The sequence below is a fragment of the Coregonus lavaretus genome (genome assembly GCF_964263955.1).
Source record: "Coregonus lavaretus genome assembly, contig: HAP1_SCAFFOLD_416, whole genome shotgun sequence".
Lineage (NCBI taxonomy): Eukaryota > Metazoa > Chordata > Actinopteri > Salmoniformes > Salmonidae > Coregonus > Coregonus lavaretus.
The window spans coordinates 41,062-113,150 of record NW_028166633.1 but is presented as its reverse complement, the minus strand read 5'-3'; the positions used below and the strand labels follow the sequence as shown (position 1 = coordinate 113,150).

The following is a 72,089-nucleotide window of genomic DNA, read 5'->3' as shown; positions in this document are numbered from 1 at the left end:
CCACCAGCTGTAATGTATTACTGTCTCCACCAGCTGTAATGTAATACTGTCTCCACCAGCTGTAATGTATTACTGTCTCCACCAGCTGTAATGTATTACTGTCTCCACCAGCTGTAATGTATTACTGTCTCCACCAGCTGTAATGTAATACTGTCTCCACCAGCTGTAATGTATTACTGTCTCCACCAGCTGTTAATGTATTACTGTCTCCACCAGCTGTAATGTATTACTGTCTCCACCAGCTGTAATGTAATACTGTCTCCACCAGCTGTAATGTATTACTGTCTCCACCAGCTGTAATGTAATACTGTCTCCACCAGCTGTAATGTATTACTGTCTCCACCAGCTGTAATGTATACTGTCTCCACCAGCTGTAATGTATTACTGTCTCCACCAGCTGTAATGTAATACTGTCTCCACCAGCTGCTAATGTATTACTGTCTCCACCAGCTGTAATGTATTACTGTCTCCACCAGCTGTAATGTATTACTGTCTCCACCAGCTGTAATGTATTACTGTCTCCACCAGCTGTAATGTAATTACTGTCTCCACCAAGCTGTAATGTATTACTGTCTCCACCAGCTGTAATGTATTACTGTCTCCACCAGCTGTAATGTATTACTGTCTCCACCAGCTGTAATGTATTACTGTCTCCACCAGGCTGTAATGTATTACTGTCTCCACCAGCTGTAATGTATTACTGTCTCCACCAGCTGTAATGTATTACTGTCTCCACCAGCTGTAATGTATTACTGTCTCCACCAGCTGTAATGTAATACTGTCTCCACCAGCTGTAATGTATTACTGTCTCCACCAGCTGTAATGTAATACTGTCTCCACCAGCTGTAATGTAATACTGTCTCCACCAGCTGTAATGTATTACTGTCTCCACCAGCTGTAATGTATTACTGTCTCCACCAGCTGTAATGTAATACTGTCTCCACCAGCTGTAATGTAATGTATTACTGTCTCCACCAGCTGTAATGTATTACTGTCTCCACCAGCTGTAATGTAATACTGTCTCCACCAGCTGTAATGTAATACTGTCTCCACCAGCTGTAATGTAATACTGTCTCCACCAGCTGCAATGTAATACTGTCTCCACCAGCTGTAATGTATTACTGTCTCCACCAGCTGTAATGTAATGTATTACTGTCTCCACCAGCTGTAATGTATTACTGTCTCCACCAGCTGTAATGTATTACTGTCTCCACCAGCTGTAATGTATTTACTGTCTCCACCAGCTGTAATGAAATACTGTCTCCACCAGCTGTAATGTATTACTGTCTCCACCAGCTGTAATGTATTACTGTCTCCTCCAGCTGTAATGTATTACTGTCTCCACCAGCTGTAATGTAATGTATTACTGTCTCCACCAGCTGTAATGTAATGTATTACTGTCTCCACCAGCTGTAATGTAATGTATTACTGTCTCCACCAGCTGTAATGTAATACTGTCTCCACCAGCTGTAATGTAATACTGTCTCCACCAGCTGTAATGTATTACTGTCTCCACCAGCTGTAATGTATTACTGTCTCCACCAGCTGTAATGTAATACTGTCTCCACCAGCTGTAATGTATTACTGTCTCCACCAGCTGTAATGTATTACTGTCTCCACCAGCTGTAATGTAATACTGTCTCCACCATCTGTAATGTATTACTGTCTCCACCAGCTGTAATGTATTACTGTCTCCACCAGCTGTAATGTAATACTGTCCCACCAGCTGTAATGTAATACTGTCTCCACCAGCTGTATGTATTACTGTCTCTACCAGCTGTAATGTAATACTGTCTCCACCAGCTGTAATGTAATACTGTCTCCACCAGCTGTAATGTAATACTGTCTCCACCAGCTGTAATGTATACTGTCTCCACCAGCTGTCTAGTGGAGGAGGAGCTATCATCCACATATTGTACTCTGTCATGTCACAGGGACATTGTCATGCTGAAACAGGAAAGGGCCTTCCCCAAACTATTACCACGAAGTTGGAAGCACAGAATCGTCTAGAATGTCATTGTATGCTGTAGCGTTAAGATTTCCCTCCACTGGAACTAAGGGGCCTAGCCCGAACCATGAAAAACAGCCCCAGACCATTATTCTTCCTGGTGATCTTAGGCTTGTGTGCGGCTGCTCTGCCATGGAAACCCATTTCATGAAGCTCCTGATGAACAGTTCTTGTGCTGACGTTGCTTCCAGAGGCAGTTTGGAACTCGGTAGTGAGTGTTGCAGCCGAGGACAGACGATTTTTACGCACTACGCGCTTCAGCACTCGGCGGTCCCGTTCTGTGAGCTTGTGTGGCCTACCACTTCGCAGCTGAGCCGTTGTTGCTCCTAGACGTTTCCACTTCACAATAACAGCACTTACAGTTGACCGGGGCAGCTCTAGCAGGGCAGAAATTTGACGAACTGACTTGTTGGAAAGGTGGCATCCTATGACGGTGCCACGCTGAAAGTCACTGAGTTCTTCAGTAAGGCCATTCTATTGCCAGTGTTTGTCTATGGAGATTGCATGGTTGTGTGCTCGATTTTATACACCTGTCAGCAAAGGGTGTGGCTGGAATAGCCGAATCCACTAATTTGAAGGATGTCCACATACTGCTGTATATACAGTGTATATGAAATGATTTTGCAGTGCTTCATGTTCTCTTCGTTTCTCTCCAGTTCATCAGGCTATGCCAGACGCTGAAGTACTTTGGCTACATTCAGTTTGACCCATGCGTGACAGACTTCCCGGAGAAGGGCTGTCACGTGATCGTCTCCGCTGGGAACAACGAGCTCAACTTCCAGGTCAAGCTGCCCAATGAACAGATGAAAGAGGGGAGCTTCAAGGTCACACGCATGAGGTGCTGGCGGGTCACTTCTTCTGTAAGTAACCCACCCCAACATAAAGTTAGTCTATTCTCCTCTAGAGTGATGGTGCCCCTAGAGGAGTCTGATCTATGGTTACTCTAGAGTGATGGTGCTCCTAGAGGAGCCTGATCTACGGTTACTCTAGAGTGATGGTGCCCCTAGAGGAGACTGATCTATGGTTACTCTAGAGTGATGGTGATCCTAGAGGAGACTGATCTATGGCTACTCTAGAGTGATGGTGCCCCTAGAGGAGACTGATCTATGGTTACTCTAGAGTGATGGTGCTCCTAGAGGAGACTGATCTATGGTTACTCTAGAGTGATGGTGATCCTAGAGGAGACTGATCTATGGCTACTCTAGAGTGATGGTGCTCCTAGAGGAGACTGATCTATGGTTACTCTAGAGTGATGGTGCCCCTAGAGGAGACTGATCTACGGTTACTCTAGAGTGATGGTGCTCCTAGAGGAGACTGATCTACGGTTACTCTAGAGTGATGGTGCTCCTAGAGGAGACTGATCTACGGTTACTCTAGAGTGATGGTGCTCCTAGAGGAGACTGATCTAAGGTTACTCTAGAGTGATGGTGCTCTAGAGGAGAATGATCTACGGTTACTCTAGAGTGATGGTGCTCCTAGAGGAGTCTGATCTACGGTTACTCTAGAGTGATGGTGCCCCTAGAGGAGACTGATCTATGGTTACTCTAGAGTGATGGTGCCCCTAGAGGAGACTGATCTATGGTTACTCTAGAGTGATGGTGCCCCTAGAGGAGACTGATCTATGGTTACTCTAGAGTGATGGTGCTCCTAGAGGAGACTGATAAATGGCTAGTTTTGCATCCCCCTTACCATAGTGGTTTAGGTTAGGATATAAGGAAGGTTAGCTGATCCTACATCAGTGCTTTTACCTGGAGAGGTCCTAGCGGGTCACTTCTTCTGCAAGTGTGGTTCTCCCTCCTCTCTCCTCTCCTCTCCTCCTCTATCCTCTCCTCTCCTCCCTCCTCCTCTCCTCTCCTCTCCTCCCCCTCCCTCCTCTCCTCTCCTCCTCTCCTCTCCCCCTCTCTCCTCTCCTCTCTCCTCTCCTCTCTCCTCTCCTATCCTCCTCTCCTCTCCTCTCCTCTCCTCTCCCCCTCTCTCCTCTCCCCCTCTCTCCTATCCCACTCTCTCCTCTCCTCTCCCCCTCCTCCCCTCCCCCTCCTCCTCTCCCCCTCCCCTCCTCTCCCCCTCCTCTCCTCTCCCCCTCCCCCTCCTCTCCTCCCCCTCCCTCCTATCCTCTCTCTCTCCCCTCCTCCCTCCTTTCCCCCTCTCTCCTCTCCCCCTCTCTCCTAATCTCTCTCCTCTCCCCCTCTCTCCTCTCCCCTCCCTCCTCTCCTCTCCCCCTCACTCCTCTCCCCTCCTCTCCCCCTCTCTCCCTCTCCTCCTCTATCCTCTGCTCTCTCCTCTCTTCACTCCACTCCTCTCCCCTCCTCTCTCCCCCCTCCTCTCCCCCTCTCTCCTATCCTCTCCCCTCCTCTCCCCCTTTCTCCTCTCCCCTCCTCTCCTCCTCTCCCCCTCTCCTTCTCGCCTCTCCTCTCCTCTCCCCCTCTCTCCTCTCCTCCCCCTCCTCTTCTCTCCTCTCTCCTCTCCTCTCCCCCTCACTCCTCTCCCCCTCACTCCTCTCCTATCCTCTCCTCTCCCTCTCCCCCTCTTTCCCCCTCCCCCTCTCTCCCCCTCTCTCCTATCCTCTCCTCTCCCCCTCACTCCTCTCCTCTCCTCTCCTCTCCCCTCACTCCTCTCCCCTATCTCCCCCTCTCTCCTCTCCCTCTCCCCTCCCCCTCTCTCCTCTCCCTCTCCCCCTCACTCCTCTCCCCTATCTCCCCCTCTCTCCTCTCCCTCTCCCCTCCCCCTCTCTCCTCTCCCTCTCCCCCTCTCTCCTATCTTCCCCTCTCTCCTATCCTCTCCTCTCTCTCCTCTCCCCCTCTCCCCCTCCCCTCCCACTCTCTCCTCTCCCTCTCCTCTCCCCCTCTCTCCTCTCCTCTCTCCTCTCCCCCTCTCTCCTCCCCCTCTCTCCTATCCCCCTCTCTCCTATCCTCACTCCCCCTCTCTCCTCCCCTCTCCCCCTCCTCCCCTCCCCCTCCTCCCCTCCCCTCCTCTCCCCCTCCTCTCCTCTCCCCCTCCCCCTCCTCTCCTCTCCTCCCCTCCTCTATCCTCTCTCTCTTCCCCTCCTCCCTCCTTTCCCCCTCTCTCCTCTCCCCCTCTCTCCTAATCTGCAAATCGATCCCAGAACAACAGCAAAGGACCTTGTGAAGATGCTGGAGGAAACAGGTACAAAAGTATCTATATCCACAGTAAAACGAGTCCTATATCGACATAACCTGAAAGGCCGCTCAGCAAGGAAGAAGCCACTGCTCCAAAACCGCCACAAAAAAAGCCAGACTATGGTTTGCAACTGCACATGGGACAAAGATCGTACTTTTTGGAGAAATGTCCTCTGGTCTGATGAAACAAAAATAGAACTGTTTGGCCATAATGACCATCGTTATGTTTGGAGGAAAAAAGGGGGTTGCTTGCATGCCGAAGAACACCATCCCAACCGTGAAGCACGGGGGTGGCAGCATCATGCTGTGGGGGTGCTTTGCTGCAGGAGGGACTGGTGCACTTCACAAAATAGATGGCATCGTGAGGAAGGAAAATTATGTGGCTATATTGAAGCAACATCTCAAGACATCAGTCAGGAAGTTAAAGCTTGGTCGCAAATGGGTCTTCCAAATGGACATTGACCCCAAGCATACTTCCAAAGTTGTGGCAAAATGGCTTAAGGACAACAAAGTCAGGTATTGTTGTGGCCATCACAAAGCCCTGACCTCAATCCTATAGAACATTTGTGGGCAGAACTGAAAAAGTGTGTACGAGCCAGGAGGCCTACAAACCTAACTCAGTTACACCAGCTCTGTCAGGAGGAATGGGCCAAAATTCACCCAACTTATTGTGGGAAGCCAAAATTCACCCAACTTATTGTGGGAAGCTTGTGGAAGGCTACCCGAAACGTTTGACCACTGCGCCACTCAGGATCCCTACACAGCCTGACCCTGTCTACAGATAATACAGCCTGATATCGTGTTGAGGAGAAGGGATAGGGAGGACTTGATGTTTCATTTCTATGAGGAGTTGGAAAGATGATAATGATGATGATTATGACCGTGGGGGAGCAGGGAGCGGAAGAGGCAGGAGATGATGATGATGATGATGATGATGATGATGATGACCGTGGGGGAGCAGGGAGCGGGAGAGGCAGGAGATGATGATGATTATTATGATGATGATGATGATGATGATGATGATGATGATGATGATGCTTGAAAGCCAGCATAGTAACCCCCCCCTCCCTCCCTCCACAGCAATTCCCGGTAGCCAATGGCACAGCCTCCCCCTCCCCCTCCCCCTCCCCCTGCTCAGCCAAGTGCGACCTGAAGTTGGAGCTGGCCTTCGAGTACCTGATGAGCAAAGACCGCCTCCAGTGGGTCACCATCACCAGCCCACAGGTCAGGGGTCAGGGGTCAGTCTGGGGTCACAGAGAGTTTGTGAATGAAATCCAGTGTGTCTCTAGAGTTACTGTGTGTGTCTCTTGGATCTAAAGCTCTGCTTTGTGTCTTCAGGCGATCATGATGAGCATCTGTCTTCAGTCCATGGTAGATGAGCTGATGGTCAAGAAATCAGGAGGCAGCATCAAGAAGGTGTGTGTGTGTGTGTGTGTGTGTGTGTGTGTGTGTGTCTGTCTGTCTCTGTGTTTGTGTGTCTGTGTCTGGGTCTGGGTGTGTGTCTGTGTGGGTCTGTGTGTGTGTGTGTGTGTGTGTGTGTCTGTGTGTGTGTCTGTGTCTGTGTGTGTGTGTCTGTGTGTGTCTGTGTGTGTCTGTTTGTGTGTGTGTCTGTGTGTGTGTCTGTGTGTGTGTCTGTGTGTGTGTGTCTGTGTGTGTCTCTCTGTGTGTCTCTCTGTGTGTGTCTGTGTGTGTGTGGGCCCCACAGTCTTACTTCCATATGGGCAGCAACACTATCAGACACTAGTTATTGGTAGTTGTATTGTTTGTGATGGTACAGACACACTGTCCATATAACACCCAGCATGTCTAAGCTCTCCTCGAACACCAGTTTGTCATTTCCCTGTGTGTGTTATCTCTGGCAGATGCTGAGGAAACGTCCCAACGGCTCCCTCCACCGGTCTGAAAGTCAGCAAGCTGTGAAATCCCCCCCTCTACTGGTGAGAACAGGAACTGCACGGGACTATGATCATAAAATTTGCATTTTGTTAGCTTGAAATCCGGAGCCTGATTTGTGCTAACGTTTCCACTCCTTGTACTCCGTGTCATACCAAACATTCATGCATGACAAGTAGTGGAACGATAGCTAAACAGACTGGAACCCAGGCTAACATTTGGCTGTTTGAATTGGAAGGATCTGGTGTTAGTTTTTAATGCACCGTATTGGTGGAACAAAATTCAAAATACATTTTGATCTTGTTCTGGTGTCATTCGGGCAGTTTAAAGTATTGATTGGGGACTTATTTGTGGAGGAATGTAACTGTTTTTCTGGGTGATTTGTGATGTTTTATTTGTGCTTCCCATGACTGTGTGTTTATATTTTAATATACAGTGGGGAAAAAAAGTATTCAGTCAGCCACCAATTGTGCAAGTTCTCCCACTTAAAAAGATGAGAGAGGCCTGTAATTTTCATCATAGGTACACGTCAACTATGGCAGACAAAATGAGGAAAAAAAATCCAGAAAATCACATTGTAGGATTTTTAATGAATTTATTTGCAAATTATGGTGGAAAATAAGTATTTGGTCAATAACAAAAGTTTCTCAATACTTTGTTATATACCCTTTGTTGGCAATGACACAGGTCAAACGTTTTCTGTAAGTCTTCACAAGGTTTTCACACACTGTTGCTGGTATTTTGGCCCATTCTTCCATGCAGATCTCCTCTAGAGCAGTGATGTTTTGGGGCTGTCGCTGGGCAACACGGACTTTCAACTCCCTCCAAAGATTTTCTATGGGGTTGAGATCTGGAGACTGGCTAGGCCACTCCAGGACCTTGAAATGCTTCTTACGAAGCCACTCCTTCGTTGCCCGGTCGGTGTGTTTGGGATCATTGTCATGCTGAAAGACCCAGCCACGTTTCATCTTCAATGCCCTTGCTGATGGAAAGAGGTTTTCACTCAAAATCTCACGATACATGGCCCCATTCATTCTTTCCTTTACACGGATCAGTCGTCCTGGTCCCTTTGCAGAAAAACAGCCCCAAAGCATGATGTTTCCACCCCCATGCTTCACAGTAGGTATGGTGTTCTTTGGATGCAACTCAGCATTCTTTGTCCTCCAAACACGACGAGTTGAGTTTTTACCAAAAAGTTATATTTTGGTTTCATCTGACCATATGACATTCTCCCAATCCTCTTCTGGATCATCCAAATGCACTCTAGCAAACTTCAGACGGGCCTGGACATGTACTGGCTTAAGCAGGGGGACACGTCTAGCACTGCAGGATTTGAGTCCCTGGCGGCGTAGTGTGTTACTGATGGTAGGCTTTGTTACTTTGGTCCCAGCTCTCTGCAGGTCATTCACTAGGTCCCCCCGTGTGGTTCTGGGATTTTTGCTCACCGTTCTTGTGATCATTTTGACCCCACGGGGTGAGATCTTGCGTGGAGCCCCAGATCGAGGGAGATTATCAGTGGTCTTGTATGTCTTCCATTTCCTAATAATTGCTCTCACAGTTGATTTCTTCAAACCAAGCTGCTTACCTATTGCAGATTCAGTCTTCCCAGCCTGGTGCAGGTCTACAATTTTGTTTCTGGTGTCCTTTGACAGCTCTTTGGTCTTGGCCATAGTGGAGTTTGGAGTGTGACTGTTTGAGGTTGTGGACAGGTGTATTTTATACTGATAACAAGTTCAAACAGGTGCCATTAATACAGGTAACGAGTGGAGGACAGAGGAGCCTCTTAAAGAAGAAGTTACAGGTCTGTGAGAGCCAGAAATCTTGCTTGTTTGTAGGTGACCAAATACTTATTTTCCACCATAATTTGCAAATAAATTCATTAAAAATCCTACAATGTGATTTTCTGGATTTTTTTTCCTCAATTTGTCTGTCATAGTTGACGTGTACCTATGATGAAAATTACAGGCCTCTCTCATCTTTTTAAGTGGGAGAACTTGCACAATTGGTGGCTGACTAAATACTTTTTTTCCCCACTGTATAGATAGATACATAGATATAGATTACCATTTAATATACAGTACCAGTCAAAAGTTTGGACACACCTACTCATTCCAGGGTTTTTCTTCATTTTTACTATTTTCTACATTGTAGAATAATAGTGAAGACATCAAAACTATGAAATAACACATATGAAATCATGTAGTAACTAAAAAAAGAGTTAAACAAATCAAAACATATTTTATATTTGAGATTCTTCAAATAGTCACCCTTTGCCTTGATGACAGCTTTGCACACTCTTGGTATTCTCTCAACCAGCTTCACCTGCAATGATTTTCCAACAGTCTTGAAGGAGTTCCCACATATGCTGAGCACTTGTTGGCTGCTTTTCCTTCACTCTGTGGTCCGACTCAACCCAAACCATCTCAATTTGGTTGAGGTCGGGGGGATTGTGGAGGCCAGGTCATCTGATGCAGAACTCCATCACTTTCCTTCTTGGTAAAATATCCCTTACACAGCCTGGAGGTGTGTTGGGTCATTGTCCTGTTGAAAAACAAATGATAGTCCCACTAAGCCCAAACCAGATGGGATGGCGTATCGCTGCAGAATGCTGTGGTAGCCATGCTGGTTAAGCGTGCCTTGAATTCTAAATAAGTCACCAGCAAAGCACCCCCACACCATAACACCACCTCCTCCATGCTTTACGGTGGGAACTACACATGCAGAGATCATCCGTTCACCCACACCGCGTCTCACAAAGAAACGGCGGTTGGAACCAAAAATCTCAAATTTGGACTCCAGACCAAAGGACATATTTCCACCGGTCTAATGTCCATTGCTCGTGTTTCTTGGCCCAAGCAAGTCTCTTCTTCTAATTGGTGTCCTTTTGTAGTGGTTTCTTTGCAGCAATTCGACAATGAAGGCCTGTTTCACACAGTCTCCTCTGAACAGTTGATGTTGAGATGTGTCTGTGACTTGAACTATGTGAAGCATTTATTTGGGCTGCAATTTCTGAGGCTGGTAACTCTAATGAACTTATCCTCTGCAGCAGAGGTAACTCTGGGTCTTCCATTCCTGTGGCGGTCCTCATGAGAGCCAGTTTCATCATAGCGCTTGATGGTTTTTGCGACTGCACTTGAAGAAACTTTCAAAGTTCTTGAAATGTTTCGTATTGACTGACCTTCATGTCTTAAAGTAATGATGGACTGTCATTTCTCTTTGCTTATTTGAGCTGTTCTTGCCATAATATGGACTTGGTCTTTTACCAAATAGGGCTATCTTCTGTATACCCCCCCTACCTTGTGGTCCTCTGTAGCTCAGCTGGTAGAGCACGGCGCTTGTAACGCCAAGGTAGTGGGTTCGATCCCCGGGACCACCCATACACAAAAAAAAAAAAATAATGTATGCAAGCATGACTGTAAGTCGCTTTGGATAAAAGCGTCTGCTAAATGGCATATTATTATTATTATTATTGTCACAACACAACTGATTGGCTCAAACGCATTAAGAGGGAAAGAAATTCCACAAATTAACTTTTAAGAAGGCACACCTGTTAATTGAAATGCATTCCAGGTGATTAGCTCATAAAGCTGGTTGAGAGAATGCCAAGAGTGTGCAAAGCTGTCATCAAGGCAAAGGGTGGCTATTTGAAGAATCTGAAATATAAAATATATTTGTTTAACACTTTTTTGGTTACTACATTATTCCATATGTGTTATTTCATAGTTTTGATGTCTTCACTATTATTCTACAATGTAGAACATAGTAAAAATAAAGAAAAACCCTTGAATGAGTAGGTGTGTGCAAACTTTTAACTGGTAGTGTATATATTAAAATACAAAAGCACAGTCATGGGAAGCACAAATAAAACATCACAAATAACCTCATATCCATATCCATAGATAGATAGATAGATAGATAGATAGATAGATAGATAGATAGATAGATAGATAGATAGATAGATAGATGGATGGTAGTGCGTACGGCCCAGTACATCACTGGGGCCAAGCTTCCTGCTACCCAGGACCTCTATACCAGGCGGTGTCAGAGGAAGGCCCAAGAAACTGTCACACATTGACTCGGTACCGGTACCCCCTGTATATAGCCTCGTTGTTGTTATTTTATTGTGTTACTTTTTATTTAATTTTTTACTTTAGTTTATTCATTAAATATTTTTCTTAACTCAATTTCTTGAACTGCGTTGTTGGTGAAGGGCTTGTAAGTAAGCATTTCACAGTAAGGTCTACACCTGTTGTCTTCGCCGTATTTGATTTAGATACATCTATAGATAGATAGATCTATATAGGTGTAGATAGTTTGGGTATAATGTGTATATTCATGTTGTGTATATGCAGGGTGCATTTGTAAAAGAGTCCTAGGTCTCAATAGGTCTTCCCTGTTAAAATGAAACAAGTTTTGACATGTTGGGACATTTGTTTTTCCTTCTTGTCTTCTCTGCAGGACACCCCTGACCCAAACCAAGAACAGATTGTCAAACTCTCAGTGAGTAACGCTTCTGCTTTGATCTCCAAAAGCCTCAGGTTGAATGTTGAGTCCATAGAATTACATATAGAATCATCATTAACAGGGAATCAGAATCACCATTAACAGGGAATCAGAATCACCATTAACAGGGAATCAGAATCATCATTAACAGGGAATCAGAATCATCATTAACAGGGAATCAGAATCACCATTAACAGGGAATCAGAATCATCATTAACAGGGAATCAGAATCATCATTAACAGGGAATCAGAATCACCATTAACAGGGAGTCAGAAACATAATTAACAGGGAATCAGAATCACCATTAACAGGGAATCAGAATCACCATTAACAGGGAATCAGAATCATCATTAACAGGGAATCAGAATCATCATTAACAGGGAATCAGAATCACCATTAACAGTGAGTCAGAGGATATCTATACAGTCTGCTTTAGGTGTCATGGGGTCAATATGGAAATGTAAAGTGTCTGTTGCTCCAACCCTGTTTCTAACCCTGTCTCTCCATCTGCTCTTTATTTCTCTGTCTCTCTCTCTCCCCCTTTCTCTTCTCTCTCTCTCCCCCTTTCTCTTCTCTCTCTCTCCCCCTTTCTCTCCTCTCTCTCCCCCTTTTTCTCCTCTGTCGCTCTCTCCCCCTTTCTCTCCTCTCTCCCCCTTTCTCTTCTCTCTCTCTCTCCCCCTTTCTCTCCTCTCTCTCTCCCCTTTCTCTCCTCTCTCTCCCCCTTTTTCTCCTCTGTCTCTCTCTCCCCCTTTCTCTCCTCTCTCCCCCTTTCTCTTCTCTCTCTCTCTCCCCCTTTCTCTCCTCTCTCTCTCCCCTTTCTCTCCTCTCTCTCCCCCTTTTTCTCCTCTGTCTCTCTCTCCCCCTTTCTCTCCTCTCTCCCCCTTTCTCTTCTCTCTCTCTCTCCCCCTTTCTCTCCTCTCTGTCTCTCTCCCCCTTTCTCTTCTCTCTGTCTCTCTCCCCCTTTCTCTTCTCTCGGTCTCTCTCCCCCTTTCTCTTCTCTCTCCCCCTTTCTCTCCTCTGTCTCTCTCTGTCCCTTTCTCTCCTCTGTCTGTTTCTCTCCCTTTCTCTCCCCCATCTCCCCCTTTCTCTCCCCCCTGTCTCTCTCTCCCCCATTCTCTCCTCTCTCCCCCTTTCTCTCCCCCCTGTCTCTCTCTCCTCTCAGACCAAGCTGAGCTCTGTGTCACTCAGAGGGATCAGTGCCTCCAACTCGGCCAACGACGTCAGCGGCAACGATTTCCATGGCAACTACGCCTTTGAGGGGATCGGGGACGAAGACCTGTAATATCCCCAAAACCCCCCCCCCCCCCCCCGCAAAGATTCCAAGCCGAGCTGAGCCAAGCAGAAAGGAGTTGGTTGTCTGATTCTGCCAGATTGTAGCCTGAGGGTCTGCTGCCCACCATATGTTCTGGTTTCATCCTCTTCATAAAGTCTGCATCCCAAGTGGCCCTCTATTACATACAGTGCACTACTTTTGACCAGAGTCCTATAAGCCCTGGTGTAGTGCACTATATAGTGAATATGGTGCCATCTGGGACACAGACAAAACAGCCATCTATCTCAGTGGTTCCCAACCTTTTTTTAAAACCGTGGCACACCTTGATGGGAGATATAATTCTGCGGCACACCTAAAAATATCCCTGTTAATTTAGTTGTTGGTAATGACCTCCATCTCATCTGAAACATACTGCAAATCATCTATTTTCTGTGACAAACGTGTTTTATAGATTAAATAGGTTTTATTTTTGAACTATTTTCAAAGTTTTCATAGTTCCTCACTCATGATGGTTAATTTGTGTGTACCCTTTAAGAGAACCCACAAATATGCACTAGAATTTTTGTATTGATTTTTTTCTGGTAAAATAGGTCTTTTAATTTGTAAAGGTTTGGGCTACAGACTGGTGTTTCATATGCATTGTAAAGGTGCAACCACGGACGCAAAGCCATGCTCCGTAACAAATGAATGACTCTGGCTAAAGGCTAATCAGACTCGCCTGTACTAATGGTTCACAGACAAATCTAATTGTTTTTCACTGCCCGTCCTCTTGTTCAGCAATCCGTCAAAATCAACTTTTTTTTTTTTTTTTTTTCCCTATCTTCTTAATAAATGTCAATAATATTTAGAAAAAATCTCAAACCGCAGTCTAAGCTGAAAGTGGTTTAAACTAGGACTTTGCTACTGTCCTTTTTGAAGGTGTTACTATTAGCATAATTACCCATGAATGGACAATGGATGTTTTGCGCTTCTTGACCATATTCTATGCTATTTAGCAGCCTTTCATAGATTTACTTTCTTCTGTAAAAATTAGCACATTCCTTCATTCTACAAGGAGCCTTGTCTTCATCACAGTGGCATTCAAAGTGTATTTTAGTGTTTTACTTTTTATTCTGTCACATCAGAAATCCAAGGTACAAACCAGATAACTGATTTTGTAAAAAAAAAGGGTGTCAATTCTATCTCTTCAGATGGGTTCTCTTCCTTTTGACAACCAAAACATATTACCAAGAGGAGACCGAAGCCAGGCAGGAAGGCTTTAACACAGTGATAATGAAAGCTGGTTAACCAATGAGCCGTGAGCTGTTTAGAAGGGTTGAAAATCAGTCGCGTTATTCAAACTGCAGTCATTTGGAGTTACTGCTTAGTGGTATTACTTATACACACAATGTAACTGTTCAGATGTGCAAAAAACGTATGTTTTTCAGAAACTTATTTTGAAGGGTATTTTTGTGTTATTGATCTCCCCTACTATTCACACCAGCGCTGTTGGAAGTGTGGTCATGCTTTTTTGCCTGTAAGACTATAATTTAACGCCTTAATTTTGCCCGTTGCCTCTAGTCCACCAAAATCCAGCGTTGGGTTGCCATTGGTCAACTCACCAACCACGTATCAGCCTTAGCTAATTGGAGCTCGCCAGATAGAATCTTGCAGAAGGAGACGTTGTTTGATTGGTCGGGTCGGTTCGGCTGAACTGCTTGCACTTCCTGAACCAATAATTTTGCACAGTATTATGCCGCGTTCACGTGCTAGTGGAAACTAGGAAACTCTGAAATGTCCGACTTTGCTAACTGGTTGTAGTTATACACGTGCTGCGTTCAACCAGTTAGCAAGTCGGACATTTCAGAGTTCCGACTAGCACTTGAACGCGGCAGTACAGATGGACGACGGATATTTATTAAGTAATGTGGGGCACGAAAAACATAATGGAGTGAGTCCCAAAAGGCACCCTATTCCCTATATAGTGCACTACTTTAGACCAGAGAATGGCACCCTATTCCCTATATAGTGCACTACTTTAGACCAGAGAATGGCACCCTATTCCCTATATAGTGCACTACTTTAGACCAGAGAATGGCACCCTATTCCCTATATAGTGCACTACTTTAGACCAGAGAATGGCACCCTATTCCCTATATAGTGCACTACTTTAGACCAGAGAATGGCACCCTATTCCCTATATAGTGCACTACTTTAGACCAGAGAATGGCACCCTATTCCCTATATAGTGCACTACTTTAGACCAGAGAATGGCACCCTATTCCCTATATAGTGCACTACTTTAGACCAGAGAATGGCACCCTATTCCCTATATAGTGCACTACTTTAGACCAGAGAATGGCACCCTATTCCCTATATAGTGCACTACTTTAGACCAGAGAATGGCACCCTATTCCCTATATAGTGCACTACTTTAGACCAGAGAATGGCACCCTATTCCCTATATAGTGCACTACTTTAGACCAGAGAATGGCACCCTATTCCCTATATAGTGCACTACTTTAGACCAGAGAATGGCACCCTATTCCCTATATAGTGCACTACTTTAGACCAGAGAATGGCACCCTATTCCCTATATAGTGCACTACTTTAGACCAGAGAATGACACCCTATTCCCTATATAGTGCACTACTTTAGACCAGAGAATGGCACCCTATTCCCTATAGAGTGCACTACTTTAGACCAGAGAATGGCACCCTATTCCCTATATAGTGCACTACTTTTGACCAGAGGTTTGACCAGTGATATTCCCAATATATTGGGACGTAGCCATGGAATATTTCCAGGGGGGTTTTGAAATTGTCCATGATTTCTTAGTTCTCTTTCCCTTTTTTTGTTTCAACCAATTTAAGAGTTCTCATAAATGCCAAAATTATAGTTTACTAAAGCATTTTGCACAAAATAATCATAAAAAAAAATAAAAAAAAAAATGGTATGAAGTCACTTTTTATATATGTACATGCAATTAAGAAAAAGCATTTTGAACATTTACTAATAATATCTGTATCATCAATAGTTTATTTCAGAGCCATATATGTAGAGAGTTGGGCCAACTATCATGTTTTATGTTCTAATTCTAGACATTCAGTTTCATAGCATTATTTAAATATTCCCCATGTAACGTTAATGGGGATTCTAACATGTCGTGTAAATGCATCATAATGCAGGAACCTCAATGGCCCAACTCTCTAAACACATGGCTCTGATTTTTTATTGTAATCAAACGTAATCTAAGCTGTACAAAAGATTCAATAAATTACATTTATCATTGTTTACAGAAATTCAGTTAGTATGAAAAGTGTTTTCAAATCCCACTTCTGATTTGTGTTAATTATCTTATTTTGACAAACAAAGTTTTTTGGGGTTTGTGGGACATTTGCTTAATTTCAATTTGTATTTGAAAATAAACATTGTGGCAATCATCTCCGAGAGGAGGATTGTGATGAAGGTGCATATTTGAAACAGAGTTTCTGTGATCTCTTGTCAGGACACGGAAGTCTATAGGAAACATTTTCTTTATTTCCACCATTTTGTTAAAATGTCATTCCCATTTGAAAGCTTCAACATTACCTCCAGGCTTTTTCCTCTCGTTGACTTGTGGTAACAGGAGACTAGCTTGAATAGCCTACTAGTGAAAGTTGAGAGGAAGCTACAGGAATATCCAAAAACCCATATGGTCATTGAGCTACAGTGGGGGGAAAAAAGTATTTAGTCAGCCACCAATTGTGCAAGTTCTCCCACTTAAAAAGATGAGAGAGGCCTGTAATTTTCATCATAGGTACACGTCAACTATGACAGACAAATTGAGAGAAAAAAAATCCAGAAAATCACATTGTAGGATTTTTAATGAATTTATTTGCAAATTATGGTGGAAAATAAGTATTTGGTCAATAACAAAAGTTTCTCAATACTTTGTTATATACCCTTTGTTGGCAATGACACAGGTCAAACGTTTTCTGTAAGTCTTCACACACTGTTGCTGCTATTTTGGCCCATTCCTCCATGCAGATCTCCTCTAGAGCAGTGATGTTTTGGGGCTGTTGCTGGGCAACACGGACTTTCAACTCCCTCCAAAGATTTTCTATGGGGTTGAGATCTGGAGACTGGCTAGGCCACTCCAGGACCTTGAAATGCTTCTTACGAAGCCACTCCTTCGTTGCCCGGGCGGTGTGTTTGGGATCATTGTCATGCTGAAAGACCCAGCCACGTTTCATCTTCAATGCCCTTGCTGATGGAAGGAGGTTTTCACTCAAAATCTCACGATACATGGCCCCATTCATTCTTTCCTTTACACGGATCAGTCGTCCTGGTCCCTTTGCAGAAAAACAGCCCCAAAGCATGATGTTTCCACCCCCTTGCTTCACAGTAGGTATGGTGTTCTTTGGATGCAACTCAGCATTCTTTGTCCTCCAAACACGACGAGTTGAGTTTTTACCAAAAAGTTATATTTTGGTTTCATCTGACCATATGACATTCTCCCAATCCTCTTCTGGATCATCCAAATGCACTCTAGCAAACTTCAGACGGGCCTGGACATGTACTGGCTTAAGCAGAGGGACACGTCTGGCACTGCAGGATTTGAGTCCCTGGCGGCGTGGTGTGTTACTGATGGTAGGCTTTGTTACTTTGGTCCCAGCTCTCTGCAGGTCATTCACTAGGTCCCCCCGTGTGGTTCTGGGATTTTTGCTCACCGTTCTTGTGATCATTTTGACCCCACGGGGTGAGATCTTGCATGGAGCCCCAGATCGAGGAAGATTATCAGTGGTCTTGTATGTCTTCCATTTCATAATAATTGCTCCCACAGTTGATTTCTTCAAACCAAGCTGCTTACCTATTGCAGATTCAGTCTTCCCAGCCTGGTGCAGGTCTACAATTTTGTTTCTGGTGTCCTTTGACAGCTCTTTGGTCTTGGCCATAGTGGAGTTTGGAGTGTGACTGTTTGAGGTTGTGGACAGGTGTCTTTTATACTGATAACAAGTTCAAACAGGTGCCATTAATACAGGTAACGAGTAGAGGACAGAGGAGCCTCTTAAAGAAGAAGTTACAGGTCTGTGAGAGCAAGAAATCTTGCTTGTTTGTAGGTGACCAAATATTTATTTTCCACCATAATTTGCAAATAAATAAATTAAAAATCCTACAATGTGATTTTTCTGGATTATTTTTTCTCATTTTGTCTGTCATAGTTGACGTGTACCTATGATGAAAATTACAGGCCTCTCTCATCTTTTTAAGTGGGAGAACTTGCACAATTGGTGGCTGACTAAATACTTTTTTCCCCCACTGTATACAGCACACACATCAGGGAGCACCAGGCTAAGAGGAGGAGGATGAATTCATGGGATCTCAACCTGCTGTTAAGATCAAAATGTACCACAATGTCAAGTAAAATGAATGCAAACCTATTGACTGTGCTCTTATTGGTCAGCTAGAATGGATGGATGTTCTGCATAAAGAATTATGTTCGGTTGTTTACCCAAACGGGCACCCTACAGTGTTCCCTATATAGTGCACTACTTTTGACCAGAGTCCTATGGGGCCTGGTGAAAAGTAGTGCACTAGATGTGGGGATAGTGTGCCATTTGGAACGCAAATATTTAAATGTTTCTCTCTTCAATGTTCTGTCACAGAGGCTAAGATACTCTGGATCTGCATCCCAAATGGCACCCTATTCCCTATATAGTGCACTACTGTTGACCAGAGAATGGCACCCTATTCCCTATATAGTGCACTACTTTAGACCAGAGAATGGTACCCTATTCCCTATATAGTGCACTACTTAGACCAGAGAATGGCACCCTATTCCCTATATAGTGCACTACTTTAGACCAGAGAATGGTACCCTATTCCCTACATAGTGCACTACTTTAGACCAGAGAATGGCACCCTATTCCCTATATAGTGCACTACTTTAGACCAGAGAATGGTACCCTATTCCCTATATAGTGCACTACTTAGACCAGAGAATGGCACCCTATTCCCTATATAGTGCACTACTTTAGACCAGAGAATGGTACCCTATTCCCTACATAGTGCACTACTTTAGACCAGAGAATGGCACCCTATTCCCTATATAGTGCACTACTTTAGACCAGAGAATGGTACCCTATTCCCTATATAGTGCACTACTTTAGACCAGAGAATGGCACCCTATTCCCTATATAGTGCACTACTTTAGACCAGAGAATGGCACCCTATTCCCTAAATAGTGCACTACTTTCGACCAGAGCCCCGATTTTTATATACCATTCAGTATCTTGAGTAATGCCAATATGAAGCCTGTCAGGTGAGTCTGTTTTCGGGCACTGTATTATACTGTTAAAGAACAAATCAATTGGATAAGCGAAGTCCTGGAGTTGAATAAATGTATAGTTGCCAAATAACAACAATTCTCAGTTGGTTTGTGTTATTAGGCTGGAACGTTCTGGACTCGGTTAAACTTGACCCTGTCGTGGGCAATTACTGACACGGCAAGGATTGCGTTCATGTTAAACGCTGCCGACGTTTACTCGAGCATAAATGACTTATGAAAAGTCCAAGTAGAATGAGCTCGTCGACAATGGGCCTTTTGAATCCACGGCTAGTTCTGACTTAAACAATGATGCCCTCCTGTGTCAGTAATGGGGAAACGTCTCTGGTTATTTCAGTCAAAAAGGACCAATCAGCATAAAGACAAACTTTACGTAAAGTAAAAAAAGCAGTCTAATCTCACACTGAGTGAACAAAGTCCATGTGTTTATTTCAAAATACTTAAGGCAATTATGAAAGCACTGCATAAGAAGTATTGTTACACTCAGGGACTGTATGTAGGTAGAGCTTAACATGGCCTTAATAAAAAGAAAGATTAACCCATTTTGACTTGTTTTTTTTTTTGCCTCTCCGAGCGATGTTCTATCGATTCCCGGAGCCATTTCATGTTTGATGCAAAACTTGTCATACCAGCTGTATTTCTGCAGTTTGAATAACTCCAATATAAAACATAAACCGACCACAGGAATCGACAGAACGTCGCTCAGAGATGAACAATAACATTCAAAATGAGTGACTCTTTCCTTTTTAAGCGCTGCACACGTCTTAACGTTTACACACAAAAAGACGTGTCTCCCATTCTAAAACACAACAAAACCAAATGGCTGTAATTCTGCCAGGATTATTGGGAATTTCATTTTACTGCCTGAATTGAAAAAGGACCAGAACAGTTTCTATTGGACAAATTCAGGTAGGTCCCTCCCCGTTTTCATTTGCAACAATCGGCGGAATGAATACACCCATCTTCTACCTACACAGAATATTTCTCTACACTAGACACGACGCTTCAGGCTAGGGCTAATCAATGCATTTCAAACGATGTTCCATCATTTATTTTAAACCTGAAAATAATGTAACTGCATATAGTAATAGTAGTAGTAGTAGTAGTTGTAATAATTCACTTGATAAGATTTGTAAAGTTCATGGTCCTTGTATATTTGTCCCATATAAAACAAGCTTAACGTCACATTCTTCAAGATAGGAAAAAACGAAAAAGTTCTATATGTATATATATAATAAAAAAATATGCCCTTCTAATGAGGAAATACAATCACACAAAAAAAATATAAAACGCTATACATTTAGTTGACACTTCTCAGATCATGCTTAAAACTTCACGTGTCGTGTTGGGCTCCATCCCAAATGTCACCCTTTTCCCCTTTATAGTGCACTACTTTAACCAGGGCCCCTTGGGGAACAGGGACTACTTTAACCAGGGCCCCTTGGGGAACAGGGACTACTTTAACCAGGGCCCCTTGGGGAACAGGGACTACTTTAACCAGGGCCCCTTGGGGAACAGGGACTACTTTACCCAGGGCCCCTTGGGGAACAGGGACTACTTTACCCAGGGCCCCTTGGGGAACAGGGACTACTTTAACCAGGGCCCCTTGGGGAACAGGGACTACTTTAACCAGGGCCCCTTGGGGAACAGGGACTACTTTAACCAGGGCCCCTTAGGGAACAGGGTGCCATTTGGGAAACATCCTAACTTCAAGTAAAAACAGACATGAGGACGTAACAATGGGCTAACTTCACAGTTCATATGAACACAGCGAGCGTTTCCACAGCAACACATTTTGACACTACACTAGCCTGGTCCCAGATCTGTTTGTGCTGTCTTGACAGCAGCTGGTTAGCAAGAAAGCACAAACCGATCTGGGATCAGGCTAAGTCCACACACACTCCTTCAGAAGGGCATTTCTTAACAGGGCCAGGTTCACTAGCCAAACAGGGCCAGGTTCACTAGCCAAACAGGGCCAGGTTCACTAGCCAAACGGGGCCAGGTTCACTAGCCAAACGGGGCCAGGTTCACTAGCCAAACGGGGCCAGGTTCACTAGCCAAACGGGGCCAGGTTCACTAGCCAAACGGGGCCAGGTTCACTAGCCAAACGGGGCCAGGTTCACTAGCCAAACGGGGCCAGGTTCACTAGCCAAACGGGGCCAGGTTCACTAGCCAAACGGGGCCAGGTTCACTAGCCAAACGGGGCCAGGTTCACTAGCCAAACGGGGCCAGGTTCACTAGCCAAACGGGGCCAGGTTCACTAGCCAAACGGGGCCAGGTTCACTAGCCAAACGGGGCCAGGTTCACTAGCCAAACGGGGCCAGGTTCAGTAGCCAAACGGGGCCAGGTTTACTAGCCAAACGGGGCCAGGTTCACTAGCCAAACGGGGCCAGGTTCACTAGCCAAACGGGGCCAGGTTCACTAGCCAAACGGGGCCAGGTTCACTAGCCAAACGGGGCCAGGTTCACTAGCCAAACGGGGCCAGGTTCACTAGCCAAACGGGGCCAGGTTCACTAGCCAAACGGGGCCAGGTTCACTAGCCAAACGGGGCCAGGTTCACTAGCCAAACGGGGCCAGGTTCACTAGCCAAACGGGGCCAGGTTCACTAGCCAAACGGGGCCAGGTTCAGTAGCCAAACGGGGCCAGGTTTACTAGCCAAACGGGGCCAGGTTCACTAGCCAAACGGGGCCAGGTTCACTAGCCAAACAGGGCCAGGTTCACTAGCCAAACAGGGCCAGGTTCACTAGCCAAACAGGGCCAGGTTCAGTAGCCAAACGGGGCCAGGTTCACTAGCCAAACGGGGCCAGGTTCACTAGCCAAACGGGGCCAGGTTCACTAGCCAAACAGGGCCAGGTTCACTAGCCAAACGGGGCCAGGTTCACTAGCCAAACAGGGCCAGGTTCAGTAGCCAAACGGGGCCAGGTTCACTAGCCAAACAGGGCCAGGTTCAGTAGCCAAACGTTGCAGATAGAAATTCCATGAAGAGAGGCATGTTTGTTCTACGTACATTTCTATCCGAAGGTTCCAAGACGTGTCCTGCTGAACGCGCCCCAAGGAATAACAGTAGGAGGGTTATTATGGGGATAGACATGGGGGTTGAGGAGGGTTATTATGGGGATAGACATGGGGGTTGAGGAGGGTTATTATGGGGATAGACATGGGGGTTGAGGAGGGTTATTATGGGGATAGACATGGGGGTTGAGGAGGGTTATTATGGGGATAGACATGGGGGTTGAGGAGGGTTATTATGGGGATAGACATGGGGGTTGAGGAGGGTTATTATGGGGATAGACATGGGGGTTAAGGAGGGTTATTATGGGGATAGACATGGGGGTTGAGGAGGGTTATTATGGGGATAGACATGGGGGTTGAGGAGGGTTATTATGGGGATAGACATGGGGGTTGAGGAGGGTTATTATGGGGATAGACATGGGGGTTAAGGAGGGTTATTATGGGGATAGATAGGGGGGTTGAGGAGGGTTATTATGGGGATAGATAGGGGGGTTGAGGAGGGTTATTATGGGGATAGACATGGGGGTTGAGGAGGGTTATTATGGGGATAGACATGGGGGTTGAGGAGGGTTATTATGGGGATAGACATGGGGGTTGAGGAGGGTTATTATGGGGATAGACATGGGGGTTGAGGAGGGTTATTATGGGGATAGACATGGGGGTTGAGGAGGGTTATTATGGGGATAGACATGGGGGTTGAGGAGGGTTATTATGGGGATAGATAGGGGGTTGAGGAGGGTTATTATGGGGATAGATAGGGGGGTTGAGGAGGGTTATTATGGGGATAGATAGGGGGGTTGAGGAGGGTTATTATGGGGATAGACATGGGGGTTGAGGAGGGTTATTATGGGGATAGTCATGGGGGTTGAGGAGGGTTATTATGGGGGTTGAGGAGGGTTATTATGGGGATAGACATGGGGGTTGAGGAGGGTTATTATGGGGATAGACATGGGGGTTGAGGAGGGTTATTATGGGGATAGACATGGGGGTTGAGGAGGGTTATTATGGGGATAGACATGGGGGTTAAGGAGGGTTGTTATGGGGATAGACATGGGGGCTGAGGAGGGTAATTATGGGGATAGACATGGGGGTTGAGGAGGGTTATTATGGGGATAGATAGGGGGGTTGAGGAGGGTTATTATGGGGATAGACATGGGGGTTAAGGAGGGTTATTATGGGGATAGACATGGGGGTTGAGGAGGGTTATTATGGGGATAGACATGGGGGTTGAGGAGGGTTATTATGGGGATAGATAGGGGGGTTGAGGAGGGTTATTATGGGGATAGACATGGGGGTTAAGGAGGGTTATTATGGGGATAGACATGGGGGTTAAGGAGGGTTATTATGGGGATAGACATGGGGGTTGAGGAGGGTTATTATGGGGATAGACATGGGGGTTGAGGAGGGTTATTATGGGGATAGACATGGGGGTTGAGGAGGGTTATTATGGGGATAGACATGGGGGTTAAGGAGGGTTATTATGGGGATAGACATGGGGGTTAAGGAGGGTTGTTATGGGGATAGACATGGGGGCTGAGGAGGGTAATTATGGGGATAGACATGGGGGTTGAGGAGGGTTATTATGGGGATAGATAGGGGGGTTGAGGAGGGTTATTATGGGGATAGACATGGGGGTTAAGGAGGGTTATTATGGGGATAGACATGGGGGTTGAGGAGGGTTATTATGGGGATAGATAGGGGGGTTGAGGAGGGTTATTATGGGGATAGACATGGGGGTTGAGGAGGGTTATTATGGGGATAGATAGGGGGGTTGAGGAGGGTTATTATGGGGATAGACATGGGGGTTAAGGAGGGTTATTATGGGGATAGACATGGGGGTTAAGGAGGGTTATTATGGGGATAGACATGGGGGTTGAGGAGGGTTATTATGGGGATAGACATGGGGGTTGAGGAGGGTTATTATGGGGATAGACATGGGGGTTGAGGAGGGTTATTATGGGGATAGACATGGGGGTTAAGGAGGGTTATTATGGGGATAGACATGGGGGTTGAGGAGGGTTATTATGGGGATAGATAGGGGGGTTGAGGAGGGTTATTATGGGGATAGACATGGGGGTTGAGGAGGGTTATTATGGGGATAGATAGGGGGGTTGAGGAGGGTTATTATGGGGATAGATAGGGGGGTTGAGGAGGAGAGAAGATGGAAGCATAGAGGAGTTGGAATAGTAGACTGGTAAGTAGAGACTATAGAGGGGTTGGAATAGTAGACTGGTAAGCAGAGACTATAGAGGGGTTGTAAGGCATAATGTAAAATGAAGTTAGGATATGTAGGCCACTGTTGGGGGGGACAGCATATGGTGGAGAATGCAGGTAGTATTTTGGGGGGAACGTTAAAGTAGAACCCTCATCCCAGTCCATTCGCCTGGCAACATAGCTGCAACCAGAGGCTCGGTATAGCTTCCTTCACCCTCCTTACTTTCTGTCCAAAGGCATCAAAACATTCCAATAATAATCACCATGTTCTACAATTGTGCATGATTCTACATAGCAGCTGCAGGAAAAAAAAAAAAACATTGACAAAAACAATTACAATACAAAAAAAAAATCTAGATTTTGCTGGTAGCTGTTATTTTCCAATCTCATGTTCTGTGGTACAGCTCTGTTCCTCTCCTATCTGGACATGTACTGCATCATCACCTCTCCTCCTTTCCTCTGCGGCTGTCCCACCACCCTCTCTTCTTCCTCCTCCTCCTCCTCCTCTTCCTCCTCACCCCCCTCTTCCTTGTGGGCGCCCGCCATCTGAACTTTGACCCATCCGTCGGTGGCGAGGCCGTGTTTCTTCTGGTGGCGTTTGTAGTTGTCCCAGTGTCCCGTGGTGTAGCCACACTCCTGGCATTTGTAGGGTTTCTCGCCCGTGTGTCTCAGCATGTGTCTCTTCAGGTTCATGCTCTGGTTACAGCTGTAGCTGCACACCTCGCACTGGAACGGCTTGGCGCCCGAGTGGACCCGCTGGTGGCGTTTTAAGTTAGCCAGGTTGCCACAGGCGTAGTCACACAGGTGGCACTTGTAGGGCTTCTCGCCCGTGTGGACTCTGTGGTGGCGTTTCAGGTTGTCGAAGTGGGCGGAGGCATAGTCGCACTGAGGGCACTTGTAGGGCTTCTCTCCGCTGTGCGTCTTCATGTGTCGCGCCAGGTGGTTGGGGTAGTGGGTGAGGAAGGGACAGGCGCTGCAGGTGTAGACCTTGTCCCCGCGCTCCCCGGGGCTGTTGGGCCCGGATGAGTTCTTGGTCAGCATGTCCAGGGTGCACTTGGCACAGATCTGGGCGGTGGAACCGTCCTCGTCCTCCAGGGGGATACCACAGAGACGACAGGTGAAGGGGAAGAGGAGAGGAGGGAGAGAGTCCTCTGACTTCACTCCCACCACAGGCCCAGACTTAGTCCCAGCTCCGACCCTAGCCCCAAGCCCAGGCCCGCAGCCAGGGGCCTCAAGTCTTGGGGGCTGGTGGTCAGAGAGCTGTTGCTCCAGTGGTCTGCTTGGTCGGCTGTAGCGTGGTAGGTAGTCTCTATTGTGGAGGTTTAGATCAGGCCTCACAGCTTCTGAAATCAGAGCAGAGGTGGCCAAAATTAGTGAATTCAGTTGAAAAAAGCTGTTATCGCACACACAGAGCATTCGGAAAGTATTCAGACCCTTTTACTTTTTCCACTTTGTTACGTTAGCCTTTTTCTAAAATTATGTAAAGAAAAAAAAAATAATATATATATTCAATCTACACACAATACCCCATAATGACGAAGCGAAAACAGGTTTAGACATTTTTGCACATTTAAAAATAAAAAACAGATACCTTATTTACATAAGTATTCAGACCCTTTGCTATGAGACACGGAATTGAGCTCATGTGCATCCTGTTTCCATTGATCATCCTTGAGATGTTTCCACAACTTGGAGTCCACCTGTGGTAAATTCAATTGATTGGACATGATTTGGAAAGGCACACACCTGTCTATATAAAAGGTCCCACAGTTGACAGTGCATGTCAGAGCAAAAACCAAGCCGTGAGGTCTAAGGAATTGTCTGTAGAGCTCCGAGACAGCATTGTGTCGAGGCACAGATCTGGGGAAGGTTACCAAAACATATCTGCAGCATTGAAGGTCCCCAAGAACACAGTGGCCTCCATCTTTCTTAAATGGAAGAAGTTTGGAACCACCAAGAATCTTCCTAGAGCTGGCCGCCCGGCCAAACTGAGAAATCGGGGGAGAAGGCCTTGGTCAGGGAGGTTACCAAGAACCCGATGGTCACTCTGACAGAGCTCCAGAGTTCCTCTGTGGAGATGGGAGAACCTTCCAGAAGGACAACCATATTTGCAGCACTCCACCAATCAGGCCTTTATGGTAGAGTGGCCAGACGGAAGCCACTCCTCAGTAAAAGGAACATGACAGCCCGCTTGGAGTTTGCCAAAAGGCACCTAAAGGACTCCCAGACCATGAGAAACAAGATTCTCTGGTCTGATGAAACCAAGATTGAACTATTTTGCCTGAATGCCAAGCGTCACGTCTGGAGAAAACCTGGCACCATCCCTACGGTGAAGCATTGTGCTGGCAGCATCATGCTGTGGGGATATTTTTCAGCGGCAGGGACTGGGAGACTAGTCAGGATTTAGGGAAAGATGAACAGAGCAAAGTACAGAGAGATCCCTGCTCCAGAGCGCTCAGGAGTGGCTTTGGGACAAGTCTCTGAATGTCTTTGAGTGCCCCAGCCAGAGCCGACGCTCCCCATCCAACCTGACAGAGCTTGAGAGGTTCTGCAGAGAAGAATGGGAGAAACTCCCCAAATACAGGTGTGCCAAGCTTGTAGTGTCATACCCAAGAAGACTCGAGGCTGTAATCGCTGCCAAAGGTGCTTCAACAAAGTACTGAGTAAAGGGTCTGAATACTTATGTAAATGTTATATCCGTTTTTTTGATTTTTAATACATTTGCAAAAATTTCTAAAAACCTGTTTTTGCTTTTTTATTATGGGGTATTGTGTGTAGATTGATGAGGGAAAACATCTTTAAAGTTCCAAATGGTCTTTAATAACTGATACAGGCCTAAATCTTTAATTCACATTTTCCCCATGTTTCATGAGCTGGAAACAAAAAATCCCTGAAAATGTTCCATATGCACAAAAAGCTTATTTCTCTCAAATTTTGTGCACAAAGTTGTTTACATCCCTGTTAGTGAGCATTTCTCCTTTGCCAAGATAATCCATCCACCTGACAGGTGCGGCATATCAAGAAGCTGATTAAACAACTGAAGAATTTCTGCACAAACTGTCAGAAACCGTCTCAGGGAAGCTCATCTGTGTGCTCGTCATCCTCACCAGGGTCTTGACCTGACTGCAGTTCGGCGTCGTAACCGACTTCAGTGGGCAAATGCTCACCTTCCATGGCCACTGGCACGTTGGAGAAGTGTGCTCTTCATGGATGAATCCCGGTTTTAACTGTACCGGGCAGATGGCAGACAGCGTGTATGGCGTCGTGGGGGTGAGCAGTTTGCTGATGTGAACAGAGTGCCCATGGTGGCGGTGGGGTTATGGTATGTGCAGGCATAAGCTACGGACAACGAACACAATTGCATTTTATCGATGGCAATTTCAACGCACAGAGATACCGTGACGAGATCCTGAGGCCCATTGTCGTGCCATTCATCCGCCGCCATCACCTCATGTTTCAGCATGATAACGCACGGCCCCATGCCGCAAGTATCTGTACACAATTCCTGGATGCTGAAAATGTCCCAGTTCTTCCATGGCCTGCATACTCACCAGACATGTCACCCATTGAGCATGTTTGGGATGCTCTGGACCGACGTGGACAACAGCATGTTCCAGTTCCGGCCAATATCCAGCAACTTCGCACAGCCATTGAAGAGGAGTGGGACAACATTCCACAATCAACAGCCTGATCAACTCTATGCGAAGGAGATGTGTAGCGCTGCATGAGTCAAACGGTGGTCACACCAGATACTGACTGGTTTTCTGATCCACTCCCCTACCGCAAAAAAAAAAAAAAAAGTATCTGTGACCAACAGATGCATATCTGTATTACCAGTCATGTGAAATCCATAGATTAGGGCCTAATGAATTTATTTCAATTGACTGATTTCCTGATATGAACTGTAACTCAGTAAAATATTTGAAATTGTTGCATGTTGCTTTTATATTTTTGTTCAGTGTAGTTGAAAAATACCTTCAGCTGAAGCACTGGGCTCCTCCTTCCTCTTAAGACCATGCCCACTAGCAGGAGGACCAATAAGAGGAGGGCCAACGGCAGAGGGACCAATAGTAGGATGGCCACCGGCAGAGGGACCAATAGCAGGATGGCCACCGGCAGAGGGACCAATAGAAGGTCCGCAGGCAGGTCTAACTGCTTCCTGTCCAGCCACATGCATCCTCTGATGCCTCTTCAGGTTGCCTAGGGAACTGCAGGCGAAGGAGCAGGAGTCACACCTGTATGGTTTCTCCCCAGTGTGAATCCTCAGGTGTCTCTGCAGGTTGACCAGCTGGGCTGAGGCGTAGGTACACAGGGGGCAGTGGTACGGCTTCTCCCCGTTGTGAGTCTTCATGTGCCTCTTGACGTGGTTGGCGTAGCGGGAGGAGAACCCACACAGCTGGCAGGAGTGGAGCTTGGACGACGGGCCGTCGTCACCCATCATCGAGTTGTCGTCCCCTCCTTCCTCGCTATCGTCCGCTTGTGACCGCGAACCGGAGCGAAAGCCGCCAAACGCGGCGCTGAATTCCCCCCCAACTCCTCCTCCCTTGCAGCACCGGTGGCAGTAGGGTCCCACCAGGTCCAGGCCACAGCCCCGGCAGGACAGGTAGGGGGGGAAGGGGGCCTCGAGGTCGGGCTGGGAGGCTGGACCGTCTCCCTGGTCCCTGCAGCTCTCGGTGGCGGTGCGGGGGTCGTCTGCGTCACCCTCCATACTGAGACGGCGGTAGACACAACCCTCTTCCTCATCACCCAGAGGGTACACAGAGAAGCCGATCTCAGCCGCTACAGAGTCTAAAAGGCAGAAAAAAACACTTATGATGAATCCTCACAGACACAGGGTTAAATACACTATCAAAAGACATGTTACAGACTGAGAACCCATCTCTACATGGGTTCTCAGTCTGAGGAGGCAGGTGGCTTAGTGGTTAAGAGCGTTGTGCCAGTAACCGAAAGGTCGCTGGTTCTAATCCCCGAGCCAAATAGGTGAAAAATCTGTCGATGTGCCCTTGAGCAAGGCACTTAACCCTAATTGCTCATGTAAGTCGCTCTGGATAACAGCGTCTGCTAAATGACTAAAATGTAAATGTAAATGTACACAACAGGAGGGGAGGTAGATACATGTTACAGACTGAGAACCCATCTCTACACAACAGGAGGGAGGAGGGGATACATGATACAGACTGAGAACCCATCTCTACACAACAGGAGGGAGGAGGGGATCAATCAATCAATCAATTTTATTTTATATAGCCCTTCTTACATCAGCTAATATCTCGAAGTGCTGTACAGAAACCCAGCCTAAAACCCCAAACAGCTAGTAATGCAGGTGTAGAAGCACGGGATACATGATACAGACTGAGAACCTATCTCTACACAACAGGAGGGAGGAGGGGATACATGATACAGACTGAGAACCCATCTCTACACAACAGGAGGTAGATACATGATACAGACTGAGAACCCATCTCTACACAACAGGAGGGAGGAGGGGATACATGTTACAGACTGAGAACCCATCTCTACACAACAGGAGGGGATACATGATACAGACTGAGAACCCATCTCTACACAACAGGAGGGAGGAGGGGATACATGATACAGACTGAGAACCCATCTCTACACAACAGGAGGTAGATACATGATACAGACTGAGAACCCATCTCTACACAACAGGAGGGAGGAGGGGATACATGATACAGACTGAGAACCCATCTCTACACAACAGGAGGGAGGAGGGGATACATGTTACAGACTGAGAACCCATCTCTACACAACAGGAGGGGATACATGATACAGACTGAGAACCCATCTCTACACAACAGGAGGGAGGAGGGGATACATGATACAGACTGAGAACCCATCTCTACACAACAGGAGGGAGGAGGGGATACATGTTACAGACTGAGAACCCATCTCTACACAACAGGAGGTAGGAGGGGATACATGATACAGACTGAGAACCCATCTCTACACAACAGGAGGGAGGAGGGGATACATGTTACAGACTGAGAACCCATCTCTACACAACAGGAGGGAGGAGGGGATACATGATACAGACTGAGAACCCATCTCTACACAACAGGAGGTAGATACATGTTACAGACTGAGAACCCATCTCTACACAACAGGAGGGAGGATACATGATACAGACTGAGAACCCATCTCTACACAACAGGAGGGGAGGAGGGGATACATGTTACAGACTGAGAACCCATCTCTACACAACAGGAGGTAGATACATGTTACAGACTGAGAACCCATCTCTACACAACAGGAGGGAGGATACATGATACAGACTGAGAACCCATCTCTACACAACAGGAGGGGAGGAGGGGATACATGTTACAGACTGAGAACCCATCTCTACACAACAGGAGGGAGGATACATGATACAGACTGAGAACCCATCTCTACACAACAGGAGGGGATACATGATACAGACTGAGAACCCATCTCTACACAACAGGAGGGAGGAGGGGATACATGATACAGACTGAGAACCCATCTCTACACAACAGGAGGGGATACATGATACAGACTGAGAACCCATCTCTACACAACAGGAGGGAGGAGGGGATACATGATACAGACTGAGAACCCATCTCTACACAACAGGAGGGGATACATGATACAGACTGAGAACCCATCTCTACACAACAGGAGGTAGATACATGATACAGACTGAGAACCCATCTCTACACAACAGGAGGTAGATACATGATACAGACTGAGAACCCATCTCTACACAACAGGAGGGGAGGTAGATACATGATACAGACTGAGAACCCATCTCTACACAACAGGAGGGGAGGTAGATACATGATACAGACTGAGAACCCATCTCTACACAACAGGAGGGGAGGTAGATACATGATACAGACTGAGAACCCATCTCTACACAACAGGAGGGAGGAGGGGATACATGATACAGACTGAGAACCCATCTCTACACAACAGGAGGGAGGAGGGGATACATGATACAGACTGAGAACCCATCTCTACACAACAGGAGGGAGGAGGGGATACATGATACAGACTGAGAACCCATCTCTACACAACAGGAGGGGAGGAGGGGATACATGATACAGACTGAGAACCCATCTCTACACAACAGGAGGGAGGAGGGGATACATGATACAGACTGAGAACCCATCTCTACACAACAGGAGGGAGGATACATGATACAGACTGAGAACCCATCTCTACACAACAGGAGGTAGGAGGGGATACATGATACAGACTGAGAACCCATCTCTACACAACAGGAGGGGATACATGATACAGACTGAGAACCCATCTCTACACAACAGGAGGGAGGAGGGGATACATGATACAGACTGAGAACCCATCTCTACACAACAGGAGGGGAGGAAGATACATGATACAGACTGAGAACCCATCTCTACACAACAGGAGGTAGATACATGTTACAGACTGAGAACCCATCTCTACACAACAGGAGGGAGGAGGGGATACATGATACAGACTGAGAACCCATCTCTACACAACAGGAGGTGGATACATGATACAGACTGAGAACCCATCTCTACACAACAGGAGGTAGATACATGATACAGACTGAGAACCCATCTCTACACAACAGGAGGGGAGGTAGATACATGTTACAGACTGAGAACCCATCTCTACACAACAGGAGGGGAGGAGGGGATACATGATACAGACTGAGAACCCATCTCTACACAACAGGAGGGAGGAGGGGATACATGATACAGACTGAGAACCCATCTCTACACAACAGGAGGTAGATACATGATACAGACTGAGAACCCATCTCTACACAACAGGAGGGAGGAGGGGATACATGATACAGACTGAGAACCCATCTCTACACAACAGGAGGGGATACATGATACAGACTGAGAACCCATCTCTACACAACAGGAGGGTGGAGGGGATACATGATACAGACTGAGAACCCATCTCTACACAACAGGAGGTAGATACATGATACAGACTGAGAACCCATCTCTACACAACAGGAGGGAGGAGGGGATACATGATACAGACTGAGAACCCATCTCTACACAACAGGAGGGGATACATGATACAGACTGAGAACCCATCTCTACACAACAGGAGGGAGGAGGGGATACATGATACAGACTGAGAACCCATCTCTACACAACAGGAGGGAGGAGGGGATACATGTTACAGACTGAGAACCCATCTCTACACAACAGGAGGGAGGAGGGGATACATGATACAGACAGAGAACCCATCTCTACACAACAGGAGGGGATACATGATACAGACTGAGAACCCATCTCTACACAACAGGAGGGAGGAGGGGATACATGATACAGACTGAGAACCCATCTCTACACAACAGGAGGGGAGGAGGGGATACATGATACAGACTGAGAACCCATCTCTACACAACAGGAGGGGAGGAGGGGATACATGATACAGACTGAGAACCCATCTCTACACAACAGGAGGGGATACATGATACAGACTGAGAACCCATCTCTACACAACAGGAGGGAGGAGGGGATACATGATACAGACTGAGAACCCATCTCTACAAAACAGGAGGGAGGAGGGGATACATGATACAGACTGAGAACCCATCTCTACACAACAGGAGGGAGGAGGGGATACATGATACAGACTGAGAACCCATCTCTACACAACAGGAGGTAGATACATGTTACAGACTGAGAACCCATCTCTACACAACAGGAGGGGAGGAGGGGATACATGATACAGACTGAGAACCCATCAGTACACAACAGGAGGGGAGGTAGATACATGATACAGACTGAGAACCCATCTCTACACAACAGGAGGGGAGGTAGATACATGATACAGACTGAGAACCCATCTCTACACAACAGGAGGGAGGAGGGGATACATGATACAGACTGAGAACCCATCTCTACACAACAGGAGGGAGGAGGGGATACATGATACAGACTGAGAACCCATCTCTACACAACAGGAGGTAGATACATGTTACAGACTGAGAACCCATCTCTACACAACAGGAGGGAGGAGGGGATACATGTTACAGACTGAGAACCCATCTCTACACAACAGGAGGGGATACATGATACAGACTGAGAACCCATCTCTACACAACAGGAGGGAGGAGGGGATACATGATACAGACTGAGAACCCATCTCTACACAACAGGAGGGAGGAGGGGATACATGATACAGACTGAGAACCCATCTCTACACAACAGGAGGTAGATACATGTTACAGACTGAGAACCCATCTCTACACAACAGGAGGGAGGAGGGGATACATGATACAGACTGAGAACCCATCTCTACACAACAGGAGGGAGGAGGGGATACATGATACAGACTGAGAACCCATCTCTACACAACAGGAGGGAGGAGGGGATACATCATACAGACTGAGAACCCATCTCTACACAACAGGAGGGGATACATGATACAGACTGAGAACCCATCTCTACACAACAGGAGGTAGATACATGTTACAGACTGAGAACCCATCTCTACACAACAGGAGGGAGGAGGGGATACATGATACAGACTGAGAACCCATCTCTACACAACAGGAGGGGATACATGATACAGACTGAGAACCCATCTCTACACAACAGGAGGGAGGAGGGGATACATGATACAGACTGAGAACCCATCTCTACACAACAGGAGGGTGGAGGGGATACATGATACAGACTGAGAACCCATCTCTACACAACAGGAGGGAGGAGGGGATACATGATACAGACTGAGAACCCATCTCTACACAACAGGAGGGAGGAGGGGATACATGATACAGACTGAGAACCCATCTCTACACAACAGGAGGGAGGAGGGGATACATGATACAGACTGAGAACCCATCTCTACACAACAGGAGGGAGGAGGGGATACATGATACAGACTGAGAACCCATCTCTACACAACAGGAGGGGAGGAGGGGATACATGATACAGACTGAGAACCCATCTCTACACAACAGGAGGGGATACATGATACAGACTGAGAACCCATCTCTACACAACAGGAGGGAGGAGGGGATACATGATACAGACTGAGAACCCATCTCTACACAACAGGAGGGAGGAGGGGATACATGATACAGACTGAGAACCCATCTCTACACAACAGGAGGGAGGAGGGGATACATGATACAGACTGAGAACCCATCTCTACACAACAGGAGGTAGATACATGTTACAGACTGAGAACCCATCTCTACACAACAGGAGGGGAGGAGGGGATACATGATACAGACTGAGAACCCATCTCTACACAACAGGAGGGGAGGTAGATACATGATACAGACTGAGAACCCATCTCTACACAACAGGAGGGGAGGTAGATACATGATACAGACTGAGAACCCATCTCTACACAACAGGAGGGAGGAGGGGATACATGATACAGACTGAGAACCCATCTCTACACAACAGGAGGGAGGAGGGGATACATGATACAGACTGAGAACCCATCTCTACACAACAGGAGGTAGATACATGATACAGACTGAGAACCCATCTCTACACAACAGGAGGGAGGAGGGGATACATGATACAGACTGAGAACCCATCTCTACACAACAGGAGGTAGATACATGTTACAGACTGAGAACCCATCTCTACACAACAGGAGGGAGGAGGGGATACATGATACAGACTGAGAACCCATCTCTACACAACAGGAGGGAGGAGGGGATACATGTTACAGACTGAGAACCCATCTCTACACAACAGGAGGGGATACATGATACAGACTGAGAACCCATCTCTACACAACAGGAGGGGATACATGATACAGACTGAGAACCCATCTCTACACAACAGGAGGTAGATACATGATACAGACTGAGAACCCATCTCTACACAACAGGAGGGGATACATGATACAGACTGAGAACCCATCTCTACACAACAGGAGGGGATACATGATACAGACTGAGAACCCATCTCTACACAACAGGAGGGAGGAGGGGATACATGATACAGACTGAGAACCCATCTCTACACAACAGGAGGGAGGAGGGGATACATGATACAGACTGAGAACCCATCTCTACACAACAGGAGGGAGGAGGGGATACATGATACAGACTGAGAACCCATCTCTACACAACAGGAGGGGATACATGATACAGACTGAGAACCCATCTCTACACAACAGGAGGGAGGAGGGGATACATGATACAGACTGAGAACCCATCTCTACACAACAGGAGGGAGGAGGGGATACATGTTACAGACTGAGAACCCATCTCTACACAACAGGAGGGAGGAGGGGATACATGATACAGACTGAGAACCCATCTCTACACAACAGGAGGGGATACATGATACAGACTGAGAACCCATCTCTACACACCAGGAGGTAGATACATGATACAGACTGAGAACCCATCTCTACACAACAGGAGGGAGGAGGGGATACATGATACAGACTGAGAACCCATCTCTACACAACAGGAGGGGATACATGATACAGACTGAGAACCCATCTCTACACAACAGGAGGGGATACATGATACAGACTGAGAACCCATCTCTACACAACAGGAGGTAGATACATGATACAGACTGAGAACCCATCTCTACACAACAGGAGGGAGGAGGGGATACATGTTACAGACTGAGAACCCATCTCTACACAACAGGAGGGGAGGTAGATACATGTTACAGACTGAGAACCCATCTCTACACAACAGGAGGGAGGAGGGGATACATGTTACAGACTGAGAACCCATCTCTACACAACAGGAGGTAGGAGGGGATACATGATACAGACTGAGAACCCATCTCTACACAACAGGAGGGGATACATGATAGACTGAGAACCCATCTCTACACAACAGGAGGGAGGAGGGGATACATGATACAGACTGAGAACCCATCTCTACAAAACAGGAGGGAGGAGGGGATACATGATACAGACTGAGAACCCATCTCTACACAACAGGAGGTAGATACATGATACAGACTGAGAACCCATCTCTACACAACAGGAGGGGATACATGTTACAGACTGAGAACCCATCTCTACACAACAGGAGGGAGGAGGGGATACATGATACAGACTGAGAACCCATCTCTACACAACAGGAGGGAGGAGGGGATACATGTTACAGACTGAGAACCCATCTCTACACAACAGGAGGGGAGGAGGGGATACATGTTACAGACTGAGAACCCATCTCTACACAACAGGAGGGGATACATGATACAGACTGAGAACCCATCTCTACACAACAGGAGGGAGGAGGGGATACATGATACAGACTGAGAACCCATCTCTACACAACAGGAGGGGAGGAGGGGATACATGATACAGACTGAGAACCCATCTCTACACAACAGGAGGGGATGAGGGGATACATGATACAGACTGAGAACCCATCTCTACACAACAGGAGGTAGATACATGATACAGACTGAGAACCCATCTCTACACAACAGGAGGGGATACATGATACAGACTGAGAACCCATCTCTACACAACAGGAGGGAGGAGGGGATACATGATACAGACTGAGAACCCATCTCTACACAACAGGAGGGGATGAGGGGATACATGATACAGACTGAGAACCCATCTCTACACAACAGGAGGGGATACATGATACAGACTGAGAACCCATCTCTACACAACAGGAGGGAGGAGGGGATACATGATACAGACTGAGAACCCATCTCTACACAACAGGAGGGAGGAGGGGATACATGATACAGACTGAGAACCCATCTCTACACAACAGGAGGGAGGAGGGGATACATGATACAGACTGAGAACCCATCTCTACACAACAGGAGGGAGGAGGGGATACATGTTACAGACTGAGAACCCATCTCTACACAACAGGAGGTAGATACATGATACAGACTGAGAACCCATCTCTACACAACAGGAGGGGAGGTAGATACATGATACAGACTGAGAACCCATCTCTACACAACAGGAGGGAGGAGGGGATACATGTTACAGACTGAGAACCCATCTCTACACAACAGGAGGGGATACATGATACAGACTGAGAACCCATCTCTACACAACAGGAGGGAGGAGGGGATACATGATACAGACTGAGAACCCATCTCTACACAACAGGAGGGAGGAGGGGATACATGATACAGACTGAGAACCCATCTCTACACAACAGGAGGGGATACATGATACAGACTGAGAACCCATCTCTACACAACAGGAGGGAGGAGGGGATACATGATACAGACTGAGAACCCATCTCTACACAACAGGAGGGAGGAGGGGATACATGATACAGACTGAGAACCCATCTCTACACAACAGGAGGGGATACATGATACAGACTGAGAACCCATCTCTACACAACAGGAGGGAGGAGGGGATACATGATACAGACTGAGAACCCATCTCTACACAACAGGAGGGGAGGTAGATACATGATACAGACTGAGAACCCATCTCTACACAACAGGAGGGGAGGAGGGGATACATGATACAGACTGAGAACCCATCTCTACACAACAGGAGGGAGGTAGATACATGATACAGACTGAGAACCCATCTCTACACAACAGGAGGGGATACATGATACAGACTGAGAACCCATCTCTACACAACAGGAGGGAGGAGGGGATACATGATACAGACTGAGAACCCATCTCTACACAACAGGAGGGAGGAGGGGATACATGATACAGACTGAGAACCCATCTCTACACAACAGGAGGGGAGGAGGGGATACATGTTACAGACTGAGAACCCATCTCTACACAACAGGAGGTAGGAGGGGATACATGATACAGACTGAGAACCCATCTCTACACAACAGGAGGTAGATACATGATACAGACTGAGAACCCATCTCTACACAACAGGAGGGAGGAGGGGATACATGATACAGACTGAGAACCCATCTCTACACAACAGGAGGGAGGAGGGGATACATGATACAGACTGAGAACCCATCTCTACACAACAGGAGGTAGGAGGGGATACATGATACAGACTGAGAACCCATCTCTACACAACAGGAGGTAGATACATGATACAGACTGAGAACCCATCTCTACACAACAGGAGGGAGGAGGGGATACATGATACAGACTGAGAACCCATCTCTACACAACAGGAGGTAGGAGGGGATACATGATACAGACTGAGAACCCATCTCTACACAACAGGAGGGGATACATGATACAGACTGAGAACCCATCTCTACACAACAGGAGGGAGGAGGGGATACATGATACAGACTGAGAACCCATCTCTACACAACAGGAGGGGAGAAGGGGATACATGATACAGACTGAGAACCCATCTCTACACAACAGGAGGGAGGAGGGGATACATGATACAGACTGAGAACCCATCTCTACACAACAGGAGGGAGGAGGGGATACATGATACAGACTGAGAACCCATCTCTACACAACAGGAGGTAGGAGGGGATACATGATACAGACTGAGAACCCATCTCTACACAACAGGAGGTAGATACATGATACAGACTGAGAACCCATCTCTACACAACAGGAGGGAGGAGGGGATACATGATACAGACTGAGAACCCATCTCTACACAACAGGAGGGAGGAGGGGATACATGATACAGACTGAGAACCCATCTCTACACAACAGGAGGGGAGGTAGATACATGATACAGACTGAGAACCCATCTCTACACAACAGGAGGGGATACATGATACAGACTGAGAACCCATCTCTACACAACAGGAGGGGAGGTAGATACATGATACAGACTGAGAACCCATCTCTACACAACAGGAGGGGAGGTAGATACATGATACAGACTGAGAACCCATCTCTACACAACAGGAGGGGATACATGATACAGACTGAGAACCCATCTCTACACAACAGGAGGGGAGGTAGATACATGATACAGACTGAGAACCCATCTCTACACAACAGGAGGGGATACATGATACAGACTGAGAACCCATCTCTACACAACAGGAGGGGAGGTAGATACATGATACAGACTGAGAACCCATCAGTCTGTAACATCAGGCTTACATTCAGGGTGGGATATAAATGTAAAATGTTCTTTGTCTAAAATAAATCACTGCACAAAAATAAAATCACTGCATTTGACTCACACAGCCTCAGTCACTTACTCACCTCGTCCACTGTGTGTGTGCCTCTCTGTGACATCAGCTAAACACCTAGCTGGCTAGCTCATCACGTCTCTGTCTAAACTGTTCACTCAAAAATACAGAAAGGAGTGGGAATCAAACCCTGAATTCAAAGGCTGGTTGAAGCCGTTTATTGGAGATGATACACGGGCATACTGACTGTATTGTAAGGCTGATTTCTACGCCAAACTTAGTGATGTAAAAAAAAAAAAACACATGACAACTCAAAAACATACTCAAAAAGGCAAAGCCTTATAACAGTTCCACCCAAAACAAGCTGCCATTTATGGTTTAAAAAATTTACTCTGCAAAAAAGGCTGAGGCCACCATGGCATTAGCTATCGCTGAACACTGTTCCATGCTGGCATGTGATCACATTGGAGAAGCATGTAGAGCTGCTTTCTCAGACTCCACTGCTGCTACCCACTTCAAAATGCACAGGACAAAGTGCACAGAAAGGATTAATGGTGTTCTAGCACCATACTTTATGAAAGAGTTGGTCACAGATGTGGGTGACCAGCGTTTCAGCCTCCTCCTCGATGAGTCCACGGAATGTCAGTGTTTCTAAGTACCTGGGGGGTTGTGATAAGGTACTTTAGTGACACCAAGCAGACAATCGTATCAACATTTCTGGGGCTTGTTGAGTTGGAAGGAGGAGATGCCAAATCTATAGCCCGTGCTGTTGTGGCTTTCCTCGAGAAGTGTTGTCTTAAAAAAAAGAGAAACTCCTGGGGATATGGACTGACAATGCCTCTGTTACGACGGGGATTAACAATGGGGTCCATAAAGTGCTGAAGGAGGAGTACGGCCTCAAAGATCTGGTTCTTATTCGCTGTGTGTGCCGGTCTCTGCAGCTTGCTGTTAAGTCATGCTTCCAATGACATCATCCCACCGTAGTGTGGAGTACTTGCTACGAGAGACTTATAACTGGTTTTCAGTGTCTCCAAAGCGCAGGGAGGCCTACAAGGCCACATATGAGACCATCAACTGTGGGGAGAAACCTTTACAGATAACCAAGGCGTGTGCCACACGTTGGCTCTCCATTGAACCCCGCGGTTTCACGCATTTTTGACCAGTGGGAGGAGCTTAGGCTGCATTTCGCAGTCACCAAGTCCAGTGGACACTGCTACATGGCTGAGGTTTTATACTCCATGTACAGTGATCCTCAAAACATATTGTATCTGACTTTTTTTGAAGTCAGTGCTGGGTGAGGTACAGTTGGCCATCAAGGCTTTTGAGGGAGAGCAAGTAGATCCTCTTAAGCTACTTGACAGCTTGGTTAAGCCTGATCAAGTCTGTGAGCAGCATGGTGCTGAATCCACTGGCAAATGTTGATGTACTCAAAGGGCCAATAGATGGATACATCAGTCCCAAACCGTACCTTGGTTACCTTTTTGAGTCAAAGGCAGCTGAGCTCCACCTTGCGCCTGAGGATGAAAACAATGTCCGAAAGCAGTGTGTAGCCTTCACCGTCTCCCTCACTAATGAGTTGAGGGTGAGACTGCCGGACAACATCGAAGCATTGCAGTACATGTCAGTTTTCAATGTGGAGGAAACTCTAAAGCACAATAAAGAGCCCTGGAGAAATAGAAAAAAAATTGCCAAAAATTGCTCCTTGGCTACTCCCCTGCAGAGATAGACAAGATTGTCCATCAATGGCGTACCATCCATCTTAGTAAATGGAATGAGACAAAAAACACACTGGGCTTCTGGAGTGAGATTTGGAAGTTCAGGGATGCAGCTGATATCAACCCGTTTCAAGAACCTGCCATGGCTGCTGTGTCCGTGTTGTCCTTGCCACACTCGAATGCTGAAGTCGAGAGAGTATTCAGCCAGATGAGTGTGGTAAAAAAGCAAACTTAGAAATCGGATGTCCTTGCAGACCCTTAACTCCATCCTGGACATTCGATATGGACTGAAGCTGTCTGGTGAGGCTTGCTATGAGCACTAGCTGCCTGATAATGTTTTGCAGTTTTTTTTGGGCACATCAGCTGCTTCCTCATTTAAGTCAGCTCCCTCAGCTGCTGAACCTGCCATAGAGAGCCTTGACCAAAATGACGATGACCCAGTCTTTCTGTGAGCCAGCACAGCCTGTGTGTGTGTGGAGGGGGGGGGTCTGGAAAAAAAACTAACAATTAACCTGAATTAGGGCCAGACTAGTTACCATCATTTTCTCACATTGCCATTAACACTTTTTTTCTATTGTCTCTTTTTGGTCCATTTAGATTGTTAATGTAGATTGTTATACAAAATAATGTTATGGTTAAAAATGTTGATGTTTTACTGTGACTTGCTGTAGGCTCCTAAGTGGACCATAAGGTTAAAAAACAAACTTAAGAAAACTATAAAAAGGTAACTCAGCCAGAGTGTCTATTTTGGGTCACTTTTGCCGGTCCCAAGCCCGGATACAGGAGGAGGCTTCTGCCGGTCCCAAGCCCGGATACAGGAGGAGGCTTCTGCCGGTCCCAAGCCCGGATAAAGGAGGAGGGTTGGAATTGTGACATAAAAAAATAAAAATAAGAATCGACAGAAGACAGTTCATTTGTAGTTCTAAACATATTTAGGGTGTTTCTTTACTCAGTTTGTCTCTCCCACGACGTTATTCCTCCTCTCTCCTACAGCGTCCGTCACAATTACATGCACATGGCCAATTATGCAAATTAGGCGATGATGTCATTTAGCGACTTTTAAGACAGCCAATAGCTACTCTCCTTACTGAGGAGTTGGCAACAGTGGGCCTAGTTTGTGAGAGAGAGATGTCAGCTCTGTGTTGTCGGGTAAACTTTATATTTATTTATTATTAACTATATATTTATATTATATATATATATATTTATTTTTAACAATAGCTACTTTCCTTACTGATGAGTTGGCACCAAAACAGTAGGGAAGTTGAGCCTCGTGCTTCAATGCTCTTAGTTGTTGCGGAAATTGACCCACTATGCGGTTTACTTTCTGCATCTACGTAAACCCCCCCAAAAAAACTTATTTTTTTGGTTAGGGATTTCTCTTAACGTTAAGGATCCCAATTTCGTAAATAAAAACGTTTTAACATTTAAATGTTCACATCCCTATCTCCTATCAAGAGTGAAATACCCAAACCCAATAACCCATAGCAGATGTGCTGACAGTACTGGGTCACTGTTAGACAGGTCAGACTAAACAGACAAAGATGCATCCCAAACGGCACCCTATTCAGGCCCATAGGGGCTCTGGTCTAAAGTAGTGCACTATATAGGGAATAGGGTACCATTCTCTGGTCTAAAGTAGTGCACTATATAGGGAGTAGGGTACCATTCTCTGGTCTAAAGTAGTGCACTATATAGGGAGTAGGGTGCCATTCTCTGGTCTAAAGTAGTGCACTATATAGGGAATAGGGTGCCATTCTCTGGTCTAAAGTAGTGCACTATATAGGGAATAGGGTGCCATTCTCTGGTCTAAAGTAGTGCACTGTATAAGGAATAGGGTGCCATTCTCTGGTCTAAAGTAGTGCACTGTATAAGGAATAGGGTGCCATTCTCTGGTCTAAAGTAGTGCACTATATAGGGAATAGGGTGCCATTCTCTGGTCTAAAGTAGTGCACTATATAGGGAATAGGGTGCCATTCTCTGGTCTAAAGTAGTGCACTATATAGGGAATAGGGTGCCATTCTCTGGTCAAAAGTAGTGCACTATATAGGGAATAGGGTGCCATTCTCTGGTCAAAAGTAGTGCACTATATAGGGAGTAGGGTGCCATTCTCTGGTCTAAAGTAGTGCACTATATAGGGAGTAGGGTGCCATTCTCTGGTCTAAAGTAGTGCACTATATAGGGAGTAGGGTGCCATTCTCTGGTCTAAAGTAGTGCACTATATAGGGAGTAGGGTGCCATTCTCTGGTCTAAAGTAGTGCACTATATAGGGAATAGGGTGCCATTCTCTGGTCTAAAGTAGTGCACTGTATAAGGAATAGGGTGCCATTCTCTGGTCTAAAGTAGTGCACTATATAGGGAGTAGGGTGCCATTCTCTGGTCTAAAGTAGTGCACTATATAGGGAGTAGGGTGCCATTCTCTGGTCTAAAGTAGTGCACTATATAGGGAGTAGGGTGCCATTCTCTGGTCTAAAGTAGTGCACTATATAGGGAGTAGGGTGCCATTCTCTGGTCTAAAGTAGTGCACTATATAGGGAGTAGGGTGCCATTCTCTGGTCTAAAGTAGTGCACTATATAGGGAATAGGGTGCCATTCTCTGGTCTAAAGTAGTGCACTATATAGGGAGTAGGGTGCCATTCTCTGGTCTAAAGTAGTGCACTATATAGGGAATAGGGTGCCATTCTCTGGTCTAAAGTAGTGCACTATATAGGGAATAGGGTGCCATTATCTGGTCTAAAGTAGTGCACTATATAGGGAATAGGGTGTCATTCTCTGGTCTAAAGTAGTGCACTATATAGGGAATAGGGTGCCATTCTCTGGTCAAAAGTAGTGCACTATATAGGGAATAGGGTGCCATTCTCTGGTCAAAAGTAGTGCACTATATAGGGAATAGGGTGCCATTCTCTGGTCAAAAGTAGTGCACTATATAGGGAATAGGGTGCCATTCTCTGGTCTAAAGTAGTGCACTATATAGGGAATAGGGTGCCATTCTCTGGTCTAAAGTAGTGCACAATATAGGGAATAGGGTGCCATTCTCTGGTCTAAAGTAGTGCACTATATAGGGAATAGGGTGCCATTCTCTGGTCTAAAGTAGTGCACTGTATAAGGAATAGGGTGCCATTCTCTGGTCTAAAGTAGTGCACTGTATAAGGAATAGGGTGCCATTCTCTGGTCTAAAGTAGTGCACTATATAGGGAATAGGGTGCCATTCTCTGGTCTAAAGTAGTGCACTATATAGGGAATAGGGTGCCATTCTCTGGTCTAAAGTAGTGCACTGTATAAGGAATAGGGTGCCATTCTCTGGTCTAAAGTAGTGCACTATATAGGGAGTAGGGTGCCATTCTCTGGTCTAAAGTAGTGCACTATATAGGGAGTAGGGTGCCATTCTCTGGTCTAAAGTAGTGCACTATATAGGGAGTAGGGTGCCATTCTCTGGTCTAAAGTAGTGCACTATATAGGGAGTAGGGTGCCATTCTCTGGTCTAAAGTAGTGCACTATATAGGGAATAGGGTGCCATTCTCTGGTCTAAAGTAGTGCACTATATAGGGAGTAGGGTGCCATTCTCTGGTCTAAAGTAGTGCACTATAGAGGGAATAGGGTGCCATTCTCTGGTCTAAAGTAGTGCACTATATAGGGAATAGGGTGCCATTCTCTGGTCTAAAGTAGTGCACTATATAGGGAATAGGGTGCCATTCTCTGGTCTAAAGTAGTGCACTATATAGGGAATAGGGTGCCATTTGGGATGCACACAAATCTGACAGACCTGCATTTGATTAAACCCTCTACAGCACAATTTAAAAAGACCTACTGTGAAACAGTGTCTTTCAAATCCTGGCTAAGTCAAAACTGCACGCCCTAGACTCCAGAGAACATTTCAAAGTGTTCACAAGAAGTTATCTGGCTCCATCTCCGAGGTTAGACTAGACTACATTCAGAAGGTCTCTGGTTCCATCTCCGAGGTTAGACTAGACTACATTCAGAAGTTATCTTGCTCCATCTCCGAGGTTAGACTAGACTACATTCAGAAGTTATCTTGCTCCATCTCCGAGGTTAGACTAGACTACATTCAGAAGGTCTCTGGCTCCATCTCCGAGGTTAGACTAGACTACATTCAGAAGGTCTCTGGCTCCATCTCCGAGGTTAGACTAGACTACATTCAGAAGGTCTCTGGCTCCATCTCCGAGGTTAGACTAGACTACATTCAGAAGGTCTCTGGCTCCATCTCCGAGGTTTGACTAGACTACATTCAGAAGGTCTCTGGCTCCATCTCCGAGGTTAGACTAGACTACATTCAGAAGGTCTCTGGTTCCATCTCCGAGGTTAGACTAGACTACATTCAGTTGGAAGCAAACCAATTCAAAAGCAAATACAAATCTCTGTTCTAGCAAATAATTATTCATAGCTCTAAGTGTACATAGTGTTTCATACTCACAGTGCTGGCAGCTTGTATTACTGCTATGCTGTTTGTAGTATTTACCCAAAAAAATAGGGCTGAAAAAAAAAAGATGCCTCTTCTCTCCCTCTTCTTCCTCTAAATCCGTCGCTCTGTCTCCTAGGCCGCTTTAGTATTTTCTTCTACCTCAGTCTCTCTCCTTCTTCCTGGCCTTCTCTCTCTCTCTCTCTCTGAACTAAACCCAGCAGCAGTGAGGAATGGGAGATAAACCTCCTTCTCCCAGCCAGGCAGAGAGAGACTGTGAGCGGGGCAGGAGTCTGGAGTATGGTGCAGCCTTTTATTGAGCTCGTCTGTCCCTGCTCTGCTAGAAACCCTGCCTGCTGGATGATTACCAAGCCTAATGATGATGACTATAATGGCAGCGGCTGATGATGATGATGATGATGATGATGATGATGATGACAGCGGGAGAGCGGGAGGCAGACAGGACATGATGATGATGATAAATAAATGGTTTCCAGGGTAATGGAGTCCTTGATGATAATGGTATCCTTGATGATAATGGTATCCTTGATGGTAATGGCGCTGCGTCTTTTTATAACCCTTATATAATAATGGCGGCTGCATCCCACTGCTCTTTTTATAATTTTCCTTTGCCATTTTTCAGATTGTCAGAAAGAACAGAGGCCACAGAGGGAGGAGGGGGGAGAGAGAGGGAGGGAGAGAGAGGGAGAGAGAGGGAGAGAGAGGGAGAGAGAGGGAGAGGGAGGGAGAGGGAGGGAGAGGGAGGGAGAGGGAGGGAGAGAGAGGGAGAGAGAGGGAGAGAGAGGGAGGGGGGGGGGAGGGGGAGGGAGAGGGAGGAGGAGGGGAGGGAGGGAGGAGGAAGTGGGAGGGAGGGGGGAGGAAGTGGGAGGGAGGGGGGAGGAAGTGGGAGGGAGGGGGGAGGAAGTGGGAGGAAGTGGGGGGGGGGGGGGGGGGGGGGGAGGGAGGGAGGGAGGGGGGGGGGGGAGGGGGGGGAGAGAAATGTGCCTGAGCAGCACCCAACCATCAGCGGTTCATTTCTCTCTGCCATACTTCCATACTAAAGAGGCTGTCACCTACACAGAGATAGAGAGCTCAATGTGTAGTCTAATGCTTTTATGCAAATATTGTTTATGGCACAATTGCTTTAGTAAACCTAATCAAGGATTCTCAAATAATTTTCAGAAAGCTATTTACTGCTGGTTATGAACCTTGTGCAAAAACAAGCTCACAAAATAGCCACCGACCTAATACTCAGAAAAATACAGATTTCTTTATCACTTATAAAATAGAGACAAACAAACACAAATGACTACAGCATTACCTCATCAATGACTACAACATTACCTCATTAAGGCCTCCCGAGTGGCGCAGTGGTCTAAGGCACTGCATCGCAGTGCTAGCTGTGCCACTAGAGATCCTGGAATCCAGGCTCTGTCGTAGCCGGCCGCGACCGGGAGACCCATGGGGCGGCGCACAATTGGCCCAGCGTCGTCCAGGGTAGGGGAGGGAATTGCCGGCAGGGATGTAGCTCAGTTGGTAGAGCATGGCGTTTGCAACGCCAGGGTTGTGTGTTTGATTCCCACGGGGGGTATGAAAAATAAAAATAATGTATGCACTCACTAACTGTTAGTCGCTCTGGATAAGAGCGTCTGCTAAATGACTAAAATGTAAATTAATGACTACAGCATTACTTGAAAAACTCAGTTAAATACAGAACCAGATAAAAAATTTGTGAAAGGGGCATACTCATAATGTGAAAAATAAGTTGGCCCCCACAACCACAACCAGTGTTACACAACCTCTAATGTCAGGCGGTGTCAGAGGAAGGCCCCAAAAAAATCCTAAATACTCCAGCCACCCAAGCCATAGACTCTCCTATTGACCTGAAAACGGTACCGGAGCATCGGCTCTTGGACCAACAGGCTCCGAGACAGCTTCTACCCCCAAGCCATAAGACTGCTAAAGAGTAAATTAATGGTTACCCGGACTATCTTGCACTGACTACGCACACTCACAAGACTATACAGTCGGGGAAAAAAGTATTTAGTCAGCCACCAATTGTGCAAGTTCTCCCACTTAAAAAGATGAGAGAGGCCTGTAATTTTCATCATAGGTACACGTCAACTTTGACAGACAAATTGAGGAAAAAAATTCCAGAAAATCACATTGTAGGATTTTTAATGAATTTATTTGCAAATTATGGTGGAAAATAAGTCTTTGTTCACCTACAAACAAGCAAGATTTCTGGCTCTCACAGACCTGTAACTTCTTCTTTAAGAGGCTTCTCTGTCCTCCACTCGTTACCTGTATTAATGGCACCTGTTTGAACTTGTTATCAGTATAAAAGACACCTGTCCACAACCTCAAACAGTCACACTCCAAACTCCACTATGGCCAAGACCAAAGAGCTGTCAAAGGACACCAGAAACAAAATTGTAGACCTGCACCAGGCTGGGAAGACTGAATCTGCAATAGGTAAGCAGCTTGGTTTGAAGAAATCAACTGTGGGAGCAATTATTAGGAAATGGAAGACATACAAGACCACTGATAATCTCCCTCGATCTGGGGCTCCACGCAAGATCTCACCCCGTGGGGTCAAAATGATCACAAGAACGGTGAGCAAAAATCCCAGAACCCCACGGGGGGACCTAGTGAATGACCTGCAGAGAGCTGGGACCAAAGTAACAAAGCCTACCATCAGTAACACACTACGCCGCCAGGGACTCAAATCCTGCAGTGCCAGACGTGTCCCCCTGCTTAAGCCAGTACATGTCCAGGCCCGTCTGAAGTTTGCTAGAGTGCATTTGGATGATCCAGAAGAGGATTGGGAGAATGTCATATGGTCAGATGAAACCAAAATATAACTTTTTGATAAAAACTCAATTCGTCGTGTTTGGAGGACAAAGAATGCTGAGTTGCATCCAAAGAACACCATACCTACTGTGAAGCATGGGGGTGGAAACATCATGCTTTGGGGCTGTTTTTCTGCAAAGGGACCAGGACGACTGATCCGTGTAAAGGAAAGAATGAATGGGGCCATGTATCGTGAGATTTTGAGTGAAAACCTCCTTCCATCAGCAAGGGCATTGAAGATGAAACTTGGCTGGGTCTTTCAGCATGACAATGATCCCAAACACACCGCCCGGGCAACGAAGGAGTGGCTTTGTAAGAAGCATTTCAAGGTCCTGGAGTGGCCTAGCCAGTCTCCAGATCTCAACCCCATAGAAAATCTTTGGAGGGAGTTGAAAGTCTGTGTTGCCCAGCGACAGCCCCAAAACATCACTGCTCTAGAGGAGATCTGCATGGAGGAATGGGCCAAAATACCAGCAACAGTGTGTGAAAACATTGTGAAGACTTACAGAAAACGTTTGACCTGTGTCATTGCCAACAAAGGGTATATAACAAAGTATTGAGAAACTTTTGTTATTGACCAAATACTTATTTTCCACCATAATTTGCAAATAAATTCATTAAAAATCCTACAATGTGATTTTCTGGAGGAAAAAAATCTCATTTTGTCTGTCATAGTTGACGTGTACCTATGATGAAAATTACAGGCCTCTCTCATCTTTTTAAGTGGGAGAACTTGCACAATTGGTGGCTGACTAAATACTTTTTTCCCCCACTGTATATACACACACTCCCACAAACACACTCCCACTAATCATCATATGCTGTTGCTACTCTGTTCTTTATTTTACTTTTATTATTACAGTGAGGGAAAAAAGTATTTGATCCCCTGCTGATTTTGTACGTTTGCCCACTGACAAAGAAATGATCAGTCTATAATTTTAATGGTAGGTTTATTTGAACAGTGAGAGACAAAATAACAACAACAAAATCCAGAAAAACGCATGTCAAAAATGTTATAAATTGATTTGCATTTTAATGACGGAAATAAGTATTTGACCCCCTCTCAATCAGAAAGATTTCTGGCTCCCAGGTGTCTTTTATACAGGTACACACTCTTTAAGGGAGTGCGCCTAATCTCAGCTTGTTACCTGTATAAAAGACACCTGTCCACAGAAGCAATCAATCAATCAGATTCCAAACTCTCCACCATGGCCAAGACCAAAGAGCTCTCCAAGGATGTCAGGGACAAGATTGTAGACCTACACAAGGCTGGAATGGGCTACAAGACCATCGCAAAGCAGCTTGGTGAGAAGGTGACAGTTGGTGCGATTATTCGCAAATGGAAGAAACACAAAATAACTGTCAATCTTCCTCAGCCTGGGGCTCCATGCAAGATCTCACCTCGTGGAGTTGCAATGATCATGAGAACAGTGAGGAATCAGCACAGAACTACACGGGAGGATCTTGTCAATGATCTCAAGGCATCTGGGACCATAGTCACCAAGAAAACAATTGGTAACACACTACGCCGTGAAGGACTGATATCCTGCAGCGCCCACAAGGTCCCCCTGCTCAAGAAAGCACATATACATGCCCGTCTGAAGTTTGCCAATGAACATCTGAATGATTCAGAGGAGAACTGGGTGAAAGTGTTGTGGGCAGATGAGACCAAAATCGAGCTCTTTGGCATCAACTCAACTCACCGTGTTTGGAGGAGGAGGAATGCTGCCTATGACCCCAAGAACACCATCCCCACCGTCAAACATGGAGGTGGAAACATTATGCTTTGGGGGTGTTTTTCTGCTAAGGGGACAGGACAACTTCACCGCATCAAAGGGACGATGGACGGGGCCATGTACCATCAAATCTTGAGTGAGAACCTCCTTCCCTCAGCCAGGGCATTGAAAATGGGTCGTGGATGGGTATTCCAGCATGACAATGACCCAAAACTCACGGCCAAGGCAACAAAGGAGTGGCTCAAGAAGAAGCACATTAAGGTCCTGGAGTGGCCTAGCCAGTCTCCAGACCTTAATCCCATAGAAAATCTGTGGAGGGAGCTGAAGGTTCAAGTTGCCAAACGTCAGCCTCGAAACCTTAATGACTTGGAGAAGATCTGCAAAGAGTGGGACAAAATCCCTCCTGAGATGTGTGCAAACCTGGTGGCAAACTACAAGAAACGTCTGACCTCTGTGATTGCCAACAAGGGTTTTGCCACCAAGTACTAAGTCATGTTTTGCAGAGGGGTCAAATACTTATTTCCCTCATTAAAATGCAAATCAATTCATAACATTTTTGACATGCGTTTTTCTGGATTTTTTTTTTGTTATTCTGTCTCTCACTGTTCAAATAAACCTACCATTAAAATTATAGACTGATCATGTCTTTGTCAGTGGGCAAACGTACAAAATCAGCAGGGGATCAAATACTTTTTTCCCTCACTGTATATATATATATATATAAACATACTGTTGACAGGTAGGCTATGGTGTAATGGAATGTTTTGCCTTGTGTGGTAGGTTTTGTGGGTTTTGACACTTAGGTTGGTGTCATAACCAGCCATAAAATAATGCAATTCATGTCACAACAGGTCTACATGTGTCATGACAGTGTTATGACCATATTATAAACAGGTTATCAACAAGTTATGTCAGCTGTCATGACCGTGTTACGACGCTGGGTGTCAAGTAAAGTGTTACCGAAAATAGCTATTCATGCCAGGAGAGGCATGCCTACTGCATCCGGCCAAATAGTTTACAGTTTAGTCATTTAGCAGACGCTCTTATCCAGAGCGACTTACAGTTAGTGCATACATTTTTTTTTTTTTCATACTGGCCCCCCCCCATGGGAATCAAACCCACAACCTTGGCGTTGCAAACGCCATGCTCTACCACCTGAGCTACATCCCTGCCGGCCATTCCCTCCCCTACCCTGGACGACGCTGGGCCAATTAATGCGCCGCCCCATGGGTCTCCCGGTCACGGCCGGCTACGACAGAGCCTGGATTCGAACCAGGATCTCTAGTGGCACAGCTAGCACTGCGATGCAGCGCCTTAGACCACTGCGCCACTCGGGAGGTTAAATGGGTTCCGGAACGAAACAGTCCAAAACGGAGAGGATCCAGATCCTGTTCCGGCAGGATCCAGCTCAAATTAAGCACTGGATGCATCGTTAAAACATTCAAACCTAAATTCCATCGCTATCGGGAAACCGGGCCCAGGCCATTAACAAGGGTCGTTAGCAAGTTTGGTAGACTACCCATCAGTGCCATTCAATTTGCGCAGTTTTGCATGAGATTACTGTGAACAACGGTCACAGGGTATCTGACTGAGGTCATGACTGGTGCCTGCCGTTGTCTTGGTAATACAGCCTTTAGGTAGCAAACAACAGCCCCATCATACCTGACATTATAAAATAACAAGGCATCAGTCTAAAACCCAACAAGGCATCAGTCTAAAACCCAACAAGGCATCAGTCTAAAACCCAACAAGGCATCAGTCTAAAACCCAACAAGGCATCAGTCTAAAACCCAACAAGGCATCAGTCTAAAGCCCAACAAGGCATCAGTCTAAAACCCAACAAGGCATCAGTCTAAAACCCAACAAGGCAACAGTCTAAAACCCAACAAGGCAACAGTCTAAAACCCAACAAGGCATCAGTCTAAAACCCAACAAGGCATCAGTCTAAAACCCAACAAGGCATCAGTCTAAAACCCAACAAGGCATCCGTCTAAAACCCAACAAGGCATCAGTCTAAAACCCAACAAGGCATCAGTCTAAAACCCAACAAGGCAACAGTCTAAAACCCAACAAGGCATCAGTCTAAAACCCAACAAGGCATCCGTCTAAAACCCAACAAGGCATCAGTCTAAAACCCAACAAGGCATCAGTCTAAAACCCAACAAGGCAACAGTCTAAAACCCAACAAGGCATCAGTCTAAAACCCAACAAGGCATCAGTCTAAAACCCAACAAGGCATCAGTCTAAAACCCAACAAGGCAACAGTCTAAAACCCAACAAGGCAACAGTCTAAAACCCAACAAGGCAACAGTCTAAAACCCAACAAGGCATCAGTCTAAAACCCAACAAGGCATCAGTCTAAAACCCAACAGTCTAAAACCCAACAAGGCATCAGTCTAAAACCCAACAAGGCATCAGTCTAAAACCCAACAAGGCTAGTATGCAGGTTATGCAGATAACTCAGGCCTCAAGACCTTGATATAGGACTGGGCGATAGGGCCAATATATCATTTCACAATATTTTTCTCATTTTTGATGTTTTATGAGTAGTGCATGAACCTAGAATGGCAACACATGAATCCTAAGTGGTTTTAATGGGCTTTCTACAATACTGATGGTTATACACACTCAACCAAACTGACAGTGAAGTAGTCCAATTTGTAGAACTTTTCATTTAATTCAGCACTGTATCAAAAATACCGTTATAGACGGTATTGTAAAATCCATACCGGTATGCGAATCCATACCGGTATACAGGTATTCACAATATATCGCCCAGCCATACCTTGACCCCGACTGTTCTTGGTTTGGTGGTCTCCAGAACATCTCAAATGTGTCTGCCAATGCAAGATTCATTAGTAACTTTTTGACCTCCATGACATGCTGCTATCATGGAACAGGTCTCTCTTGCAAAATATATTTGATCGCCCACCAATGCATGACCTTTACATGACCTTTTAGCCATTTAGCAGACGCTCTTACTCAGAGCAACTTACATTTTCATACTTTTCTGTACTGATTCAGGCCTTGATTTAGGCCTAACAATTGTCTAGTTTAGTGCCCCACATCTCAAGTTATATTTCCGTCCAACAAAACAAACCTGTCTGAATAAAGCTTTAATAAATGAAGCACCAACCTGTCAGAATAAAGCTTTAATAAATGAAGCACCAACCTGTCTGAATAAAGCTTTAATAAATGAAACACCAACCTGTCTGAATAAAGCTTTAATAAATGAAGCACCAACCTGTCTGAATAAAGCTTTAATAAATGAAGCACCAACCTGTCTGAATAAAGCTTTAATAAATGAAGCACCAACCTGTCTGAATAAAGCTTTAATAAATGAAGCACCAACCTGTCTGAATAAAGCTTTAATAAATGAAGCACCAACCTGTCTGAATAAAGCTTTAATAACTGAAGCACCAACCTGTCTGAATAAAGCTTTAATAAATGAAGCACCAACCTGTCTGAATAAAGCTTTAATAAATGAAGCACCAACCTGTCAGAATAAAGCTTTAATAAATGAAGCACCAACCTGTCAGAATAAAGCTTTAATAAATGAAGCACCAACCTGTCTGAATAAAGCTTTAATAAATGAAGCACCAACCTGTCTGAATAAAGCTTTAATAAATGAAGCACCAACCTGTCTGAATAAAGCTTTAATAAATGAAGCACCAACCTGTCAGAATAAAGCTTTAATAAATGAAGAACCAACCTGTCTGAATAAAGCTTTAATAAATGAAGCACCAACCTGTCTGAATAAAGCTTTAATAAATGAAGCACCAACCTGTCTGAATAAAGCTTTAATAAATGAAGCACCAACCTGTCTGAATAAAGCTTTAATAAATGAAGCACCAACCTGTCAGAATAAAGCTTTAATAAATGAAGCACCAACCTGTCTGAATAAAGCTTTAATAAATGAAGCACCAACCTGTCTGAATAAAGCTTTAATAAATGAAGCACCAACCTGTCTGAATAAAGCTTTAATAAATGAAGCACCAACCTGTCTGAATAAAGCTTTAATAAATGAAGCACCAACCTGTCTGAATAAAGCTTTAATAAATGAAGCACCAACCTGTCAGAATAAAGCTTTAATAAATGAAGCACCAACCTGTCTGAATAAAGCTTTAATAAATGAAGCACCAACCTGTCAGAATAAAGCTTTAATAAATGAAGCACCAACCTGTCTGAATAAAGCTTTAATAAATGAAGAACCAACCTGTCGGAATAAAGCTTTAATAAATGAAGCACCAACCTGTCTGAATAAAGCTTTAATAAATGAAGCACCAACCTGTCTGAATAAAGCTTTAATAAATGAAGCACCAACCTGTCTGAATAAAGCTTTAATAAATGAAGCACCAACCTGTCTGAATAAAGCTTTAATAAATGAAGCACCAACCTGTCTGAATAAAGCTTTAATAAATGAAGCACCAACCTGTCTGAATAAAGCTTTAATAAATGAAGCACCAACCTGTCTGAATAAAGCTTTAATAAATGAAGCACCAACCGGTCAGAATAAAGCTTTAATAAATGAAGCACCAACCTGTCTGAATAAAGCTTTAATAACTGAAGCACCAACCTGTCTGAATAAAGCTTTAATAAATGAAGCACCAACCTGTCTGAATAAAGCTTTAATAAATGAAGCACCAACCTGTCTGAATAAAGCTTTAATAAATGAAGCACCAACCTGTCTGAATAAAGCTTTAATAAATGAAGCACCAACCTGTCTGAATAAAGCTTTAATAAATGAAGCACCAACCTGTCTGAATAAAGCTTTAATAAATGAAGGACCAACCTGTCTGAATAAAGCTTTAATAAATGAAGCACCAACCTGTCTGAATAAAGCTTTAATAAATGAAGCACCAACCTGTCAGAATAAAGCTTTAATAAATGAAGCACCAACCTGTCTGAATAAAGCTTTAATAACTGAAGCACCAACCTGTCTGAATAAAGCTTTAATAAATGAAGCACCAACCTGTCTGAATAAAGCTTTAATAAATGAAGCACCAACCTGTCTGAATAAAGCTTTAATAAATGAAGCACCAACCTGTCTGAATAAAGCTTTAATAAATGAAGCACCAACCTGTCTGAATAAAGCTTTAATAAATGAAGCACCAACCTGTCTGAATAAAGCTTTAATAAATGAAGCACCAACCTGTCTGAATAAAGCTTTAATAAATGAAGCACCAACCTGTCTGAATAAAGCTTTAATAAATGAAGCACCAACCTGAGTATTTGTCGTCCAGGCCTAGGGTCTTGTCATGGTCGGAGTCACCAAACTCAAGGTCGTGTCCCAGAAGGAAATCTGCCTTCAAGGTCAGGCTTCCTGGAGCTCCAATGGTTACTACTCCATCTTCAGAATCCACTGAAACACAAAGCAACAATTAGATCTAGCATTCTTTACAATACAAGGTCAGGCTTCCTGGAGCTCCAACGGTTCCTACTCCATCTTCAGAATCCATCATCATATAAAACAAAAAAAATAAGATGATTAAAAATGCCCTGAGAAGTACCATAATGTCACAGTAATTGTATTTTTTTACATAGCCTTTATTTATATTCGTCAGGGGACTGCTAGAAAATAGCTTTACATGAAGGTTAGAAGTCATAAGGATGTGAGAAGGCAATTTAATATTTAATCAAGCCATGTTTTTCCAGCCTAAATTACAGAAATTCTAATTTCTCCAAGTTAATGTAGAAAACACCCTTGACACACAGCTATGAATATTCAATAGTCAAAGACACCAGCTGCCTGTAATTTCCAAGACTGTCTGCCACAGTTAAAGGAATACTTCGGGATTTTGGCAATGACTGGAAGTCTATGGGTATCTGCTAGCATGCTAGTAGATACTTGTAGACTTCCAGTCATTGTGCTAACGCTAGTTAGCATTGGCTCGGGAAAGTACCTCTAACTTCCTTCATAAATGGACACAGAGACATGAAAATGGTATCCACGAGTTCATCTGACTCTGGGGAAGTAGTGTTAACATCCCAAAGTATCCCTTTCAAAGGCTTTCTGAATGAACTAATACTCTGCTGCCCTCTAGTGGAGAATGTGATGCATGACAGCACGTGAGTCTGTTGCTGCCTCCCTGTATGATACACTGCTTTTGACCAGAGCTATATTTGGGACCCTGGTCAAATGTAGTGCACTATCTAGGGAATAGGATTTGCCTGGCTACCCAGACTCCTTGCTCGGGCCAAACGCTACGCCACACCCACAGACGTTAGTTTCTTCTCCTCAATGAGTCTGGATCCGAGTGGCTTCCCCCCCCCCCCGACCCCTTCACCGAATGCCAACACATTCGGGGTCGTCTGATTACTCCAGAAACCGATGGGTCGGGCCAGAGCCAGAACGCACGTGGGTAAAGCGGCGGTTTGAAAAATCAGTCGTTGGCTTTGATACTCTGATTTAGTTAGAGACGACCCAATCGTTCTCAACCCAATGTGTCTCCCGAGTGGCGCAGTGGTCTAAGGCACTGCACGCAGTGCTAGCTGTGCCACTAGAGATCCTGGTTCGTATCCAGGCTCTGTCGTAGCCGGCCGCGACCGGGAGACCCATGGGGCGGCGCACAATTGGCTCAGCGTCGTCCAGGGTAGGGGAGGGAATGACCGGCAGGGATGTAGCTCAATTGGTAGAGCATGGCGTTTGCAATGCCAGGGTTGTGGGTTCAATTCCCACGGGGGGCCAGTATAAAAAAAATAATGTATGCACTCACTAACTGTAAGTGGCTCTGGATAAGAGCGTCTGCTAAATGACTAAAATGTAAAATGTTGATGACTGTTTTGTACAACGCCCCTCATGCCCCCTCGTCACCACAAACGACTTCAGACTAAAGTATGTAGTGAACGACAGAGCAGCGGAAGAATTTAGTATGAGTCATCAGGCTAGGATAGGGTGCCATTTGGGACGTACCCTTCATTTGTCTTTCACCATAGGAGGGGAGGACTGTGGTTAAGGCAGTAGCCAATGTTAATGACAAGAACACATCTGCTGCCATCGACAAGAACAAAGACGCCTGGGTTAAGTGTTTCTATGACGTATTCGGGGATATTTCCTGTATCATATCATATTCGAGTCACCTTTCCTCGATTCCCATCTCCTCTCCTCATTGGAAGGAGGGACCGCGGGCATTTTCCTTCAATATGGTTGAGGAGATTGGATGCGAGTAAATCGCAGAAAGAGAAATTGGGACAGAGCCACTGCCATTTACATTTTAGTCATTTAGCAGACGCTCTTATCCAGAGCCACTTACAGTTAGTGAGTGCATACATTATATATATATATATTTTTTTCCCCCATACTGGCACCCCGGCATATTACCCAATAAGTCATTTCCTGACTGATAGTTTTGTATCTTTTTTTTTTCTTCTTTTAAACGTGTTCCTCAAAGATTATCAAGTGAAAACAACTGTTTAAGCATAGCCAGGTTCTCCAGTAAAATGCCCATGTGGGGACAGATCGTTCATGTCCATTTCTATGTCTCTAGCTACATGACCTTGATGATCCCACTCATCACCATGTTAGAAAGAGGTCACCATTAGTTCACACCCTACAACTTGTCCAGTAAATAAATTCCGTAGTGAATGAATGCAGTTCTTCCCGTATTTCATATTTGATTCATCTGCTCTCAAACAGGACATGTAAGACCAGAGTGCAAAGATCAGGAACTCATTAGCATAACATGCATGTTGCCCTGTAGAGAATGGAGCAACATTCCTTGTTCTATACAGGGCCAATGCATACAACATTTACATTTTAGTCATTTAGCAGACGCTCTTATCCAAAGCCACTTAAAGTTAGTGAGTGCATACATTGGATATAAAAAGTATACCCACCCCTGTTAAAATGCCAGGTCTTTGTGATGTAAAATAATGAGACAAAGATAAATCATGTCAGAACTTTTTCCACTGTTAATGTGACCTATAATGTGAACAATTCAATTGAAAAACAAACCGAAATGTTCGAGGGGGGAAAAATGAAAACCTTACAATAACCTGGTTGCATCAGTGTGCACACCCTCTTATCACTGGGGGTGTGGCTGTGTTCAGAATTAACCAATCACATTCAAACTCATGTTAAATAGAAGTCATTACACACCTGCCGTCATTTAAAGTGACTCTGATTAATCACAAATAAAGTTCAGCTGTTCTAGTAGGATTTTCCTGACATTTTCTTAGTTGCATCTCAGAGCAAAAGCCATGGTCCGCAGACAGCTTCCAAAGCATCAGAGGGATCTCATTGTTGAAAGATATCAGTCAGGAGAAGGGTACAAAATAATTTCCAAAGCATTACATATACCATGGAACACAGTGAAGACAGTCATCATCAAGTGGAGAAAATATGGCACAACAGAGACATTACCAAGAACTGGACGTCCCTCCAACATTTATGAAAAGATGAGAAAACTGGTCAGGGAGGCTTCCAAGAGGCCTACAGCAACATTAAAGGAACTGCATGCATTTCTGGCAAGTACTGGCTGTGTGCTACATGTGACAACAATCTCCCGTATTCTTCATATGAATGGGCTATGGGGTAGGGTGGCAAGACGGAAGCCTTTTCTTACAAAGAAAAACATCCAAACCCGGCTGAAGTTTGCAAAAACAAACATCAAGTCCCCCAGAAGCACGTGGGAAAATGTGTTATGGTCTGATGAAACCAAGGTTAATTCCAAAAGGTATGTTTGGCGCAAAAACAACACTGCACATCACCCAAAGAACACCATACCCACAGTGAAGCATGGTGGTGGCAGCATCATGCTTTGGGGCTGTTTATCTTCAGCTGGAACCGGGTCCTTAGTCTGGGTGGAGGGAATTATGAACAGTTCCAAATACCAGGCAATTTTGGCACAAAACCTTCAGGCGTCCGTTAGAAAGCTGAAGAGGAAGTTCACCTTTCAGCACGACAACGACCCAAAGCACACATCCAAATCCACAAAAGCATGGCTTCACCAGAAGAACATTAATGTTTTGGAATGGCCCAGCCAGAGCCCAGATCTGAATCTAATTGAACATCTCTGGGGTGATCTGAAGAGGGCTGTGCACAGGAGATGTCCTCGCAATCTGACAGATTTGGAGCGCTTTTGCAAAGAAGAGTGGGCAAATATTGCCACGTCAAGATGTGCCATGCTAATAGACTACTACCCAAAAAGACTGGGTGCTGTAATAAAATCAAAAGGTGCATCAACAATGTATTAGTTTAAGGGTGTGCACACTTTTGCAACCAGGTTATTTTTAGTTTTTCCTCAAAGATTTCAGTTTGTTTTTCAACTGAATTGTTCACGTTATAGGTCACATTAAAGGTGGAAAAAGTTTTGACATGATTTATCTTTGTCTCATTCTTTTACATCACAAAAACATTTTCATACTGCCCCCCCCCCCCCCCCCCCCGTGGGAATCGAACCCACAACCCTGGCGTTGCAAGCGCCATGCTCTACCAACTGAGCTACACGGGACTACAACAGTGGCTTACAGTTATAAGACTGTGACAGTTTCAGCCCTTACACTTGACAGGTTGAGGATGCTGTTGTTTTCTTCTTGGCATCTTCCGGTCAGCCTCTCTCTTCTGAAAGACCTCAGGAACTTCTCCAGTGGTTCTAGTAGACACACAAACACAAAGAAATAGCTATGTCAATCAACAAGATATGCCAATGCATTTTCAGGCAATTCAGGCATAATTGGCCCTAGCTACCTATATAGTTCTGGTATAGCAAACCGAATGTGTGATACACGGACCTGCCAGCTCTACACCAATGATTAAAATACCACGTTAAAAAACGAATAGTTAGCGAGCTAGATGGCTCACCAAGTAGAGTATCAGGATGCAGACAGATCAAATCGCTGTCTATCATGTGGATGTTGTTGCAGCTTGCTAGCTTGCTCCTGGCCCTTAATGATCCTTTGTTGACAGCTAGCTAGCTAGCTAGTTAATGATGTTTGTTGGCTAGCTAGCGTCAACGACTGCACAACGTTACCAGGCTAATTTGTCTGAAAAACCAAACAAAATAGTACAGTAACATACGAAAGACATGATAGCTAGCTACTGTTAAAGATTTCTGTCCGGCTTGTTATATATGGAGTATTCTGAAAGCTTGATAGTTAATGATAGCGTGCAGGCAATGGTTAACATCAGTTACTAGCTAGCTAAACAGCAGGTACAGTATGTGCTTAATTAGCCGACTAGCTAACGTTTATCAAGCTACCGTTAATCTACCTGGCTAAATTTAGTAGCTAAATAAACCTCTCCGGTGTACCCAGTAACGCTCCATATACCCATGCATAAATGAGACCTAAATTACCGTGTCTAGATATCCGCCATTTCTGTATGTGCAGCGGCGACAAAGAAAGGCAATTAATATTGTTTTTCATAACTTAATTGATTTTTTGTTTTCCATTGTATACAGTCTCTTCCGCTGTTGCACGTGTTTCCGCTTCCTAAATTAATTTCCGGTCGTCTGTGTCTTGGTACTTGTAGTTTTTTGCTGTTTCTAATTATTTCAGCCATGTGAAATGTTTATTTTTGTCTATTTCATGTGCTGTGACAGAAGAAGAAGACGTTATTATATTCGTATATATTCTTATTCAATCTCTTAAAATGTCTGTGTTGGGGAATTTATCAAGCTCACAAACGTTGCACATTCCTTTAACCAATTTTTTTTTTTTGGGGGGGGGTGGCAGGTTAAGCCTATTGAATGCAGACTTTTGCAGACTTTTACGCTACATTTCGGAAATTGCGTGATACTTAATGTTTAACCCATTTCAAACTGAATGAACGAGGCTGTGTTGTAACATTTGATGAGGCTGAGATATTTATGAAACTGAGAGGGACCCTTTATTTCTGCGTGATCCCATTGGTCTATGTCACTGGAGTGTGCCACCTGCAGTCAGGCCGACTGCTGCACCAACCCCAACACCAACACCCACCCCAACACCAACACCCACCCCAACACCAACACCCACCCCTCCCCAACACCAACACCCACCCCACCCCAACACCAACACCAACACCAACACCAACACCCACCCCTTCCCAACACCAACACCAACACCCAACACCAACACCCACCCCAACACCAACACCCACCCCAACACCAACACCCACCCCTCCCCAACACCAACACCCACCCCACCCCAACACCAACACCAACACCAACACCAACACCCACCCCTTCCCAACACCAACACCAACACCCAACACCAACACCCACCCCTCCCCAACACCAACACCCACCCCTTCCCAACACCAACACCCACCCCTCCCCAACACCAACACCAACACCCACACAACACCAACACCCACCCCTTCCCAACACCAACACCAACACCCACCCCACCCCAACACCAACACCAACACCCACCCACCCCTCACCAACACCCACCCACCCCTCCCCAACACCAACACCCACCCCACCCCAACACCAACACCCACCCCACCCCAACACCAACACCCACCCCTCCCCAACACCAACACTAACACTAACACCCACCCCACCCCAACACCCACCCCTTCCCAACACCAACACCCACCCCTCCCCAACACCAACACCAACACCCACCCCTTCCCAACACCAACACCCACCCCACCCCAACACCCACCCACCCACCCCTCACCAACGCCAACACCCACCCCTCACCAACACCCACCCCTACCCAACACCAACACCCACCCCTACCCAACACCAACACCCACACCACCCCAACACCAACACCCACCCCTCCCCAACGCCAACACCCACCCCTTACCAACGCCAACACCCACCCCTCCCCAACGCCAACACCCACCCCTCCCCAACGCCAAAACCCATCCCTCCCCAACACCAACCTGAACCAACACGCGCCTGGGAGTGGAATAACGGGGGAGCTCGCTCTACAAAGGGTAGGGGGGGATCTCCTCCGCAACGTCATTTGCCACAGTTTCTCCGACCGTGGGTTCCTGCGAAATTCACTCTGACTCATTTTGTAGTTAAGCTTTGATGTCCAGATATGTTTTAGAACAGTGGGAGGGTTGATGGAGCTCTGCTCTGCTCTGCTGTTCGAGGGGAGGAGTTAGTTGTTGATTCTCGAATCTCGACTGCGAAGACAACACGCTGGAGAGAGGTAAAGGTGCCGTTTTACTCATTAGAAATATAATGGTCCTGTGCGTAGTATCAGTGTCACTCGTTTTGACTAGAACGAACCAGAAACCGTTATGACGTAGACCTTTAACCAGATGAATGTAACGTTTTTTAAATTCTGAATGAGGTGGAATATGTAATAACCTCCCCACTCCCTGCACTGCTGCGCTGGTCAGACCCCCTAGTTAATAATAGACAGGTCGTGTGATGATACGGTGTTTAGCCTATAAAACTAGGCGTTGAATGGTGCAACATTGTATCGCTTTCGATGAGCCTCAAAAGGGTTTCTCAATAAGTTTTCACGTTTCTCCCCAAAAAGATGCCCCAAACCAACATCTTCAGGATATAATCTGAAATAAAATAATATATTTTATAGGCAATTGATTATAGCCTACAAAATGGACCACGAAATGTTATTAGACTCTGAATAAGGGATTCATGATGTAGTGTGCTTGGAGAAGGGGATGCCGTGGCCTGCGCGGGGGCATGATAGGTCTGTCGCGGGCGGGCTCACAGGTGGTCCTGAGGACATGACACCAAAACCCGCATTGTTGATAGTTTTCCCTGGCCCCCTGTTCCATGGAGCGATATTTAATAGCTAGGGTATCATGGGTGGGTGCTCCAACGTTGTGGCATCTACGGCAGGTAGCTTAGTGGTTAAGAGCGTTGTGCCAGTAACCGAAAGGTCGCTGGTTCTAATCCCCGAGCCGACTAGGTGAAAAATCTGTCGATGTGCCCTTGAGCAAGGCATTTAACCCTAATTGCTCTGGATAAGAGCGTCTGCTGAATGACTGTAAATGTAATGATTAGCAGCAGCTTTCAGTAGGTAACAAGTATCACAGCATTCTCACTTTGTTACCTACCTGAGTTGTTGCAAGCTTCTTGCTCAAAAAACTAAGTGGAGCTCGAACTATCTATCTATAATAGTATATAACTCTCTGTCTCTAAGCGTTGAGAATGGCAAAAAAGAAAGAGAGCCTATTTTCCAACCTCAACAGTTTTGTCGTGACGTTTAAAAAAAAAAAGGTGCAAACATATTTTTACCCAATTCACTGTCCATAGTCTACTGTAGATAACAGGGTTGGTTATGTGTCCACTTGACACTGCATAAATATGTATTGGATGTTTTATGTATTTCCGGTTGAATTTACATGTCAATATGGTTTTTATGCCATTGGTCATGCTTGCAGATAGGTGGGGATCACGAATTCTTCCCAGCCTGATATTGATATGCTAGGACACGTTCTGAAATACTGTATTCTATTGTCATATTTACAATGTTTACGAGTTCATTATATACATGTCCTGTACACTGACTGTACCAAACATTAAGAACACCTGTTCTTTCCATGTCATAGACTGACCATGTGAAACCAGGTGAAAGCTATGATCCCTTATTGTGATGTCACTTGTTAAATCCACTTCAGTCAGTGTACATACATTAAGGGGAGGAGACAGGTTAAATAATTATTTTAAAGCCTTGAGACATGAATTGTCAAGAGGGTGAATGGGCAAGACAAAATATTTAAGTGCCTTTGAACAGGGTATGGTAGTAGGTGCCAGGCACACCGGTTTGTGTCAAGAACTGCAACGCTGCTGGGTTTTTCACGCTCAACAGTTTCCCGTGTGTTTCAAGAATGGTCCACCACCCAAAGGACATCCAGCCAACTTGACACAACTGTGGAAAGCACACAACTGTGGAAAGCATTGGAGTCAACATGGGGCCAGCATCCCTGTGGAACGCTTTCGACACCTTGTAGAGTCCATGCCCCGACGAATTGAGGCTGTTCTGAGGGCAAAAGGGGGGGTGCAACTCAATATTAAAAAAGTGTTCTTAATGTTTGGTAAACTCAGTGTATGTGTGTACAGTACCTGGTAGATTTTGGGGGCATCCTGGGATGTGCTTTTGTATGTTATTGCTGTAAGACCGAGTTAGCTAGGATGCTCAAATTATAATGGTCGCATTAGCTCCCTGTTAATTCATAGTTATTTTCATGCTAATGGGTGAATCACGAATCTACAGCCATCAACATACTGTTGTCCTGCACATCTAATGTGCTTCCTTGTGTCTACCTAAAGCCAGGATAAGATGGCAGCATTTTAACAGGCTATGCCTTTAATGACCTCAGCAGTTTTGTCGTGCCACTTTTAAAAAAAGGGGTTGAACAAATTTTGGACAGTTGCTTGTTATGTAATAACCCATCTGTCATTATCATGACATGGGCCATCATTAAAGCTAGTGCCCAAAGCCTCGTAAAACATTGCATGGCCTGAAATGCCAATGGAGATGGAATGATGCACTCAGCCAGAAGAACAATTTTGTTTATCGAAGTGATTTATAGTTTAATACATCTTCTATGATGTGAATCAGTTAGTGAGGATGGAATGACTATCCATGTACTGTATGTCTAATACTAACACTATTTTTGTGTCCCAAAATGGCACCCTATTCCCTACATAGTGCACTACTTTTGACCAGAGTCTCATAGGCCCTGGTCAAAAGTAGTGCACTATGTAGGGAATAGGGTGCCATTTCAGACACAGACCCCATCTGTTATCTGACAATAATGTTAGTCTACTGTATCATATTTCCATCTGCAGTGTGCAACGTGTTTGCTTTATTACATAACTGCAGTGTAGAGAAGGGTTTCTCTGGGGTGATATCACTGCACACTTCATAAAGTCTCATGGTCTCATGCCTTTTCTGCTGGAGGTCAAACGTCATACCCCCAGTATCACTCTCACAGCTACAGAGGCGTAAGCATAACATCACACCTCCATTTTATGGGCGTATGGGGTTAGGAAGAGCACACGGAAGTAAAGTGTCATTGAAATACAAATAATGTGAGTTTTTAAAAGCGTTATGACAGAGGGAGTTAATGGCCCTCCCCTTGGCTTATTACAGTTTTTTACACTAATTTTTGGCACTAATTTCAAAAACTTGACGTCATTTTTCAAAACTCTAGACACAAAACTCACAACCAATGATCAAAATGCACATTTTTCAAAACTCTAACACTTTCTTCAATTGCTTGGATACAATACACATAAAACTAAGATAATTTGTTCATTTAACAAAAATCACCTGTTCAATATGGCACAGCTTAACATAAAAAAACTACTATTTCAAAAGGCAATTCACACATTACATTTCAGATGAGTGTCTATTCATTTCATTACAATTATCTAACTATCAATTGATACAACTGCTCAAAATGTTAAGTAACTGTTGCATTACTCTTCATGTATAGTCGTATGGAAACAGACAAACAATATCCCATGTTTAGATCATGAAAGTTTCAAGATAATGAGATTCATTGTCACCAATTAGCGTGGAGCATGAACCAATTAGACTACATTATCTATGGATGTAATATTTCATCATCATTCTTTATCAGACACCGTTTCTATGGTCCCATGTACCACCTTTTCAGACTATTTACAGTATTGACAGTACTGCACTGTATGGATGCAGGCCCTTGTAATTGCTTCTCCAATTCTGCCAACTTGTTACTGATGATTGAGTTCACATTGTGGAACGAGTATATAAAGAATTGATTGGGATCCACTTGCAACAACATAGCGATACGTACTGTAACATGGAGCCGGCAGGTGATCCAGGTCACAATAGAGGTCAAGCAGTGGTGGGAGGAAGACGAGGAAGACGTGTTGGTCAAAGGAATGGCAGGGGACAAGCACCCCTTCTGAGAGGTGGTCGTGGGCCTTGTTTGAGAGGTGTGGGGGAACGTGGTAGAGGACAAGGCCACGGACCAAGACAGCGGCAGCAACAGCAAAGAGTGTCCAATGAAATCCGAGCAATAGTTGTAGACCATGTCATAAATCATGGCATGACAATGACTGAGGCGGCTACAATGATACAACCAAACCTCAAAAGGTCAACCGTGGCCTCAATAATTAGAACTTTCCGCAAAGAGAACCGGTAAGTCGTCAGCATGCACTAAACATTATGCTATTCTCAATTGTCAAATGACTGCATACCAATGTGTATCACAGAGTAGGTGATGTGACCAAGTGTCTTCTTACTGTAATGTTCCCTGTAGAATTGAGACTAGGCCAAATAGGGGAGGCAGAGGCAAAATTCTGACTGACCAACAAGAGCAGGCTGTGGTCGATTTGTTTCGGGCCTGCAATGATATTCGCCTTACAGAAATTCGCCAGCATATCTTGGACAATGAAGACATGTTTAACAATGTGGAATCCATAAGTTTGCCGACTATTGTACGCATGCTGAAAAGGCACCAGGTGTCTTTAAAACAACTATACCGTGTGCCTTTTGAAAGAAATGCAGACAGAGTGAAGCAAATGAGGACTGAGTATGTTCAGTTTCAAGATGGCTGTTGTAATAAAATTCCCTAATAATTCTACATTGTACAGTAATCAGTAAATCTCTTTCCAAAATGTATTTTTAGAGGGTGATGGAGCTGGATGCTGATGACAACCATCACAAATTCAAATATTTGGATGAGGCAGGCTTTAACCTGGCCAAGACAAGGAGGAGAGGTCGGAATTTCATTGGCCAGCGGGCAACCATCCAAGTACCTGGACAACGTGGGGCCAACATTACCATGTGTGCGGCTGTATCAGAAGATGGTGTGGTGCGACGCAGACCTCGTATTGGATCATATAATGCAGCTCTCCTTGTAACCTTCCTTGATGAGCTCGATCAGGTCTGTAGAGCTGGTGGCGTGACCTATGTCATTGTGTGGGATAATGTCAGGTTCCACCATGCTCATATGGTGCAAGCATGGTTTCAGGCCCATGCACAATTTACCACCCTGTATTTACCCCCATACTCTCCTTTCCTTAACCCGATTGAGGAATTTTTCTCCTCATGGAGATGGAAGGTTTATGATAGGCGCCCTCATGAACAAGTCACTCTTCTCCAGGCCATGGATGACGCATGCAATGACATCACGGCAGACCAGTGTCAGGCCTGGATTCGCCATGCTCAAAGTTTTTACCAAGATGTTTGGCTAATGAAAACATCCATTGTTGTGATGTAGATGAGAACCTGTGGCCAAATCCACAAGACAGAGTTGATGAAAATGTAGAAGTACAGTAATCACTCCTATGTTTTGCTTTTTACAGTACAAGCAAGCAAGTTGAGGAACACTGCATTTGATGTTTTACAGTACTGTATTGTTTTTCATCAATATATTTCAGATTTTGTTCAATGATTTCACTCTGTAGTATTCTCTCTACTACTGCAGTACTTTTACAGGGATATATTTACATGTAGTACCATAATGAAACATGTATCACCTATTTTGTACTACAATATTTAATGATTGTACAAACAATGACACAATGAAACTATCGGTTGCTTGTGTGTGGGTGATCTAAATTAACGTTTCATTGGTATTTCACAATAAATGTGTTTTTTGAACCAATGATTGTGCAAGTGCAAGATTTCTTTAAAGATATGAATGCACAATGCAATGTTTTGAACATTGGACAGCCTGTGTTACAAGTAATGACCGTTTTGAGTTTTGTGTCTAGAGTTTTGAAAAATGACGTCAAGGTTCTGAAATTAGTGCCAAAGTGATTGTAAAAAACTGTAAGACAGGCCGATTTACTTATCATAGCTTATTTCCCCTGGTTGGTTTCCAGACTGTAAATGGGTTGTTTTGATTTACTTATCATGGCTTATTTCCCCTGGTTGGTTTCCAGACTGTAAATGTTTTCAGCAAACAAACTAATTTCTATTTAACCCAGCGAGTCAACTGTTTCTGTGTGTGTGTTTCTGTGTGTGTGTGTGTGTGTGTGTGTGTGTGTGTGTGTGTGTGTTTCTGTGGGTGTGTGTTTCTGTGTGTGTGTGTGTGTGTGTGTTTGGGGGTGAAATTAAATGAGTATATCTGTGTTATACCTTATGATCTTAGACCAGGCCCATTGGCTTCATTACTGTTGCACAATAACAAGGTGATGGTGTTAAGGCCTCCCGAGTGGCGCAGTGGTCTAAGGCACTGCATCGCAGTGCTAGCTGTGCCACTAGAGATCCTGGTTCGAATCCAGGCTCTGTCGTAGCTGACTGGGAGACCCATGGGGAAGCGCACAATTGGCCCAGGGTATGGGAGGGAATGGCCGGCAGGGATGTAGCTCAGTTGGTAGAGCATGGCGTTTGCAACACAAGGGTTGTGGGTTCGATTCCCACTGGGGGCCAGTATAAAAATTTATTTTATAATGTATGCACTCACAAACTGTAAGTCACTCTGGTTAAGAGCGTCTGCTAAATGACTAAAATGTAATGGTGATGGATGGCTTCCTACTTCTTCTAATCATCTCTGCTATGTAGTGAATAAGGTGGTGTTTTGGCCACACACCTGTATTGACAGGAAGTGAGAGATTAGAGTGATTTACTTTAGCAGGGGCCATGTCAAAGGTAAGAACTCCAGCCAAAGACTTTGCTCCACTGATTATGTGCTGGAGGGAATGCTGCTGACTCGCTGGTTTTACTGACAACACACTGGTTGGAACAGGGCTGCGGGCAGCTGAGCGAAAATGGAGGAAAACTAAACTTCCGGAGGATCTATCATCCTTTCACTCCCTCCTCTCTACCGTCTCTTCCTCTGTATCCGCTGCAAAAGCCACTTTCTATCACTCTACAAGCTTCTGCCTCTAACCCTAGGAAACTATACACAAAAACCATACACAAAAAAAAAATGTATGCACGCATGACTGTAAGTCGCTTTGGATAAAAGCGTCTGCTAAATGGCATATTATTAACTATTTTCCACCTTTGCCTCCCTCCTTAATCCTCCACCCCCTCCCTCCTCCCTCTCTGCGGACGACTTTGTCAACCACTTTGAAAAGAAGGTTGACGACATCCGCTTCTCATTCACTCAGCCTATTCAGTACACTGGTCCCACTCACACAGAAGTACCCTACGCCTTGACCTCTTTCTCCCCTCTCTCTTCAGATGAAATCCTTCAACTAGTAAGGTCCCTTCCTCCCTTTTCCAGACAATCTCTGGAGACCTTCTCCCATTCCTCACTTCCTTCATCAATTCATCCCTGACCAATGGCTGTGTCCCCTCTGACTTCAAAATGGCCAGAGTCGCTCCCCTCCTCAACAAAACCAACACTCGACCCCTCTGACGTAAAAAAAAAAAACTACAGACCAGTATCCCTTCTTTCTTTTATTTCCAAAACACTTGAGCGTGCTGTCTATAACCAACTCTCTTGCTATCTCTCTCAGAAATATCTTCTTGACCCTAACCAGTCAGGCTTCAAGACGCGTCACACATCCGAGACTGCTCTTCTCCACGGAGGCTCTCTGCTCTGCCAAAGCTGACTCTCTCCTCTGTTTTCATCCTCCTAGATCTATCTGCTGACTTCGACACCTGACTTCGACACCTCTCCTTTCCACCCTCTCAGGGCTGGGCGTCTCAGGCTTTGCACATTCTTGGATTGCATCCTACCTGTCAGGCCACTCCTACCAGGTGACATGGAGAGGATCTGTGTCTGCACCAAGTACTCTCACTACTGGTGTCCCCCAGGGCTCGGTTCTAGACCCTCTCCTCTTCTCTCTATACACCAAGTCACTCGGCTCCATCATATCCTCACATTGTCTCTCTTATCATTGCTATGCAGATGACAATCAGCTACTTTTCTCCTTCCCCCTTCTGACACCCAGGTGGTGACACGCATCTCTGCGTGCCTGGCAGATATCTCAGCTTGGATGTCGGCCCACCACCTCAAGCTCAACCTCGACAAAACGGAGCTGCTCTTCCTCCTGGGGAAGGCCTGCCGTCTCCAAGACCTCTCCATAACAGTCTTAAATAATTCCACAGAACCCCCCCCCCCCCCCCCCCCCCCCCTCAACCCGACCCCCAGAGTAATAGTTACCTGGTCTGGAAAAAGTGTTTGTTGAGAATGCTCTAACGCAGTTAACAACATTTCCAATTCTCATATCTTTAATTGTCATTTTATTCAACCCAGATGCAAATGCAGTTCCATTTATTTTTTTATAAAACCTTTGGTGGCATCCCATAGAATCCGGAGGTCATTGACAAAATTTGTATTGATCATTAATTAATTTAGTTCAATTTCAAAATGATTACATTTACATTTACATTTTAGTCATTTAGCAGACGCTCTTATCCAGAGCGACTTACAGGAGCAATTAGGGTTAAGTGCCTTGCTCAAGGGCACATTTACGTCATTTAGCAGACGCTCTCATCCAGAGCGACTCACAAATTGGTGCATTCACCCTATAGCCAGTGGGATAACCACTTTACAATTTTGGGGGGGGGGGGGGGGGGGGGGGTAGAAGGATTACTTTATCCTATCCCAGGTATTCCTTAAAGAGGTGGGGTTTCAAATGTCTCCGGAAGGTGGTGAGTGACTCCGCTGTCCTGGCGTCGTGAGGGAGCTTGTTCCACCATTGGGGTGCCAGAGCAGCGAACAGTTTTGACTGGGCTGAGCGGGAACTATGCTTCCGCAGAGGAAGGGGAGCCAGCAGGCCAGAGGTGGATGAACGCAATGCCCTCGTTTGGGTGTAGGGACTGATCAGAGCCCGAAGGTACAAATTGATCACAGAATGTAGGATTTTGTAGTATTGAAAAGTTGAAACGCCATCTTGTGGCTCTTTTTAGGAGATTCTAAAATGTGTAATTGGCAGTAGTAGGAGTGGTGATCGGAAAAGCTCATAATGTCGAATAATTTTAGAAAATAGAGGTGTAGATAATAATATAAAATCGATTCGGGGGAATGTTTTATGCCTGTTTGAGTAGATAGTGTACTTGTTTGCTTGTGGCTTATGTGCTTGCCAGGCATCAATGAGACATTGGAAACGTCTGCCTAATATGGAGTTGCACTCCAAAGTTGTGTCAAGTTGGCTGGATGTCCTTTGGGTGGTGGACCATTCTTGATATAAACAAGAAACAGTTTAGCGTGAAAAACCCAACAGCATTGCAGTTCTTACATATTTACATTTTCGTCATTTAGCAGACGCTCTTATCCAGAGCGACTTACAAATTGGTGCATTCACCTTATAGCCAGTGGAATAACCACTTTACAATGTGTATTTTTTATTTTAATTTTTATTTATTTTTTGGTGGGTGTGGGGTAAGGGGGGGTAGAAGGATTACTTTATCCTATCCCAGGTATTCCTTAAAGAGGTGGGGTTTCAAGTGTCTCCGGAAGGTGGTGAGTGACTCCGCTGTCCTGGCGTCGTGAGGGAGCTTGTTCCACCATTGGGGTGCCAGAGCAGCGAACAGTTTTGACTGGGCTGAGCGGGAACTGTGCTTCCGCAGAGGTAGGGGGGCCAGCAGGCCAGAGGTGGATGAACGCAATGCCCTCGTTTGGGTGTAGGGACTGATCAGAGCCTGAAGGGACGGAGGTGCCATTCCCCTCACAGCTCCGTAGGCAAGCACCATGGTCTTGTAGCAGATGCGAGCTTCGACTGGAAGCCAGTGGAGTGTGCGGAGGAGCGGGGTGACGTGAGAGAACTTGGGAAGGTTGAACACCAGATGGGCTGCGGCATTCTGGATGAGTTGTAGGGGTTTAATGGCACAGGCAGGGAGCCCAGCCAACAGCGAGTTGCAGTAATCCAGTCGGGAGATGACAAGTGCCTGGATTAGGACCTGTGCCGCTTCCTGTGTAAGGCAGGGTCGTACTCTCCGAATGTTGTAGAGCATGAACCTACAGGATCGGGTCACCGCCTTGATGTTAGCGGAGAACGACAGGGTGTTGTACAGGGTCATGCCAAGGCTCTTCGCACTCTGGGAGGAGGACACAACAGAGTTGTCAACCGTGATGGCGAGATCATGTAATGGGCAGTCCTTCCCCGGGAGGAAGAGCAGCTCCGTCTTGCCGAGGTTCAGCTTGAGGTGGTGATCCGTCATCCACACTGATATGTCTGCCAGAC

The 72,089-nt window shown here is 45.4% G+C and overlaps 2 protein-coding genes across 2 annotated transcripts in view; one reads left to right on the top strand and one right to left on the bottom strand.

The window, feature by feature from the left end:
* The window catches only part of LOC311114489 (sorting nexin-17-like), a 69,292-nt gene extending 53,026 nt beyond the window's left edge, over positions 1 to 16,266 (top strand). The window contains exons 10-15 of the mRNA XM_084189731.1: positions 2,665 to 2,868; positions 6,226 to 6,369; positions 6,484 to 6,561; positions 7,008 to 7,082; positions 11,497 to 11,538; positions 12,705 to 16,266. Coding sequence (XP_084045857.1) covers positions 2,665 to 2,868; positions 6,226 to 6,369; positions 6,484 to 6,561; positions 7,008 to 7,082; positions 11,497 to 11,538; positions 12,705 to 12,824 — 663 coding nt within the window. The 3' untranslated portion in view covers positions 12,825 to 16,266. The remainder of the gene's footprint in view (positions 1 to 2,664; positions 2,869 to 6,225; positions 6,370 to 6,483; positions 6,562 to 7,007; positions 7,083 to 11,496; positions 11,539 to 12,704) is intronic.
* An 8,001-nt stretch (positions 16,267 to 24,267) lies between these two features.
* Positions 24,268 to 60,423, bottom strand: LOC311114492 (zinc finger protein 513-like). The gene is made up of 5 exons (XM_084189732.1): positions 60,387 to 60,423; positions 59,593 to 59,684; positions 55,316 to 55,453; positions 28,324 to 29,136; positions 24,268 to 25,691 (listed from the first exon to the last, which is right to left on the bottom strand). Exons 2-5 carry the CDS (start codon positions 59,630 to 59,632, stop codon positions 24,766 to 24,768), a joined length of 1,917 nt encoding a protein of 638 aa, XP_084045858.1. The 5' UTR covers positions 59,633 to 59,684; positions 60,387 to 60,423; the 3' UTR covers positions 24,268 to 24,765.
* Between the last annotated feature and the right edge of the window lie 11,666 nt (positions 60,424 to 72,089).

Excerpts from the sequence above, each read along its gene's own strand:
- LOC311114492 (XM_084189732.1), bottom strand. The coding sequence starts at position 59,632 with ATGCCAAGAAGAAAACAACAGCATCCTCAACCTGTCAAGT. Across the intron at positions 55,454-59,592 it reads GCATCCTCAACCTGTCAAGT|TGGATTCTGAAGATGGAGTA; the intron begins GTAAGGGCTGAA and ends TTTGTGTTTCAG. Across the intron at positions 25,692-28,323 it reads GCCCAGTGCTTCAGCTGAAG|AAGCTGTGAGGCCTGATCTA; the intron begins GTATTTTTCAAC and ends CTCTGATTTCAG.